General features: G+C 47.5%; 5 non-coding genes across 5 annotated transcripts; all 5 read left to right on the forward strand.

The window, feature by feature from the left end:
- Positions 1-16,001: 16,001 nt before the first annotated feature.
- On the forward strand, positions 16,002-16,074 carry TRNAY-GUA (transfer RNA tyrosine (anticodon GUA)). Its single transcript has one exon. It is a non-coding gene; the product is annotated as a tRNA-Tyr (tRNA).
- A 7,768-nt stretch (positions 16,075-23,842) lies between these two features.
- On the forward strand, positions 23,843-23,915 carry TRNAT-GGU (transfer RNA threonine (anticodon GGU)). Its single transcript has one exon. It is a non-coding gene; the product is annotated as a tRNA-Thr (tRNA).
- A 2,131-nt stretch (positions 23,916-26,046) lies between these two features.
- On the forward strand, positions 26,047-26,119 carry TRNAT-GGU (transfer RNA threonine (anticodon GGU)). Its single transcript has one exon. It is a non-coding gene; the product is annotated as a tRNA-Thr (tRNA).
- Positions 26,120-30,147: 4,028 nt separating this feature from the next.
- Positions 30,148-30,220, forward strand: TRNAY-GUA (transfer RNA tyrosine (anticodon GUA)). Its single transcript has one exon. It is a non-coding gene; the product is annotated as a tRNA-Tyr (tRNA).
- A 22,899-nt stretch (positions 30,221-53,119) lies between these two features.
- TRNAY-GUA (transfer RNA tyrosine (anticodon GUA)) lies at positions 53,120-53,192 on the forward strand. The gene has a single exon. It is a non-coding gene; the product is annotated as a tRNA-Tyr (tRNA).
- Positions 53,193-70,317: the final 17,125 nt, after the last annotated feature.

Below are 70,317 nucleotides of genomic sequence, written 5' to 3' on the forward strand. Positions count from 1 at the left end.
ACGTAAAAAATCAAACTTTTTCCACAATACCTGACGACCACTTCATTTCTGAGCTTCCTTGGCTCCATGGTTAGCGCGTTCGGATGTTAACTTAAAGGTTGGTGGTTCGAGCCCACCCGGGAGCGGTGTTGTGAAGTCTCAAATGTAGCGTAAAAAGCCAAAGTTTTTCCACAATACCTGACGACCATTTAATTTTTTGGGCTTCCATGGCGCAACGGTTAGCGCGTTAGGCTGTTAACCGAAAGGTTGTTGGTTCGAGCCCATACGGGAGCGGTGTTGTGCGGTCTCAGATGTGACGTAAAAAATCAAACTTTTTCCACAATACCTGACGACCATTTCATTTCTGAGCTTCCTTGGCTCCATGGTTAGCGCGTTCGGATGCTAACTTAAACGTTGGTGGTTCGAGCCCACCCGGGAGCGGTGTTGTGAAGTCTCAAATGTAGCGTAAAAAGCCAAAGTTTTTACACAATACCTGACGACCATTTAATTTTTTGGGCTTCCATGGCGCAATGGTTAGCGCGTTCGGCTGTTAACCTAAAGGCTACTGGTTCGAGCCCACCCGGGAAAGGTGTTGTGGGGTCTCAGATTTAGCGTAAAAAGTCAAAACTTTTCCACAATACGTGACAACCATTTATTTTCTGAGCTTGCGTGGCTCAATGTTTAGCGCGTTCGGCTGTTAACCAATAGGCATGTGGTTCGAGCTCACCCAGGAGCGGTGTTGTGGGGTCTCATATGTAGCGTAAAAAGCCAAAGTTTTTCCACAATACCTGACCATTTCATTTCTGAGCTTCCTTGGTTCCATGGTTAGCGCGTTCGGATGTTAACCAAAAGGTTGGTGGTTCGAGCCCACCCGTGAGCGGTGATGTGAAGTCTCAAATGTAGCGTAAAAAGCCAAAGTTTTTCCACAATACCTGACGACCATTTAATTTTTTGGGCTTCCGTGGCGCAATGGTTAGCGCGTTCGGCTGTTAACCGAAAGGTTGTTGGTTCGAGCAAATACGGGAGCGGTGTTGTGAGGTCTCAGATGTGACGTAAAAAGTCAAAGTTTTTCCACAATACCTGACGACCATTTCATTTCGGAGCTTCCTTGGCTCCATGGTTAGCGCGTTCGGATGTTAGCTTAAAGGTTGGTGGTTCGAGCCCACCCGGGAGCGGTGTTGTGAAGTCTCAAATGTAGCGTAAAAAGCCAAAGTTTTTCCACAATACCTGACGACCATTTAATTTCTTGGGCTTCCATGGCGCAATGGTTAGCGCGTTAGGCTGTTAACCGAAAGGTTGTTGGTTCGAGCCCATACGGGAGCGTTGTTGTGCGGTCTCGGATGTGACGTAAAAAATCAAACTTTTTCCACAATACCTGACGACCATTTCATTTCTGAGCTTCCTTGGCTCCATGGTTAGCGCGTTCGGATGTTAACTTAAAGGTTGGTGGTTCGAGCCCACCCGGGAGCGGTGTTGTGAAGTCTCAAATGTAGCGTAAAAAGCCATAGTTTTTACACAATACCTGACGACCATTTAATTTTTTGGGCTTCCGTGGCGCAATGGTTGGCGCGTTCGGCTGTTAACCTAAAGGCTACTGGTTCGAGCCCACCCGGGAAAGGTGTTGTGGGGTCTCAGATTTAGCGTAAAAAGTCAAAACTTTTCCACAATACGTGACAACCATTTATTTTCTGAGCTTGCGTGGCTCAATGTTTAGCGCGTTCGGCTGTTAACCAATAGGCATGTGGTTCGAGCTCACCCAGGAGCGGTGTTGTGGGGTCTCATATGTAGCGTAAAAAGCCAAAGTTTTTCCACAATACCTGACCATTTCATTTCTGAGCTTCCTTGGTTCCATGGTTAGCGCGTTCGGATGTTAACCAAAAGGTTGGTGGTTCGAGCCCACCCGTGAGCGGTGATGTGAAGTCTCAAATGTAGCGTAAAAAGCCAAAGTTTTTCCACAATACCTGACGACCATTAATTTTTTGGGCTTCCATGGCGCAACGGTTAGCGCGTTAGGCTGTTAACCGAAAGATTGTTGGTTCGAGCCCATACGGGAGCGGTGTTGTGCGGTCTCAGATGTGACGTAAAAAATCAAACTTTTTCCACAATACCTGACGACCACTTCATTTCTGAGCTTCCTTGGCTCCATGGTTAGCGCGTTCGGATGTTAACTTAAAGGTTGGTGGTTCGAGCCCACCCGGGAGCGGTGTTGTGAAGTCTCAAATGTAGCGTAAAAAGCCAAAGTTTTTACACAATACCTGACGACCATTTAATTTTTTGGGCTTCCGTGGCGCAATGGTTAGCGCGTTCGGCTGTTAACCTAAAGGTTGGTGGTTCGAGCCCACCCGGGAAAAGTGTTGTGAGGTCTCAGATTTAGCGTAAAAAGTCAAAACTTTTCCACAATACGTGACAACCATTTATTTTCTGAGCTTGCGTGGCTCAATGTTTAGCGCGTTCGGCTGTTAACCAATAGGCATGTGGTTCGAGCTCACCCAGGAGCGGTGTTGTGGGGTCTCATATGTAGCGTAAAAAGCCAAAGTCTTTCCACAATACCTGACTATTTCATTTCTGAGCTTCCTTGGTTCCATGGTTAGCGCGTTCGGATGTTAACCAAAAGGTTGGTGGTTCGAGCCCACCCGTGAGCGGTGATGTGAAGTCTCAAATGTAGCGTAAAAAGCCAAAGTTTTTCCACAATACCTGACGACCATTTAATTTTTTGGGCTTCCGTGGCGCAATGGTTAGCGCGTTCGGCTGTTAACCGAATGGTTGTTGGTTCGAGCCCATACGGGAGCGGTGTTGTGAGGTCTCAGATGTGACGTAAAAAGTCAAAGTTTTTCCACAATACCTGACGACCATTTCATTTCGGAGCTTCCTTGGCTCCATGGTTAGCGCGTTCGGATGTTAACTTAAAGGTTGGTGGTTCGAGCCCACCCGGGAGCGGTGTTGTGAAGTCTCAAATGTAGCGTAAAAAGCCAAAGTTTTTCCACAATACCTGACGACCATTTAATTTTTTGGGCTTCCATGGCGCAATGGTTAGCGCGTTCGGCTGTTAACCTAAAGTTTGTTGGTTCGAGCTCACCCGGGAGAGGTGTTGTGGGGTCTCAGATGTAGCGTAAAAAGTCAAATCTTTTCCACAATACGTGACAACCATTTAATTTTTGGGCTTCCGTGTCTCAATGTTTAGCGCGTTCGGCTGTTAACCAATAGGCTGGTGGTTCGAGCCCACCCGGGAGCGGTGTTGTGGGATCTCAAATGTAACGTAAAAAGCCAAAGTTGTGCCACAATACCTGACGACCATTTAATTTTTGGGCTTCCGTGGCGCAATGGTTAGCGCGTTCAGTTGTTAACCGAAAGGTTGGTGGTTCGAGCCCGCCCGGGAGAGGTGTTGTGGGGTCTCATATGTAGTGTAAAAACTCAAGGCTTTTCCACAATACGTGACAACCATTTATTTTCTGAGCTTGCGTGGCTCAATGTTTAGCGCGTTCGGCTGTTAACCAATAGGCATGTGGTTCGAGCTCACCCAGGAGCGGTGTTGTGAGGTCTCAGATGTGACGTAAAAAGTCAAAGTTTTTCCACAATACCTGACGACCATTTCATTTCGGAGCTTCCTTGGCTCCATGGTTAGCGCGTTCGGATGTTAGCTTAAAGGTTGGTGGTTCGAGCCCACCCGGGAGCGGTGTTGTGAAGTCTCAAATGTAACGTAAAAAGCCATAGTTTTTACACAATACCTGACGACCATTTAATTTTTTGGGCTTCCGTGGCGCAATGGTTGGCGCGTTCGATTGTTAACCTAAAGGCTACTGGTTCGAGCCCACCCGGGAAAGGTGTTGTGGGGTCTCAGATTTAGCGTAAATAGTCAAAACTTTTCCACAATACGTGACAACCATTTATTTTCTGAGCTTGCGTGGCTCAATGTTTAGCGCGTTCGGCTGTTAACAAATAGGCATGTGGTTCGAGCTCACCCAGGAGCGGTGTTGTGGGGTCTCATATGTAGCGTAAAAAGCCAAAGTTTTTCCACAATACCTGACCATTTCATTTCTGAGCTTCCTTGGTTCCATGGTTAGCGCGTTCGGATGTTAACAAAAAGGTTGGTGGTTCTAGCCCACCCGTGAGCGGTGTTGTGAAGTCTCAAATGTAGCGTAAAAAGCCAAAGTTTTTCCACAATACCTGACGACCATTTAATTTTTTGGGCTTCCGTGGCGCAATGGTTAGCGCGTTCGGCTGTTAACCGAAAGGTTGTTGGTTCGAGCCCATACGGGAGCGGTGTTGTGAGGTCTCAGATGTGACGTAAAAAGTCAAAGTTTTTCCACAATACCTGACGACCATTTCATTTCGGAGCTTCCTTGGCTCCATGGTTAGCGCGTTCGGATGTTAGCTTAAAGGTTGGTGGTTCGAGCCCACCCGGGAGCGGTGTTGTGAAGTCTCAAATGTAGCGTAAAAAGCCAAAGTTTTTCCACAATACCTGACGACCATTAATTTTTTGGGCTTCCATGGCGCAACGGTTAGCGCGTTAGGCTGTTAACCGAAAGGTTGTTGGTTCGAGCCCATACGGGAGCGGTGTTGTGCGGTCTCAGATGTGACGTAAAAAATCAAACTTTTTCCACAATACCTGACGACCACTTCATTTCTGAGCTTCCTTGGCTCCATGGTTAGCGCGTTCGGATGTTAACTTAAAGGTTGGTGGTTCGAGCCCACCCGGGAGCGGTGTTGTGAAGTCTCAAATGTAGCGTAAAAAGCCAAAGTTTTTACACAATACCTGACGACCATTTAATTTTTTGGGCTTCCGTGGCGCAATGGTTAGCGCGTTCGGCTGTTAACCTAAAGGTTGGTGGTTCGAGCCCACCCGGGAAAAGTGTTGTGAGGTCTCAGATTTAGCGTAAAAATTCAAAACTTTTCCACAATACGTGACAACCATTTATTTTCTGAGCTTGCGTGGCTCAATGTTTAGCGCGTTCGGCTGTTAACCAATAGGCATGTGGTTCGAGCTCACCCAGGAGCGGTGTTGTGGGGTCTCATATGTAGCGTAAAAAGCCAAAGTCTTTCCACAATACCTGACCATTTCATTTCTGAGCTTCCTTGGTTCCATGGTTAGCGCGTTCGGATGTTAACCAAAAGGTTGGTGGTTCGAGCCCACCCGTGAGCGGTGATGTGAAGTCTCAAATGTAGCGTAAAAAGCCAAAGTTTTTCCACAATACCTGACGACCATTTAATTTTTTGGGCTTCCGTGGCGCAATGGTTAGCGCGTTCGGCTGTTAACCGAATGGTTGTTGGTTCGAGCCCATACGGGAGCGGTGTTGTGAGGTCTCAGATGTGACGTAAAAAGTCAAAGTTTTTCCACAATACCTGACGACCATTTCATTTCGGAGCTTCCTTGGCTCCATGGTTAGCGCGTTCGGATGTTAACTTAAAAGTTTGTGGTTCGAGCCCACCCGGGAGCGGTGTTGTGAAGTCTCAAATGTAGCGTAAAAAGCCAAAGTTTTTCCACAATACCTGACGACCATTTAATTTTTTAGGCTTCCATGGCGCAATGGTTAGCGCGTTCGGCTGTTAACCTAAAGGTTGGTGGTTCGAGCTCATCCGGGAGAGGTGTTGTGGGGTCTCAGATGTAGCGTAAAAAGTCAAATCTTTTCCACAATACGTGACAACCATTTAATTTCTGAGCTTCCGTGGCTCAATGGTTAGCGCGTTCGGCTGTTAACTAATAGGTTGGTGGTTCGAGCCCACCATGGAGCGGTGTTGTGAAGTCTCAAATGTAGCGTAAAAAGCCAAAGTTTTTCCACAATACCTTACGACCATTTATTTTTTTGGGCTTCCATGGCGCAACGGTTAGCGCGTTAGGCTGTTAACCGAAAGGTTGTTGGTTCGAGCCCATACGGGAGCGGTGTTGTGCGGTCTCAGATGTGACGTAAAAAATCAAACTTTTTCCACAATACCTGACGACCACTTCATTTCTGAGCTTCCTTGGCTCCATGGTTAGCGCGTTCGGCTGTTAACTAATAGGTTGGTGGTTCGAGCCCACCATGGAGCGGTGTTGTGGGATCTCAAATGTAACGTAAAATTCCAAATTTTCTCCAAAATACCTGATGACCATTTAATTTTTGGGCTTCCGTGTCTCAATGTTTAGCGCGTTCGGCTGTTAACCAATAGGCTGGTGGTTCGAGCCCACCCGGGAGCGGTGTTGTGGGATCTCAAATGTAACGTAAAAAGCCAAAGTTTTTCCACAATACCTGACGACCATTTAATTTTTGGGCTTCCGTGGCGCAATGGTTAGCGCGTTCAGTTGTTAACCGAAAGGTTGGTGGTTCGAGCCCGCCCGGGAGAGGTGTTGTGGGGTCTCATATGTAGTGTAAAAACTCAAGGCTTTTCCACGATACCTGACAACCATTTAATTTCTGAGCTTCCGTGGCTCAATGGTTAGCGTGTTCGGCTGTTAACCGAAAGGTTGGCGGTTCGAGCCCATCCGGGAGCGGTGTTGTGAGATCTCAGATGTGACGTTAAAAGTCAAAGTTTTTCCACAATACCTGACGACCATTTAATTTCTGAGCTTCCGTGGCTCAATGGTTAGCGCGTTCGGCTGTTAACCAATAAGTTGGTGGTTCGAGCCCACCCGGGAGCGGTGTTGTGGGATCTCAAATGTAACGTATTAAGCCAAAGTTTTTCCACAATACAAGACGACCATTTAATTTTTGGGCTTCCGTGGCGTAATGGTTAGCGCGTTCGGCCGTTGGTTCGAGCCCATACGGGAGCGGTGTTGTGTGGTCTCAGATGTGACGTAAAAAATCAAACATATTCCACAATACCTGACGACCATTTAATTTTTTGGGCTTCCGTGGCGCAATGGTTAGCGCGTTCGGCTGTTAACCTAAAGGTTACTGGTTCGAGCCGACCCGGGAAAGGTGTTGTGGGGTCTCAGATTTAGCGTAAAAAGTCAAAACTTTTCCACAATACGTGACAACCATTTATTTTCTGAGCTTGCGTGGCTCAATGTTTAGCGCGTTCGGCTGTTAACCAATAGGCATGTGGTTCGAGCTCACCCAGGAGCGGTGTTGTGGGGTCTCATATGTAGCGTAAAAAGCCAAAGTTTTTCCACAATACCTGACCATTTCATTTCTGAGCTTCCTTGGTTCCATGGTTAGCGCGTTCGGAAGTTAACCAAAAGGTTGGTGGTTCGAGCCCACCCGTGAGCGGTGATGTGAAGTCTCAAATGTACCGTAAAAAGCCAAAGTTTTTCCACAATACCTGACGACCATTTAATTTTTTGGGCTTCCGTGGCGCAATGGTTAGCGCGTTCGGCTGTTAACCGAATGGTTGTTGGTTCGAGCCCATACGGGAGCGGTGTTGTGAGGTCTCAGATGTGACGTAAAAAGTCAAAGTTTTTCCACAATACCTGACGACCATTTCATTTCGGAGCTTCCTTGGCTCCATGGTTAGCGCGTTCGGATGTTAACTTAAAGGTTGGTGGTTCGAGCCCAACCGGGAGCGGTGTTGTGAAGTCTCAAATGTAGCGTAAAAAGCCAAAGTTTTTCCACAATACCTGACGACCATTTAATTTTTTGGGCTTCCATGGCGCAATGGTTAGCGCGTTCGGCTGTTAACCTAAAGGTTGGTGGTTCGAGCCCACCCGGGAGAGGTGTTGTGGGGTCTCAGATGTAGCGTAAAAAGTCAAATCTTTTCCACAATACGTGACAACCATTTAATTTCTGAGCTTCCGTGGCTCAATGGTTAGCGCGTTCGGCTGTTAACTAATAGGTTGGTGGTTCGAGCCCACCATGGAGCGGTGTTGTGGGATCTCAAATGTAACGTAAAATTCCAAATTTTCTCCAAAATACCTGATGACCATTTAATTTTTGGGCTTCCGTGTCTCAATGTTTAGCGCGTTCGGCTGTTAACCAATAGGCTGGTGGTTCGAGCCCACCCGGGAGCGGTGTTGTGGGATCTCAAATGTAACGTAAAAAGCCAAAGTTTTTCCACAATACCTGACGACCATTTAATTTTTTGGGCTTCCATGGCGCAACGGTTAGCGCGTTAGGCTGTTAACCGAAAGGTTGTTGGTTCGAGCCCATACGGGAGCGGTGTTGTGCGGTCTCAGATGTGACGTAAAAAATCAAACTTTTTCCACAATACCTGACGACCATTTCATTTCTGAGCTTCCTTGGCTCCATGATTAGCGCGTTCGGATGTTAACTTAAAGGTTGGTGGTTCGAGCCCACCCGGGAGCGGTGTTGTGAAGTCTCAAATGTAGCGTCAAAAGCCAAAGTTTTTACACAATACCTGACGACCATTTAATTTTTTGGGCTTTCGTGGCGCAATGGTTAGCGCGTTCGGCTGTTAACCTAAAGGCTACTGGTTCGAGCCCACCCGGGAAAGGTGTTGTGGGGTCTCAGATTTAGCGTAAAAAGTCAAAACTTTTCCACAATACGTGACAACAATTTATTTTCTGAGCTTGCGTGGCTCAATGTTTAGCGCGTTCGGCTGTTAACCAATAGGCATGTGGTTCGAGCTCACCCAGGAGCGGTGTTGTGGGGTCTCATATGTAGCGTAAAAAGCCAAAGTTTTTCCACAATACCTGACCATTTCATTTCTGAGCTTCCTTGGTTCCATGGTTAGCGCGTTCGGATGTTAACCGAAAGGTTGGTGGTTCGAGCCCACCCGTGAGCGGTGATGTGAAGTCTCAAATGTAGCGTAAAAAGCCAAAGTTTTTCCACAATACCTGACGACCATTTAATTTTTTGGGCTTCCGTGGCGCAATGGTTAGCGCGTTCGGCTGTTAACCGAAAGGTTGTTGGTTCGAGCCCATACGGGAGCGGTGTTGTGAGGTCTCAGATGTGACGTAAAAAGTCAAAGTTTTTCCACAATACCTGACGACCATTTCATTTCGGAGCTTCCTTGGCTCCATGGTTAGCGCGTTCGGATGTTAGCTTAAAGGTTGGTGGTTCGAGCCCACCCGGGAGCGGTGTTGTGAAGTCTCAAATGTAGCGTAAAAAGCCAAAGTTTTTCCACAATACCTGACGACCATTTAATTTTTTGGGCTTCCATGGCGCAACGGTTAGCACGTTAGGCTGTTAACCGAAAGGTTGTTGGTTCGAGCCCATACGGGAGCGGTGTTGTGCGGTCTCAGATGTGACGTAAAAAATCAAACTTTTTCCACAATACCTGACGACCACTTCATTTCTGAGCTTCCTTGGCTCCATTGTTAGCGCGTTCGGATGTTAACTTAAAGGTTGGTGGTTCGAGCCCACCCGGGAGCGGTGTTGTGAAGTCTCAAATGTAGCGTAAAAAGCCAAAGTTTTTACACAATACCTGACGACCATTTAATTTTTTGGGCTTCCGTGGCGCAATGGTTAGCGCGTTCGGCTGTTAACCTAAAGGTTGGTGGTTCGAGCCCACCCGGGAAAAGTGTTGTGAGGTCTCAGATTTAGCGTAAAAAGTCAAAACGTTTCCACAATACGTGACAACCATTTATTTTCTGAGCTTGCGTGGCTCAATGTTTAGCGCGTTCGGCTGTTAACCAATAGGCATGTGGTTCGAGCTCACCCAGGAGCGGTGTTGTGGGGTCTCATATGTAGCGTAAAAAGCCAAAGTCTTTCCACAATACCTGACCATTTCATTTCTGAGCTTCCTTGGTTCCATGGTTAGCGCGTTCGGATGTTAACCAAAAGGTTGGTGGTTCGAGCCCACCCGTGAGCGGTGATGTGAAGTCTCAAATGTAGCGTAAAAAGCCAAAGTTTTTCCACAATACCTGACGACCATTTAATTTTTTGGGCTTCCGTGGCGCAATGGTTAGCGCGTTCGGCTGTTAACCGAATGGTTGTTGGTTCGAGCCCATACGGGAGCGGTGTTGTGAGGTCTCAGATGTGACGTAAAAAGTCAAAGTTTTTCCACAATACCTGACGACCATTTCATTTCGGAGCTTCCTTGGCTCCATGGTTAGCGCGTTCGGATGTTAACTTAAAGGTTGGTGGTTCGAGCCCACCCGGGAGCGGTGTTGTGAAGTCTCAAATGTAGCGTAAAAAGCCAAAGTTTTTCCACAATACCTGACGACCATTTAATTTTTTGGGCTTCCATGGCGCAATGGTTAGCGCGTTCGGCTGTTAACCTAAAGGTTGGTGGTTCGAGCCCACCCGGGAGAGGTGTTGTGGGGTCTCAGATGTAGCGTAAAAAGTCAAATCTTTTCCACAATACGTGACAACCATTTAATTTCTGAGATTCCGTGGCTCAATGGTTAGCGCGTTCGGCTGTTAACTAATAGGTTGGTGGTTCGAGCCTACCATGGAGCGGTGTTGTGGGATCTCAAATGTAACGTAAAATACCAAATTTTCTCCAAAATACCTGATGACCATTTAATTTTTGGGCTTCCGTGTCTCAATGTTTAGCGCGTTCGGCTGTTAACCAATAGGCTGGTGGTTCGAGCCCACCCGGGAGCGGTGTTGTGGGATCTCAAATGTAACGTAAAAAGCCAAAGTTTTTCCACAATACCTGACGACCATTTAATTTTTGGGCTTCCGTGGCGCAATGGTTAGCGCGTTCAGTTGTTAACCGAAAGGTTGGTGGTTCGAGCCCGCCCGGGAGAGGTGTTGTGGGGTCTCATATGTAGTGTAAAAACTCAAGGCTTTTCCACAATACCTGACAACCATTTAATTTCTGAGCTTCCTCGGCTCAATGGTTAGCGTGTTCGGCTGTTAACCGAAAGGTTGGCGGTTCGAGCCCATCCGGGAGCGGTGTTGTGAGATCTCAGATGTGACGTTAAAAGTCAAAGTTTTTCCACAATACCTGACGACCATTTAATTTCTGAGCTTCCGTGGCTCAATGGTTAGCGCATTCGGCTTTTAACCAATAAGTTGGTGGTTCGAGCCCACCCGGGAGCGGTGTTGTGGGATCTCAAATGTAACGTATTAAGCCAAAGTTTTTCCACAATACAAGACGACCATTTAATTTTTGGGCTTCCGTGGCGTAATGGTTAGCGCGTTCGGCCGTTGGTTCGAGCCCATACGGGAGCGGTGTTGTGTGGTCTCAGATGTGACGTAAAAAATCAAACATATTCCACAATACCTGACGACCATTTAATTTTTTGGGCTTCCGTGGCGCAATGGTTAGCGCGTTCGGCTGTTAACCTAAAGGTTACTGGTTCGAGCCGACCCGGGAAAGGTGTTGTGGGGTCTCAGATTTAGCGTAAAAAGTCAAAACTTTTCCACAATACGTGACAACCATTTATTTTCTGAGCTTGCGTGGCTCAATGTTTAGCGCGTTCGGCTGTTAACCAATAGGCATGTGGTTCGAGCTCACCCAGGAGCGGTGTTGTGGGGTCTCATATGTAGCGTAAAAAGCCAAAGTTTTTCCACAATACCTGACCATTTCATTTCTGAGCTTCCTTGGTTCCATGGTTAGCGCGTTCGGAAGTTAACCAAAAGGTTGGTGGTTCGAGCCCACCCGTGAGCGGTGATGTGAAGTCTCAAATGTAGCGTAAAAAGCCAAAGTTTTTCCACAATACCTGACGACCATTTAATTTTTTGGGCTTCCATGGCGCAATGGTTAGCGCGTTCGGCTGTTAACCTAAAGGTTGGTGGTTCGAGCCCACCCGGGAGAGGTTTTGTGGGGTCTCAGATGTAGCGTAAAAAGTCAAATCTTTTCCACAATACGTGACAACCATTTAATTTCTGAACTTCCGTGGCTCAATGGTTAGCGCGTTCGGCTGTTAACTAATAGGTTGGTGGTTCGAGCCCACCATGGAGCGGTGTTGTGGGATCTCAAATGTAACGTAAAATTCCAAATTTTCTCCAAAATACCTGATGACCATTTAATTTTTGGGCTTCCGTGTCTCAATGTTTAGCGCGTTCGGCTGTTAACCAATAGGCTGGTGGTTCGAGCCCACCCGGGAGCGGTGTTGTGGGATCTCAAATGTAACGTAAAAAGCCAAAGTTTTTCCACAATACCTGACGACCATTTAATTTTTGGGCTTCCGTGGCGCAATGGTTAGCGCGTTCAGTTGTTAACCGAAAGGTTGGTGGTTCGAGCCCGCCCGGGAGAGGTGTTGTGGGGTCTCATATGTAGTGTAAAAACTCAAGGCTTTTCCACAATACCTGACAACCATTTAATTTCTGAGCTTCCTCGGCTCAATGGTTAGCGTGTTCGGCTGTTAACCGAAAGGTTGGCGGTTCGAGCCCATCCGGGAGCGGTGTTGTGAGATCTCAGATGTGACGTTAAAAGTCAAAGTTTTTCCACAATACCTGACGACCATTTAATTTCTGAGCTTCCGTGGCTCAATGGTTAGCGCATTCGGCTTTTAACCAATAAGTTGGTGGTTCGAGCCCACCCGGGAGCGGTGTTGTGGGATCTCAAATGTAACGTATTAAGCCAAAGTGTTTCCACAATACAAGACGACCATTTAATTTTTGGGCTTCCGTGGCGTAATGGTTAGCGCGTTCGGCCGTTGGTTCGAGCCCATACGGGAGCGGTGTTGTGTGGTCTCAGATGTGACGTAAAAAATCAAACATATTCCACAATACCTGACGACCATTTAATTTTTTGGGCTTCCGTGGCGCAATGGTTAGCGCGTTCGGCTGTTAACCTAAAGGTTACTGGTTCGAGCCGACCCGGGAAAGGTGTTGTGGGGTCTCAGATTTAGCGTAAAAAGTCAAAACTTTTCCACAATACGTGACAACCATTTATTTTCTGAGCTTGCGTGGCTCAATGTTTAGCGCGTTCGGCTGTTAACCAATAGGCATGTGGTTCGAGCTCACCCAGGAGCGGTGTTGTGGGGTCTCATATGTAGCGTAAAAAGCCAAAGTTTTTCCACAATACCTGACCATTTCATTTCTGAGCTTCCTTGGTTCCACGGTTAGCGCGTTCGGAAGTTAACCAAAAGGTTGGTGGTTCGAGCCCACCCGTGAGCGGTGATGTGAAGTCTCAAATGTAGCGTAAAAAGCCAAAGTTTTTCCACAATACCTGACGACCATTTAATTTTTTGGGCTTCCGTGGCGCAATGGTTAGCGCGTTCGGCTGTTAACCGAATGGTTGTTGGTTCGAGCCCATACGGGAGCGGTGTTGTGAGGTCTCAGATGTGACGTAAAAAGTCAAAGTTTTTCCACAATACCTGACGACCATTTCATTTCGGAGCTTCCTTGGCTCCATGGTTAGCGCGTTCGGATGTTAACTTAAAGGTTGGTGGTTCGAGCCCACCCGGGAGCGGTGTTGTGAAGTCTCAAATGTAGCGTAAAAAGCCAAAGTTTTTCCACAATACCTGACGACCATTTAATTTTTTGGGCTTCCATGGCGCAATGGTTAGCGCGTTCGGCTGTTAACCTAAAGGTTGGTGGTTCGAGCCCACCCGGGAGAGGTGTTGTGGGGTCTCAGATGTAGCGTAAAAAGTCAAATCTTTTCCACAATACGTGACAACCATTTAATTTCTGAACTTCCGTGGCTCAATGGTTAGCGCGTTCGGCTGTTAACTAATAGGTTGGTGGTTCGAGCCCACCATGGAGCGGTGTTGTGGGATCTCAAATGTAACGTAAAATTCCAAATTTTCTCCAAAATACCTGATGACCATTTAATTTTTGGGCTTCCGTGTCTCAATGTTTAGCGCGTTCGGCTGTTAACCAATAGGCTGGTGGTTCGAGCCCACCCGGGAGCGGTGTTGTGGGATCTCAAATGTAACGTAAAAAGCCAAAGTTTTTCCACAATACCTGACGACCATTTAATTTTTGGGCTTCCGTGGCGCAATGGTTAGCGCGTTCAGTTGTTAACCGAAAGGTTGGTGGTTCGAGCCCACCCGGGAGCGGTGTTGTGAAGTCTCAAATGTAGCGTAAAAAGCCAAAGTTTTTCCACAATACCTGACGACGATTTAATTTTTTGGGCTTCCATGGCGCAATGGTTAGCGCGTTCGGCTGTTAATCTAAAGGTTGGTGGTTCGAGCCCACCCGGAAGAGGTGTTGTGGGGTCTCAGATGTAGCGTAAAAGTCAAAACTTTTCCACAAAACGTGACAACCATTTAATTTCTGAGCTTCCGTGGCTCAATGGTTAGCGCGTTCGGCTGTTAACTAATAGGTTGGTGGTTCGAGCCCACCATGGAGCGGTGTTGTGGGATCTCAAATGTAACGTAAAATGCCTAAGTTTCTCCACAATACCTGATGACCATTTAATTTTTGGGCTTCCGTGGCGCAATGGTTAGCGCGTTCGGCAGTTAACCGAAAGACTGATGGTTCGAGCCCACCCGGGAGGGGTGTTGTGGGGTCTTAGATGTAGCGTAAAAAGTCAAAACTTTTCCACAATACGTGACAACCATTTAATTGCTGAGCTTCCGTGGCTCAATGGTTAGCGCGTTCGGCTGTTAACCAAGAGTTCACCCGGGAGCGGTGTTGTGGGATCTCAAATGTAACGTATAAAGGCAAATTTTTTCCACAATACCTGACGACCATTTAATTTTTGGGCTTTCGTGGCGCAATGGTTAGCGCGTTCAGTTGTTAACCGAAAGGTTGGTGGTTCGAGCCCGCCCGGGAGAGGTGTTGTGGGGTCTCATATGTAGTGTAAAAAGTCAAAGTTTTTACACAATACCTGACGACCATTTAATTTCTGGGCTTCCGTGGCGTAATGGTTAGCGCGTTCGGCCGTTAACCGAAAGGTTGTTGGTTCGAGCCCATACGGGAGCGGTGTTGTGATGTCTCAGATGTGACGTAAAAGTCAAAGTTTTTCCACAATACCTGACTACCATTTCATTTCTGAGCTTCCTTGGCTCCATGGTTTACGCGTTCGGATGTTAACCAAAAGGTTGGTGGTTCGAGCCCACCCGGGAGCGGTGTTGTGAAGTCTCAAATGTAGCGTAAAAAGCCAAAGTTTTTCCACAATACCTGACGACCATTTAAATTTTTGGGCTTCCGTGGCGCAATGGTTAGCACGTTCGGCTGTTAACCTAAAGGTTGGTGGTTCGAGCCCACCCGGGAGAGGTGTTGTGGGGTGTCAGATTTAGCGTAAAAAGTCAAAACTTTTCCGCAATACGTGACAACCATTTAATTTCTGAGCTTGCTTGGCTCAATGTTTAGCGCGTTCGGCTGTTAACCAATAGGTTGGTGGTTCGAGCCCACCCGGGAGCGGTGTTGTGGGATCTCAAATGAAACGTATAAAGCCAAAGTTTTTCCACAATACCTGACGACCATTTAATTTTTGGGCTTCCGTGGCGCAATGGTTAGCGCGTTCGTCTGTTAACCAATAGGTTGGTGGTTCGAGCCCACCCGGGAGCGGTGTTGTGGGATCTCCAATGAAACGTATAAAGCCAAAGTTTTTCCACAATACCTGACGACCATTTAATTTTTGGGCTTCCGTGGCGCTATGGTTAGCGCGTTCGGCAGTTAACCGAAAGACAGCTGGTTCGAGCCCATCCGGGAGAGGTGTTGTGGGGTCTTAGATGTAGCGTAAAAAGGCGAAACTTTTCCACAATACGTGACAACCATTTAATTTCTGAGCTTCCGTGGCTCAATGGTTAGCGCGTTCGGCTGTTAACCAAGAGCCCACCCGGGAGCGGTGTTGTGGGATCTCAAATGTAACGTATAAAGGCAAATTTGTTCCACAATACCTGACGACCATTTAATTTTTGGGCTTCCGTGGCGTAATGGTTAGCGCGTTCGGATGTTAACCAAAAGGTTGGTGGTTCGAGCCCACCCGGGAGCGGTGTTGTGAAGTCTCAAATGTAGCGTAAAAAGCCAAAGTTTTTCCACAATACCTGACGACCATTTAAATTTTTGGGCTTCCGTGGCGCAATGGTTAGCACGTTCGGCTGTTAACCTAAAGGTTGGTGGTTCGAGCCCACCCGGGAGAGGTGTTGTGGGGTCTCAGATTTAGCGTAAAAAGTCAAAACTTTTCCGCAATACGTGACAACCATTTAATTTCTGAGCTTGCTTGGCTCAATGTTTAGCGCGTTCGGCTCTTAACCAATAGGTTGGTAGTTCGAGCCCACCCGGGAGCGGTGTTGTGGGATCTCAAATGAAACGTATAAAGCCAAATTTTTCCACAATACCTGACGACCATTTAATTTTTGGGCTTCCGTGGCGCAATGGTTAGCGCGTTCGTCTGTAAACCAATAGGTTGGTGGTTCGAGCCCACCCGGGAGCGGTGTTGTGGGATCTCCAATGAAACGTATAAAGCCAAAGTTTTTCCACAATACCTGACGACCATTTAATTTTTGGGCTTCCGTGGCGCTATGGTTAGCGCGTTCGGCAGTTAACCGAAAGACAGCTGGTTCGAGCCCATCCGGGAGAGGTGTTGTGGGGTCTTAGATGTAGCGTAAAAAGGCGAAACTTTTCCACAATACGTGACAACCATTTAATTTCTGAGCTTCCGTGGCTCAATGGTTAGCGCGTTCGGCTGTTAACCAAGAGCCCACCCGGGAGCGGTGTTGTGGGATCTCAAATGTAACGTATAAAGGCAAAGTTTTTCCACAATACCTGACGACCATTTAATTTTTTGGGCTTCCGTGGCGCAATGGTTAGCGCGTTCGGCTGTTAACCGAAAGGTTGTTGGTTCGAGCCCATACGGGAGCGGTGTTGTGAGGTCTCAGATGTGACGTAAAAAGTCAAAGTTTTTCCACAATACCTGACGACCATTTCATTTCGGAGCTTCCTTGGCTCCATGGTTAGCGAGTTCGGATGTTAACTTAAAGGTTGGTGGTTCGAGCCCACCCGGGAGCGGTGTTGTGAAGTCTCAAATGTAGCGTAAAAAGCCAAAGTTTTTCCACAATACCTGACGACCATTTAATTTTTTGGGCTTCCATGGCGCAATGGTTAGCGCGTTCGGCTGTTAACCTAAAGGTTGGTGGTTCGAGCCCACCCGGGAGAGGTGTTGTGGGGTCTCAGATGTAGCGTAAAAAGTCAAATCTTTTCCACAATACGTGACAACCATTTAATTTCTGAGCTTCCGTGGCTCAATGGTTAGCGCGTTCGGCTGTTAACTAATAGGTTGGTGGTTCGAGCCCACCATGGAGCGGTGTTGTGGGATCTCAAATGTAACGTAAAATTCCAAATTTTCTCCAAAATACCTGATGACCATTTAATTTTTGGGCTTCCGTGTCTCAATGTTTAGCGCGTTCGGCTGTTAACCAATAGGCTGGTGGTTCGAGCCCACCCGGGAGCGGTGTTGTGGGATCTCAAATGTAACGTAAAAAGCCAAAGTTTTTCCACAATACCTGACGACCATTTAATTTTTGGGCTTCCGTGGCGCAATGGTTAGCGCGTTCAGTTGTTAACCGAAAGGTTGGTGGTTCGAGCCCGCCCGGGAGAGGTGTTGTGGGGTCTCATATGTAGTGTAAAAACTCAAGGCTTTTCCACAATACCTGACAACCATTTAATTTCTGAGCTTCCGTGGCTCAATGGTTAGCGTGTTCGGCTGTTAACCCAAAGGTTGGCGGTTCGAGCCCATCCGGGAGCGGTGTTGTGAGATCTCAGATGTGACGTTAAAAGTCAAAGTTTTTCCACAATACCTGACGACCATTTAATTTCTGAGCTTCCGTGGCTCAATGGTTAGCGCGTTCGGCTGTTAACCAATAAGTTGGTGGTTCGAGCCCACCCGGGAGCGGTGTTGTGGGATCTCAAATGTAACGTATTAAGCCAAAGTTTTTCCACAATACAAGACGACCATTTAATTTTTGGGCTTCCGTGGCGTTAAAGTTAGCGCGTTCGGCCGTTGGTTCGAGCCCATATGGGAGCGGTGTTGTGTGGTCTCAGATGTGACGTAAAAAATCAAACATATTCCACAATACCTGACGACCAATTCATTTCTGAGCTTCCTTGGCTCCATGGTTAGCGCGTTCGGATGTTAACCAAAAGGTTGGTGGTTCGAGCCCACCCGGGTGCGGTGTTGTGAAGTCTCAAATGTAGCGTAAAAAGCCAAAGTTTTTCCACAATACCTGACGACCATTTAATTTTTTGGGCTTCCATGGCGCAATGGTTAGCGCGTTCGGCTGTTAATCTAAAGGTTGGTGGTTCGAGCCCACCCGGAAGAGGTGTTGTGGGGTCTCAGATGTAGCGTAAAAGTCAAAACTTTTCCACAAAACGTGACAACCATTTAATTTCTGAGCTTCCGTGGCTCAATGGTTAGCGCGTTCGGCTGTTAACCAAGAGTTCACCCGGGAGCGGTGTTGTGGGATCTCAAATGTAACGTATAAAGGCAAATTTTTTCCACAATACCTTACGACCATTTAATTTTTGGGCTTTCGTGGCGCAATGGTTAGCGCGTTCAGTTGTTAACCGAAAGGTTGTTGGTTCGAGCCCATACGGGAGCGGTGTTGTGTGGTCTCAGATGTGACGTAAAAAATCAAACATATTCCACAATACCTGACGACCAATTCATTTCTGAGCTTCCTTGGCTCCATGGTTAGCGCGTTCGGATGTTAACCAAAAGGTTGGTGGTTCGAGCCCACCCGGGAGCGGTGTTGTGAAGTCTCAAATGTAGCGTAAAGAGCCAAAGTTTTTCCACAATACCTGACGACGATTTAATATTTTGGGCTTCCATGGCGCAATGGTTAGCACGTTCGGCTGTTAACCTGAAGGTTGGTGGTTCGAGCCCACTCGGGAGAGGTGTTGTGGGGTCTCAGATTTAGCGTAAAAATTCCAAACTTTTCCACAATACGTGACAACCATTTAATTTCTGAGCTTGCGTGGATCAATGTTTAGCGCGTTCGGCTGTTAACCAATGGTGGTTCGAGCCCACCCGGGAGCGGTGTTGTGGGGTCTCAGATGTAGCGTAAAAGTCAAAACTTTTCCACAAAACGTGACAACCATTTAATTTCTGAGCTTCCGTGGCTCAATGGTTAGCGCGTTCGGCTGTTAACTAATAGGTTGGTGGTTCGAGCCCACCATGGAGCGGTGTTGTGGGATCTCAAATGTAACGTAAAATGCCTAAGTTTCTCCACAATACCTGATGACCATTTAATTTTTGGGCTTCCGTGGCGCAATGGTTAGCGCGTTCGGCAGTTAACCGAAAGACTGATGGTTCGAGCCCACCCGGGAGAGGTGTTGTGGGGTCTTAGATGTAGCGTAAAAAGTCAAAACTTTTCCACAATACGTGACAACCATTTAATTGCTGAGCTTCCGTGGCTCAATGGTTAGCGCGTTCGGCTGTTAACCAAGAGTTCACCCGGGAGCGGTGTTGTGGGATCTCAAATGTAACGTATAAAGGCAAATTTTTTCCACAATACCTGACGACCATTTAATTTTTGGGCTTTCGTGGCGCAATGGTTAGCGCGTTCAGTTGTTAACCAAAAGGTTGGTGGTTCGAGCCCACCCGGGAGCGGTGTTGTGAAGTCTCAAATGTAGTGTAAAAAGTCAAAGTTTTTACACAATACCTGACGAACATTTAAATTTCTGGGCTTCCGTGGCGCAATGGTTAGCACGTTCGGCTGTTAACCTAAAGGTTGGTGGTTCGAGCCCACCCGGGAGAGGTGTTGTGGGGTGTCAGATTTAGCGTAAAAAGTCAAAACTTTTCCGCAATACGTGACAACCATTTCATTTCGGAGCTTGCTTGGCTCAATGTTTAGCGCGTTCGGCTGTTAACCAATAGGTTGGTGGTTCGAGCCCACCCGGGAGCGGTGTTGTGGGATCTCAAATGAAACGTATAAAGCCAAAGTTTTTCCACAATACCTGACGACCATTTAATTTTTGGGCTTCCGTGGCGTAATGGTTAGCGCGTTCGGCCGTTAACCGAAAGGTTGTTGGTTCGAGCCCATACGGGAGCGGTGTTGTGTGGTCTCAGATGTGACGTAAAAAATCAAACATATTCCACAATACCTGACGACCAATTCATTTCTGAGCTTCCGTGGCTCAATGGTTAGCGCGTTCGGCTGTTAACTAATAGGTTGGTGGTTCGAGCCCACCCGGGAGCGGTGTTGTGTGGTCTCAGATGTGACGTATAAAGGCAAATTTTTTCCACAATACCTGACGACCATTTAATTTTTGGGCTTTCGTGGCGCAATGGTTAGCGCGTTCAGTTGTTAACCGAAAGGTTGGTGGTTCGAGCCCTTCCGGGAGAGGTGTTGTGGGGTCTCATATGTAGTGTAAAAAGTCAAAGTTTTTACACAATACCTGACGACCATTTAATTTCTGGGCTTCCGTGGCGTAATGGTTAGCGCGTTCGGCCGTTAACCGAAAGGTTGTTGGTTCGAGCCCATACGGGAGCGGTGTTGTGATGTCTCAGATGTGACGTAAAAGTCAAAGTTTTTCCACAATACCTGACTACCATTTCATTTCTGAGCTTCCTTGGCTCCATGGTTTGCGCGTTCGGATGTTAACCAAAAGGTTGGTGGTTCGAGCCCACCCGGGAGCGGTGTTGTGAAGTCTCAAATGTAGCGTAAAAAGCCAAAGTTTTTCCACAATACCTGACGACCATTTAAATTTTTGGGCTTCCGTGGCGCAATGGTTAGCACGTTCGGCTGTTAACCTAAAGGTTGGTGGTTCGAGCCCACCCGGGAGAGGTGTTGTGGGGTGTCAGATTTAGCGTAAAAAGTCAAAACTTTTCCGCAATACGTGACAACCATTTAATTTCTGAGCTTGCTTGGCTCAATGTTTATCGCGTTCGGCTGTTAACCAATAGGTTTGTGGTTCGAGCCCACCCGGGAGCGGTGTTGTGGGATCTCAAATGAAACGTATAAAGCCAAAGTTTTTCCACAATACCTGACGACCATTTAATTTTTGGGCTTCCGTGGCGCAATGGTTAGCGCGTTCGTCTGTTAACCAATAGGTTGGTGGTTCGAGCCCACCCGGGAGCGGTGTTGTGGGATCTCCAATGAAACGTATAAAGCCAAAGTTTTTCCACAATACCTGACGACCATTTAATTTTTGGGCTTCCGTGGCGCTATGGTTAGCGCGTTCGGCAGTTAACCGAAAGACAGCTGGTTCGAGCCCATCCGGGAGAGGTGTTGTGGGGTCTTAGATGTAGCGTAAAAAGGCGAAACTTTTCCACAATACGTGACAACCATTTAATTTCTGAGCTTCCGTGGCTCAATGGTTAGCGCGTTCGGCTGTTAACCAAGAGCCCACCCGGGAGCGGTGTTGTGGGATCTCAAATGTAACGTATAAAGGCAAATTTGTTCCACAATACCTGACGACCATTTAATTTTTGGGCTTCCGTGGCGCAATGGTTAGCACGTTCGGCTGTTAACCTAAAGGTTGGTGGTTCGAGCCCACCCGGGAGAGGTGTTGTGGGGTCTCAGATTTAGCGTAAAAAGTCAAAACTTTTCCGCAATACGTGACAACCATTTAATTTCTGAGCTTGCTTGGCTCAATGTTTAGCGCGTTCGGCTGTTAACCAATAGGTTGGTGGTTCGAGCCCACCCGGGAGCGGTGTTGTGGGATCTCAAATGAAACGTATAAAGCCAAAGTTTTTCCACAATACCTGACGACCATTTAATTTTTGGGCTTCCGTGGCGCAATGGTTAGCGCGTTCGTCTGTTAACCAATAGGTTGGTGGTTCGAGCCCACCCGGGAGCGGTGTTGTGGGATCTCCAATGAAACGTATAAAGCCAAAGTACCTGACGACCATTTAATTTTTGGGCTTCCGTGGCGCTATGGTTAGCGCGTTCGGCAGTTAACCGAAAGACAGCTGGTTCGAGCCCATCCGGGAGAGGTGTTGTGGGGTCTTAGATGTAGCGTAAAAAGGCGAAACTTTTCCACAATACGTGACAACCATTTAATTTCTGAGCTTCCGTGGCTCAATGGTTAGCGCGTTCGGCTGTTAACCAAGAGCCCACCCGGGAGCGGTGTTGTGGGATCTCAAATGTAACGTATAAAGGCAAAGTTTTTCCACAATACCTGACGACCATTTAATTTTTTGGGCTTCCGTGGCGCAATGGTTAGCGCGTTCGGCTGTTAACCGAAAGGTTGTTGGTTCGAGCCCATACGGGAGCGGTGTTGTGAGGTCTCAGATGTGACGTAAAAAGTCAAAGTTTTTCCACAATACCTGACGACCATTTCATTTCGGAGCTTCCTTGGCTCCATGGTTAGCGCGTTCGGATGTTAGCTTAAAGGTTTGTGGTTCGAGCCCACCCGGGAGCGGTATTGTGAAGTCTCAAATGTAGCGTAAAAAGCCAAAGTTTTTCCACAATACCTGACGACCATTTAATTTTTGGGCTTCCGTGGCGCAATGGTTAGCGCGTTAGGCTGTTGACCGAAAGGTTGTTGGTTCGAGCCCATACGGGAGCGGTGTTGTGTGGTCTCAGATGTGACGTAAAAAATCAAACATATTCCACAATACCTGACGACCAATTCATTTCTGAGCTTCCGTGGCTCAATGGTTAGCGCGTTCGGCTGTTAACTAATAGGTTGGTGGTTCGAGCCCACCCGGGAGCGGTGTTGTGTGGTCTCAGATGTGACGTAAAAAATCAAACATATTCCACAATACCTGACGAACATTTAATTTTTGGGCTTCCGTGGCGCAATGGTTAGAGCGTTCAGCTGTTAACCGAAACGTTGGTGGTTCGAGCCCACCCGGGACAGGTGTTATGGGGTCTCAGATGTGACGTAAAAAGTCAAAGTTTTTCTACAATACCTGACGACAATTTATTTTCTAAACTTCCGTGGCACAATGGTTAGCGCGTTCAGCTGTTAACCGAAAGGTTGGTGGTTCGAGCCCACCCGGAACAGGTGTTATGGGGTCTCAGATGTGACGTAAAAAGTCAAAGTTCTTCCACAATACCTGACGACCATTTCATTTCTGAGCTTCCTTGGCTCCATGGTTATCGCGTTCGGATGTTAACCAAAAGGTTGTTGGTTCGAGCCCACCCGGGAGCGGTGTTGTGAGGTCTCAGATGTGACGTAAAAAATAAGAGTTTTTCCACAATACCTGACGAACATTTAATTTTTGGGCTTCCGTGGCGCAATGGTTAGAGCGTTCAGCTGTTAACCGAAACGTTGGTGGTTCGAGCCCACCCGGGACAGGTGTTATGGGGTCTCAGATGTGACGTAAAAAGTCAAAGTTTTTCTACAATACCTGACGACAATTTATTTACTAAACTTCCGTGGCACAATGGTTAGCGCGTTCAGCTGTTAACCGAAACGTTGGTGGTTCGAGCCCACCCGGAACAGGTGTTATGGGGTCTCAGATGTGACGTAAAAAGTCAAAGTTCTTCCACAATACCTGACGACCATTTCATTTCTGAGCTTCCTTGGCTCCATGGTTATCGAGTTCGGATGTTAACCAAAAGGTTGTTGGTTCGAGCCCACCCGGGAGCGGTGTTGTGAGGTCTCAGATGTGACGTTAAAAATAAGAGTTTTTCCACAATACCTGACGAACACTTAATTTTTGGGCTTCCGTGGCGCAATGGTTAGAGCGTTCAGCTGTTACCTGAAAGGTTGGCGGTTGGAGCCCACCCGGGAGAGGTGTTGTGAAGTCTCAAATGTAACGTAAAAAGCAAAAGTTTTTCCACAATACCTGACGACCATTTAATATTTGGGCTTCCGTGGCGCAATGGTTAGCGCGTTCAGCTGTTAACCGAAACGTTGGTGGTTCGAGCCCACCCGGAACAGGTGTTATGGGGTCTCAGATGTGACGTAAAAAGTCAAAGTTCTTCCACAATACCTGACGACCATTTCATTTCTGAGCTTCCTTGGCTCCATGGTTATCGCGTTCGGATGTTAACCAAAAGGTTGTTGGTTCGAGCCCACCCGGGAGCGGTGTTGTGAGGTCTCAGATGTGACGTTAAAAATAAGAGTTTTTCCACAATACCTGACGAACACTTAATTTTTGGGCTTCCGTGGCGCAATGGTTAGAGCGTTCAGCTGTTACCTGAAAGGTTGGCGGTTGGAGCCCACCCGGGAGAGGTGTTGTGAAGTCTCAAATGTAACGTAAAAAGCAAAAGTTTTTCCACAATACCTGACGACCATTTAATATTTGGGCTTCCGTGGCGCAATGGTTAGCGCGTTCGGCTGGTAACCTAAAGGTTGGTGGTTCGAGCCCACCCGGGAGAGGTGTTGTGGGGTCTCAGATTTAGCGTAAAAAGTCAAAACGTTTCCACAATACGTGACAACCATGTAATTTCTGAGCTTGCGTGGCTCAATGTTTAGCGCGTTCGGCTGTTAACCAATAGGCTGGTGGTTCGAGCCCATCCGGGAGCGGTGTTGGGGGATCTCAAATGAAACGTATAAAGCCAAAGTTTTTCCACAATACCTGACGACCATTTAATTTTTGGGCTTCCTTGGCTCCATGGTTAGCGCGTTCGGATGTTAACTTAAAGGTTGGTGGTTCGAGCCCACCCGGGAGCGGTGTTGTGAAGTCTCAAATGTAGCGTAAAAAGCCAAAGTTTTTACACAATACCTGACGACCATTTAATTTTTTGGGCTTCCGTGGCGCAATGGTTAGCGCGTTCGGCTGTTAACCTAAAGGTTACTGGTTCGAGTCCACCCGGGAAAGGTGTTGTGGGGTCTCAGATTTAGCGTAAAAAGTCAAAACTTTTCCACAATACGTGACAACCATTTATTTTCTGAGCTTGCGTGGCTCAATGTTTAGCGCGTTCGGCTGTTAACCAATAGGCATGTGGTTCGAGCTCACCCAGGAGCGGTGTTGTGGGGTCTCATATGTAGCGTAAAAAGCCAAAGTTTTTCCACAATACCTGACCATTTCATTTCTGAGCTTCCTTGGTTCCATGGTTAGCGCGTTCGGATGTTAACCAAAAGGTTGGTGGTTCGAGCCCACCCGTGAGCGGTGATGTGAAGTCTCAAATGTAGCGTAAAAAGCCAAAGTTTTTCCACAATACCTGACGACCATTTAATTTTTTGGGCTTCCGTGGCGCAATGGTTAGCGCGTTCGGCTGTTAACCGAAAGGTTGTTGGTTCGAGCCCATACGGGAGCGGTGTTGTGAGGTCTCAGATGTGACGTAAAAAGTCAAAGTTTTTCCACAATACCTGACGACCATTTCATTTCTGAGCTTCCTTGGCTCCATGGTTATCGCGTTCGGATGTTAACCAAAAGGTTGTTGGTTCGAGCCCACCCGGGAGCGGTGTTGTGAGGTCTCAGATGTGACGTAAAAAATAAGAGTTTTTCCACAATACCTGACGAACATTTAATTTTTGGGCTTCCGTGGCGCAATGGTTAGAGCGTTCAGCTGTTAACCGAAACGTTGGTGGTTCGAGCCCACCCGGGACAGGTGTTATGGGGTCTCAGATGTGACGTAAAAAGTCAAAGTTTTTCTACAATACCTGACGACAATTTATTTACTAAACTTCCGTGGCACAATGGTTAGCGCGTTCAGCTGTTAACCGAAACGTTGGTGGTTCGAGCCCACCCGGAACAGGTGTTATGGGGTCTCAGATGTGACGTAAAAAGTCAAAGTTCTTCCACAATACCTGACGACCATTTCATTTCTGAGCTTCCTTGGCTCCATGGTTATCGAGTTCGGATGTTAACCAAAAGGTTGTTGGTTCGAGCCCACCCGGGAGCGGTGTTGTGAGGTCTCAGATGTGACGTTAAAAATAAGAGTTTTTCCACAATACCTGACGAACACTTAATTTTTGGGCTTCCGTGGCGCAATGGTTAGAGCGTTCAGCTGTTACCTGAAAGGTTGGCGGTTGGAGCCCACCCGGGAGAGGTGTTGTGAAGTCTCAAATGTAACGTAAAAAGCAAAAGTTTTTCCACAATACCTGACGACCATTTAATATTTGGGCTTCCGTGGCGCAATGGTTAGCGCGTTCAGCTGTTAACCGAAACGTTGGTGGTTCGAGCCCACCCGGAACAGGTGTTATGGGGTCTCAGATGTGACGTAAAAAGTCAAAGTTCTTCCACAATACCTGACGACCATTTCATTTCTGAGCTTCCTTGGCTCCATGGTTATCGCGTTCGGATGTTAACCAAAAGGTTGTTGGTTCGAGCCCACCCGGGAGCGGTGTTGTGAGGTCTCAGATGTGACGTTAAAAATAAGAGTTTTTCCACAATACCTGACGAACACTTAATTTTTGGGCTTCCGTGGCGCAATGGTTAGAGCGTTCAGCTGTTACCTGAAAGGTTGGCGGTTGGAGCCCACCCGGGAGAGGTGTTGTGAAGTCTCAAATGTAACGTAAAAAGCAAAAGTTTTTCCACAATACCTGACGACCATTTAATATTTGGGCTTCCGTGGCGCAATGGTTAGCGCGTTCGGCTGGTAACCTAAAGGTTGGTGGTTCGAGCCCACCCGGGAGAGGTGTTGTGGGGTCTCAGATTTAGCGTAAAAAGTCAAAACGTTTCCACAATACGTGACAACCATGTAATTTCTGAGCTTGCGTGGCTCAATGTTTAGCGCGTTCGGCTGTTAACCAATAGGCTGGTGGTTCGAGCCCATCCGGGAGCGGTGTTGGGGGATCTCAAATGAAACGTATAAAGCCAAAGTTTTTCCACAATACCTGACGACCATTTAATTTTTGGGCTTCCTTGGCTCCATGGTTAGCGCGTTCGGATGTTAACTTAAAGGTTGGTGGTTCGAGCCCACCCGGGAGCGGTGTTGTGAAGTCTCAAATGTAGCGTAAAAAGCCAAAGTTTTTACACAATACCTGACGACCATTTAATTTTTTGGGCTTCCGTGGCGCAATGGTTAGCGCGTTCGGCTGTTAACCTAAAGGTTACTGGTTCGAGTCCACCCGGGAAAGGTGTTGTGGGGTCTCAGATTTAGCGTAAAAAGTCAAAACTTTTCCACAATACGTGACAACCATTTATTTTCTGAGCTTGCGTGGCTCAATGTTTAGCGCGTTCGGCTGTTAACCAATAGGCATGTGGTTCGAGCTCACCCAGGAGCGGTGTTGTGGGGTCTCATATGTAGCGTAAAAAGCCAAAGTTTTTCCACAATACCTGACCATTTCATTTCTGAGCTTCCTTGGTTCCATGGTTAGCGCGTTCGGATGTTAACCAAAAGGTTGGTGGTTCGAGCCCACCCGTGAGCGGTGATGTGAAGTCTCAAATGTAGCGTAAAAAGCCAAAGTTTTTCCACAATACCTGACGACCATTTAATTTTTTGGGCTTCCGTGGCGCAATGGTTAGCGCGTTCGGCTGTTAACCGAAAGGTTGTTGGTTCGAGCCCATACGGGAGCGGTGTTGTGAGGTCTCAGATGTGACGTAAAAAGTCAAAGTTTTTCCACAATACCTGACGACCATTTCATTTCGGAGCTTCCTTGGCTCCATGGTTAGCGCGTTCGGATGTTAGCTTAAAGGTTGGTGGTTCGAGCCCACCCGGGAGCGGTGTTGTGAAGTCTCAAATGTAGCGTAAAAAGCCAAAGTTTTTCCACAATACCTGACGACCATTTAATTTTTTGGGCTTCCATGGCGCAATGGTTAGCGCGTTCGGCTGTTAACCTAAAGGTTGGTGGTTCGAGCCCGCCCGGGAGAGGTGTTGTGGGGTCTCATATGTAGTGTAAAAACTCAAGGCTTTTCCACAATACCTGACAACCATTTAATTTCCGAGCTTCCGTGGCTCAATGGTTAGCGCGTTCGGCTGTTAACCTATAAGTTGGTGGTTCGAGCCCACCCGGGAGCGGTGTTGTGGGATCTCAAATGTAACGTATTAAGCCAAAGTTTTTCCACAATACAAGACGACCATTTAATTTTTGGGCTTCCGTGGCGTAATGGTTAGCGCGTTCGGCCGTTGGTTCGAGCCCATACGGGAGCGGTGTTGTGTGGTCTCAGATGTGACGTAAAAAATCAAACATATTCCACAATACCTGACGACCAATTCATTTCTGAGCTTCCGTGGCTCAATGGTTAGCGCGTTCGGCTGTTAACTAATAGGTTGGTGGTTCGAGCCCACCCGGGAGCGGTGTTGTGTGGTCTCAGATGTGACGTAAAAAATCAAACATATTCCACAATACCTGACGAACATTTAATTTTTGGGCTTCCGTGGCGCAATGGTTAGAGCGTTCAGCTGTTAACCGAAACGTTGGTGGTTCGAGCCCACCCGGGACAGGTGTTATGGGGTCTCAGATGTGACGTAAAAAGTCAAAGTTTTTCTACAATACCTGACGACAATTTATTTTCTAAACTTCCGTGGCACAATGGTTAGCGCGTTCAGCTGTTAACCGAAAGGTTGGTGGTTCGAGCCCACCCGGAACAGGTGTTATGGGGTCTCAGATGTGACGTAAAAAGTCAAAGTTCTTCCACAATACCTGACGACCATTTCATTTCTGAGCTTCCTTGGCTCCATGGTTATCGCGTTCGGATGTTAACCAAAAGGTTGTTGGTTCGAGCCCACCCGGGAGCGGTGTTGTGAGGTCTCAGATGTGACGTAAAAAATAAGAGTTTTTCCACAATACCTGACGAACATTTAATTTTTGGGCTTCCGTGGCGCAATGGTTAGAGCGTTCAGCTGTTAACCGAAACGTTGGTGGTTCGAGCCCACCCGGGACAGGTGTTATGGGGTCTCAGATGTGACGTAAAAAGTCAAAGTTTTTCTACAATACCTGACGACAATTTATTTACTAAACTTCCGTGGCACAATGGTTAGCGCGTTCAGCTGTTAACCGAAACGTTGGTGGTTCGAGCCCACCCGGAACAGGTGTTATGGGGTCTCAGATGTGACGTAAAAAGTCAAAGTTCTTCCACAATACCTGACGACCATTTCATTTCTGAGCTTCCTTGGCTCCATGGTTATCGCGTTCGGATGTTAACCAAAAGGTTGTTGGTTCGAGCCCACCCGGGAGCGGTGTTGTGAGGTCTCAGATGTGACGTTAAAAATAAGAGTTTTTCCACAATACCTGACGAACACTTAATTTTTGGGCTTCCGTGGCGCAATGGTTAGAGCGTTCAGCTGTTACCTGAAAGGTTGGCGGTTGGAGCCCACCCAGGAGAGGTGTTGTGAAGTCTCAAATGTAACGTAAAAAGCAAAAGTTTTTCCACAATACCTGACGACCATTTAATATTTGGGCTTCCGTGGCGCAATGGTTAGCGCGTTCAGCTGTTAACCTAAAGGTTGGTGGTTCGAGCCCACCCGGGAGAGGTGTTGTGGGGTCTCAGATTTAGCGTAAAAAGTCAAAACGTTTCCACAATACGTGACAACCATGTAATTTCTGAGCTTGCGTGGCTCAATGTTTAGCGCGTTCGGCTGTTAACCAATAGGCTGGTGGTTCGAGCCCATCCGGGAGCGGTGTTGGGGGATCTCAAATGAAACGTATAAAGCCAAAGTTTTTCCACAATACCTGACGACCATTTAATTTTTGGGCTTCCGTGGCGCAATGGTTAGCGCGTTAGGCTGTTAACCGAAAGGTTGTTGGTTCGAGCCCATACGGGAGCGGTGTTGTGCGGTCTCAGATGTGACGTAAAAAATCAAACTTTTTCCACAATACCTGACGACCATTTCATTTCTGAGCTTCCTTGGCTCCATGGTTAGCGCGTTCGGATGTTAACTTAAAGGTTGGTGGTTCGAGCCCACCCGGGAGCGGTGTTGTGAAGTCTCAAATGTAGCGTAAAAAGCCAAAGTTTTTACACAATACCTGACGACCATTTAATTTTTTGGGCTTCCGTGGCGCAATGGTTAGCGCGTTCGGCTGTTAACCTAAAGGCTACTGGTTCGAGTCCACCCGGGAAAGGTGTTGTGGGGTCTCAGATTTAGCGTAAAAAGTCAAAACTTTTCCACAATACGTGACAACCATTTATTTTCTGAGCTTGCGTGGCTCAATGTTTAGCGCGTTCGGCTGTTAACCAATAGGCATGTGGTTCGAGCTCACCCAGGAGCGGTGTTGTGGGGTCTCATATGTAGCGTAAAAAGCCAAAGTTTTTCCACAATACCTGACCATTTCATTTCTGAGCTTCCTTGGTTCCATGGTTAGCGCGTTCGGATGTTAACCAAAAGGTTGGTGGTTCGAGCCCACCCGTGAGCGGTGATGTGAAGTCTCAAATGTAGCGTAAAAAGCCAAAGTTTTTCCACAATACCTGACGACCATTTAATTTTTTGGGCTTCCGTGGCGCAATGGTTAGCGCGTTCGGCTGTTAACCGAAAGGTTGTTGGTTCGAGCCCATACGGGAGCGGTGTTGTGAGGTCTCAGATGTGACGTAAAAAGTCAAAGTTTTTCCACAATACCTGACGACCATTTCATTTCGGAGCTTCCTTGGCTCCATGGTTAGCGCGTTCGGATGTTAGCTTAAAGGTTGGTGGTTCGAGCCCACCCGGGAGCGGTGTTGTGAAGTCTCAAATGTAGCGTAAAAAGCCAAAGTTTTTCCACAATACCTGACGACCATTTAATTTTTTGGGCTTCCATGGCGCAATGGTTAGCGCGTTCGGCTGTAAACCTAAAGGTTGGTGGTTCGAGCCCGCCCGGGAGAGGTGTTGTGGGGTCTCATATGTAGTGTAAAAACTCAAGGCTTTTCCACAATACCTGACAACCATTTAATTTCCGAGCTTCCGTGGCTCAATGGTTAGCGCGTTCGGCTGTTAACCTATAAGTTGGTGGTTCGAGCCCACCCGGGAGCGGTGTTGTGGGATCTCAAATGTAACGTATTAAGCCAAAGTTTTTCCACAATACAAGACGACCATTTAATTTTTGGGCTTCCGTGGCGTAATGGTTAGCGCGTTCGGCCGTTGGTTCGAGCCCATACGGGAGCGGTGTTGTGTGGTCTCAGATGTGACGTAAAAAATCAAACATATTCCACAATACCTGACGACCAATTCATTTCTGAGCTTCCGTGGCTCAATGGTTAGCGCGTTCGGCTGTTAACTAATAGGTTGGTGGTTCGAGCCCACCCGGGAGCGGTGTTGTGTGGTCTCAGATGTGACGTAAAAAATCAAACATATTCCACAATACCTGACGAACATTTAATTTTTGGGCTTCCGTGGCGCAATGGTTAGAGCGTTCAGCTGTTAACCGAAACGTTGGTGGTTCGAGCCCACCCGGGACAGGTGTTATGGGGTCTCAGATGTGACGTAAAAAGTCAAAGTTTTTCTACAATACCTGACGACAATTTATTTTCTAAACTTCCGTGGCACAATGGTTAGCGCGTTCAGCTGTTAACCGAAAGGTTGGTGGTTCGAGCCCACCCGGAACAGGTGTTATGGGGTCTCAGATGTGACGTAAAAAGTCAAAGTTCTTCCACAATACCTGACGACCATTTCATTTCTGAGCTTCCTTGGCTCCATGGTTATCGCGTTCGGATGTTAACCAAAAGGTTGTTGGTTCGAGCCCACCCGGGAGCGGTGTTGTGAGGTCTCAGATGTGACGTAAAAAATAAGAGTTTTTCCACAATACCTGACGAACATTTAATTTTTGGGCTTCCGTGGCGCAATGGTTAGAGCGTTCAGCTGTTAACCGAAACGTTGGTGGTTCGAGCCCACCCGGGACAGGTGTTATGGGGTCTCAGATGTGACGTAAAAAGTCAAAGTTTTTCTACAATACCTGACGACAATTTATTTACTAAACTTCCGTGGCACAATGGTTAGCGCGTTCAGCTGTTAACCGAAACGTTGGTGGTTCGAGCCCACCCGGAACAGGTGTTATGGGGTCTCAGATGTGACGTAAAAAGTCAAAGTTCTTCCACAATACCTGACGACCATTTCATTTCTGAGCTTCCTTGGCTCCATGGTTATCGCGTTCGGATGTTAACCAAAAGGTTGTTGGTTCGAGCCCACCCGGGAGCGGTGTTGTGAGGTCTCAGATGTGACGTTAAAAATAAGAGTTTTTCCACAATACCTGACGAACACTTAATTTTTGGGCTTCCGTGGCGCAATGGTTAGAGCGTTCAGCTGTTACCTGAAAGGTTGGCGGTTGGAGCCCACCCAGGAGAGGTGTTGTGAAGTCTCAAATGTAACGTAAAAAGCAAAAGTTTTTCCACAATACCTGACGACCATTTAATATTTGGGCTTCCGTGGCGCAATGGTTAGCGCGTTCAGCTGTTAACCTAAAGGTTGGTGGTTCGAGCCCACCCGGGAGAGGTGTTGTGGGGTCTCAGATTTAGCGTAAAAAGTCAAAACGTTTCCACAATACGTGACAACCATGTAATTTCTGAGCTTGCGTGGCTCAATGTTTAGCGCGTTCGGCTGTTAACCAATAGGCTGGTGGTTCGAGCCCATCCGGGAGCGGTGTTGGGGGATCTCAAATGAAACGTATAAAGCCAAAGTTTTTCCACAATACCTGACGACCATTTAATTTTTGGGCTTCCGTGGCGCAATGGTTAGCGCGTTAGGCTGTTAACCGAAAGGTTGTTGGTTCGAGCCCATACGGGAGCGGTGTTGTGCGGTCTCAGATGTGACGTAAAAAATCAAACTTTTTCCACAATACCTGACGACCATTTCATTTCTGAGCTTCCTTGGCTCCATGGTTAGCGCGTTCGGATGTTAACTTAAAGGTTGGTGGTTCGAGCCCACCCGGGAGCGGTGTTGTGAAGTCTCAAATGTAGCGTAAAAAGCCAAAGTTTTTACACAATACCTGACGACCATTTAATTTTTTGGGCTTCCGTGGCGCAATGGTTAGCGCGTTCGGCTGTTAACCTAAAGGTTACTGGTTCGAGTCCACCCGGGAAAGGTGTTGTGGGGTCTCAGATTTAGCGTAAAAAGTCAAAACTTTTCCACAATACGTGACAACCATTTATTTTCTGAGCTTGCGTGGCTCAATGTTTAGCGCGTTCGGCTGTTAACCAATAGGCATGTGGTTCGAGCTCACCCAGGAGCGGTGTTGTGGGGTCTCATATGTAGCGTAAAAAGCCAAAGTTTTTCCACAATACCTGACCATTTCATTTCTGAGCTTCCTTGGTTCCATGGTTAGCGCGTTCGGATGTTAACCAAAAGGTTGGTGGTTCGAGCCCACCCGTGAGCGGTGATGTGAAGTCTCAAATGTAGCGTAAAAAGCCAAAGTTTTTCCACAATACCTGACGACCATTTAATTTTTTGGGCTTCCGTGGCGCAATGGTTAGCGCGTTCGGCTGTTAACCGAAAGGTTGTTGGTTCGAGCCCATACGGGAGCGGTGTTGTGAGGTCTCAGATGTGACGTAAAAAGTCAAAGTTTTTCCACAATACTTGACGACCATTTCATTTCGGAGCTTCCTTGGCTCCATGGTTAGCGCGTTCGGATGTTAGCTTAAAGGTTGGTGGTTCGAGCCCACCCGGGAGAGGTGTTGTGAAGTCTCAAATGTAGCGTAAAAAGCCAAAGTTTTTCCACAATACCTGACGACCATTTAATTTTTTGGGCTTCCATGGCGCAATGGTTAGCGCGTTCGGCTGTTAACCTAAAGGTTGGTGGTTCGAGCCCGCCCGGGAGAGGTGTTGTGGGGTCTCATATGTAGTGTAAAAACTCAAGGCTTTTCCACAATACCTGACAACCATTTAATTTCCGAGCTTCCGTGGCTCAATGGTTAGCGCGTTCGGCTGTTAACCTATAAGTTGGTGGTTCGAGCCCACCCGGGAGCGGTGTTGTGGGATCTCAAATGTAACGTATTAAGCCAAAGTTTTTCCACAATACAAGACGACCATTTAATTTTTGGGCTTCCGTGGCGTAATGGTTAGCGCGTTCGGCCGTTGGTTCGAGCCCATACGGGAGCGGTGTTGTGTGGTCTCAGATGTGACGTAAAAAGTCAAAACTTTTCCACAATACGTGACAACCATTTAATTTTTGGGCTTCCGTGGCGTAATGGTTAGCGCGTTCGGCCGTTAACCGAAAGGTTGTTGGTTCGAGCCCATACGGGAGCGGTGTTGTGTGGTCTCAGATGTGACGTAAAAAATCAAACATATTCCACAATACCTGACGACCAATTCATTTCTGAGCTTCCTTGGCTCCATGGTTAGCGCGTTCGGATGTTAACCAAAAGGTTGGTGGTTCGAGCCCACCCGGGAGCGGTGTTGTGAAGTCTCAAATGTAGCGTAAAAAGCCAAAGTTTTTCCACAATACCTGACGACCATTCAATTTTTTGGGCTTCCATGGCGCAATGGTTAGCGCGTTCGGCTGTTAATCTAAAGGTTGGTGGTTCGAGCCCACCCGGAAGAGGTGTTGTGGGGTCTCAGATGTAGCGTAAAAGTCAAAACTTTTCCACAATACGTGACAACCATTTAAATTCTGAGCTTCCGTGGCTCAATGGTTAGCGCGTTCGGCTGTTAACCAAGAGTTCACCCGGGAGCGGTGTTGTGGGATCTCAAATGTAACGTATAAAGGCAAATTTTTTCCACAATACCTGACGACCATTTAATTTTTGGGCTTCCGTGGCGTAATGGTTAGCGCGTTCGGCCGTTAACCGAAAGGTTGTTGGTTCGAGCCCATACGGGAGCGGTGTTGTGTGGTCTCAGATGTGACGTAAAAAATCAAACATATTCCACAATACCTGACGACCAATTCATTTCTGAGCTTCCTTGGCTCCATGGTTAGCGCGTTCGGATGTTAACCAAAAGTTGGTGGTTCGAGCCCACCCGGGAGCGGTGTTGTGAAGTCTCAAATGTAGCGTAAAAAGCCAAAGTTTTTCCACAATACCTGACGACCATTTAATTTTTTGGGCTTCCATGGCGCAATGGTTAGCGCGTTCGGCTGTTAATCTAAAGGTTGGTGGTTCGAGCCCACCCGGAAGAGGTGTTGTGGGGTCTCAGATGTAGCGTAAAAGTCAAAACTTTTCCACAATACGTGACAACCATTTAATTTCTGAGCTTCCGTGGCTCAATGGTTAGCGCGTTCGGCTGTTAACCAAGAGTTCACCCGGGAGCGGTGTTGTGGGATCTCAAATGTAACGTATAAAGGCAAATTTTTTCCACAATACCTGACGACCATTTAATTTTTGGGCTTTCGTGGCGCAATGGTTAGCGCGTTCAGTTGTTAACCGAAAGGTTGGTGGTTCGAGCCCGCCCGGGAGAGGTGTTGTGGGGTCTCAGATTTAGCGTAAAAAGTCAAAGTTTTTCCACAATACCTGACTACCATTTCATTTCTGAGCTTCCTTGGCTCCATGGTTTGCGCGTTCGGATGTTAACCAAAAGGTTGGTGGTTCGAGCCCACCCGGGAGCGGTGTTGTGGGATCTCAAATGAAACGTATAAAGCCAAAGTTTTTCCACAATACCTGACGACCATTTAATTTTTGGGCTTCCGTGGCGCAATGGTTAGCGCGTTCGTCTGTTAACCAATAGGTTGGTGGTTCGAGCCCACCCGGGAGCGGTGTTGTGGGATCTCAAATGAAACGTATAAAGCCAAAGTTTTTCCACAATACCTGACGACCATTTAATTTTTGGGCTTCCGTGGCGCAATGGTTAGCGCGTTCGTCTGTTAACCAATAGGTTGGTGGTTCGAGCCCACCCGGGAGCGGTGTTGTGGGATCTCAAATGAAACGTATAAAGCCAAAGTTTTTCCACAATCCCTGACGACCATTTAATTTTTGGGCTTCCGTGGCGCTATGGTTAGCGCGTTCGGCAGTTAACCGAAAGACAGCTGGTTCGAGCCCATCCGGGAGAGGTGTTGTGGGGTCTTAGATGTAGCGTAAAAAGTCGAAACTTTTCCACAATACGTGACAACCATTTAATTTCTGAGCTTCCGTGGCTCAATGGTTAGCGCGTTCGGCTGTTAACCAAGAGCCCACCCGGGAGCGGTGTTGTGGGATCTCAAATGTAACGTATAAAGGCAAATTTGTTCCACAATACCTGACGACCATTTAATTTTTGGGCTTCCGTGGCGTAATGGTTAGCGCGTTCGGCCGTTAACCGAAAGGTTGTTGGTTCGAGCCCATACGGGAGCGGTGTTGTGTGGTCTCAGATGTGACGTAAAAAATCAAACATATTCCACAATACCTGACGACCAATTCATTTCTGAGCTTCCTTGGCTCCATGGTTAGCGCGTTCGGATGTTAACCAAAAGGGTGGTGGTTCGAGCCAACCCGGGAGCGGTGTTGTGAAGTCTCAAATGTAGCGTAAAAAGCCAAAGTTTTTCCACAATACCTGACGACCATTTAATTATTTGGGCTTCCATGGCGCAATGGTTAGCGCGTTCGGCTGTTAATCTAAAGGTTGGTGGTTCGAGCCCACCCGGAGGAGGTGTTGTGGGGTCTCAGATGTAGCGTAAAAGTCAAAACTTTTCCACAAAACGTGACAACCATTTAATTTCTGAGCTTCCGTGGCTCAATGGTTAGCGCGTTTGGCTGTTAACTAATAGGTTGGTGGTTCGAGCCCACCATGGAGCGGTGTTGTGGGATCTCAAATGTAACGTAAAATGCCTAAGTTTCTCCACAATACCTGATGACCATTTAATTTTTGGGCTTCCGTGGCGCAATGGTTAGCGCGTTCGGCAGTTAACCGAAAGACTGCTGGTTCGAGCCCACCCGGGAGAGGTGTTGTGGGGTCTTAGATGTAGCGTAAAAAGTCAAAACTTTTCCACAATACGTGACAAACATTTAATTTCTGAGCTTCCGTGGCTCAATGGTTAGCGCGTTCGGCTGTTAACCAAGAGTTCACCCGGGAGCGGTGTTGTGGGATCTCAAATGTAACGTATAAAGGCAAATTTTTTCCACAATACCTGACGACCATTTAATTTTTGGGCTTTCGTGGCGCAATGGTTAGCGCGTTCAGTTGTTAAGGTTGGTGGTTCGAGCCCGCCCGGGAGAGGTGTTGTGGGGTCTCATATGTAGTGTAAAAAGTCAAAGTTTTTCCACAATACCTGACGACCATTTAATTTTTGGGCTTCCGTGGCGTAATGGTTAGCGCGTTCGGCCGTTAACCGAAAGGTTGTTGGTTCGAGCCCATACGGGAGCGGTGTTGTGATGTCTCAGATGTGACGTAAAAGTCAAAGTTTTTCCACAATACCTGACTACCATTTCATTTCTGAGCTTCCTTGGCTCCATGGTTTGCGCGTTCGGATGTTAACCAAAAGGTTGGTGGTTCGAGCCCACCCGGGAGCGGTGTTGTGAAGTCTCAAATGTAGCGTAAAAAGCCAAAGTTTTTCCACAATACCTGACGACCATTTAAATTTTTGGGCTTCCGTGGCGCAATGGTTAGCACGTTCGGCTGTTAACCTAAAGGTTGGTGGTTCGAGCCCACCCGGGAGAGGTGTTGTGGGGTCTCAGATTTAGCGTAAAAAGTCAAAACTTTTCCGCAATACGTGACAACCATTTAATTTCTGAGCTTGCGTGGCTCAATGTTTAGCGCGTTCGGCTGTTAACCAATAGGTTGGTGGTTCGAGCGCACCCGGGAGCGGTGTTGTGGGATATCAAATGAAACGTATAAAGCCAAAGTTTTTCCACAATACCTGACGACCATTTAATTTTTGGGCTTCCGTGGCGCAATGGTTAGCGCGTTCGTCTGTTAACCAATAGGTTGGTGGTTCGAGCCCACCCGGGAGCGGTGTTGTGGGATCTCAAATGAAACGTATTAAGCCAAAGTTTTTCCACAATACCTGACGACCATTTAATTTTTGGGCTTCCGTGGCGCTATGGTTAGCGCGTTCGGCAGTTAACCGAAAGACTGCTGGTTCGAGCCCATCCGGGAGAGGTGTTGTGGGGTCTTAGATGTAGCGTAAAAAGTCGAAACTTTTCCACAATACGTGACAACCATTTAATTTCTGAGCTTCCGTGGCTCAATGGTTAGCGCGTTCGGCTGTTAACCAAGAGCCCACCCGGGAGCGGTGTTGTGGGATCTCAAATGTAACGTATAAAGGCAAATTTGTTCCACAATACCTGACGACCATTTAATTTTTGGGCTTTCGTGGCGCAATGGTTAGCGCGTTCAGTTGTTAACCGAAAGGTTGGTGGTTCGAGCCCGCCCGGGAGAGGTGTTGTGGGGTCTCATATGTAGTGTAAAAAGTCAAAGTTTTTCCACAATACCTGACGACCATTTAATTTTTGGGCTTCCGTGGCGTAATGGTTAGCGCGTTCGGCCGTTAACCGAAAGGTTGTTGGTTCGAGCCCATACGGGAGCGGTGTTGTGATGTCTCAGATGTGACGTAAAAAGTCAAAGTTTTTCCACAATACCTGACTACCATTTCATTTCTGAGCTTCCTTGGCTCCATGGTTTGCGCGTTCGGATGTTAACCAAAAGGTTGGTGGTTCGAGCCCACCCGGGAGCGGTGTTGTGAAGTCTCAAATGTAGCGTAAAAAGCCAAGGTTTTTCCACAATACCTGACGACCATTTAAATTTTCGGGCTTCCGTGGCGCAATGGTTAGCACGTTCGGCTGTTAACCTAAAGGTTGGTGGTTCGAGCCCACCCGGGAGGAAGTTGTGGGGTCTCAGATTTAGCGTAAAAAGTCAAAACATTTCCGCAATACGTGACAACCGTTTAATTTCTGAGCTTGAGTGGCTCAATGTTTAGCGCGTTCGGCTGTTAACCAATAGGTTGGTGGTTCGAGCCCACCCGGGAGCGGTGTTGTGGGATCTCAAATGAAACGTATAAAGCCAAAGTTTTTCCACAATACCTGACGACCATTTAATTTTTGGGCTTCCGTGGCGCAATGGTTAGCGCGTTCGTCTGTTAACCAATAGGTTGGTGGTTCGAGCCCACCCGGGAGCGGTGTTGTGGGATCTCAAATGAAACGTATAAAGCCAAAGTTTTTCCACAATACCTGACGACCATTTAATTTTTGGGCTTCCGTGGCGCTATGGTTAGCGCGTTCGGCAGTTAAACGAAAGACTGCTGGTTCGAGCCCATCCGGGAGAGGTGTTGTGGGGTCTTAGATGTAGCGTAAAAAGTCGAAACTTTTCCACAATACGTGACAACCATTTAATTTCTGAGCTTCCGTGGCTCAATGGTTAGCGCGTTCGGCTGTTAACCAAGAGCCCACCCGGGAGCGGTGTTGTGGGATCTCAAATGTAACGTATAAAGGCAAATTTTTTCCACAATACCTGACGACCATTTAATTTTTGGGCTTTCGTGGCGCAATGGTTAGCGCGTTCAGTTGTTAACCGAAAGGTTGGTGGTTCGAGCCCGCCCGGGAGAGGTGTTGTGGGGTCTCATATGTAGTGTAAAAAGTCAAAGTTTTTCCACAATGCCTGACGACCATTTAATTTTTGGGCTTCCGTGGCGTAATGGTTAGCGCGTTCGGCCGTTAACCGAAAGGTTGTTGGTTCGAGCCAATACGGGAGCGGTGTTGTGTGGTCTCAGATGTGACGTAAAAAATCAAACATATTCCACAATACCTGACGACCAATTCATTTCTGAGCTTCCTTGGCTCCATGGTTAGCGCGTTCGGATGTTAACCAAAAGGGTGGTGGTTCGAGCCAACCCGGGAGCGGTGTTGTGAAGTCTCAAATGTAGCGTAAAAAGCCAAAGTTTTTCCACAATACCTGACGACCATTTAATTTTTTGGGCTTCCATGGCGCAATGGTTAGCGCGTTCGGCAGTTAACCGAAAGACTGCTGGTTCGAGCCCACCCGGGAGAGGTGTTGTGGGGTCTTAGATGTAGCGTAAAAAGTCAAAACTTTTCCACAATACGTGACAAACATTTAATTTCTGAGCTTCCGTGGCTCAATGGTTAGCGCGTTCGGCTGTTAACCAAGAGTTCACCCGGGAGCGGTGTTGTGGGATCTCAAATGTAACGTATAAAGGCAAATTTTTTCCACAATACCTGACGACCATTTAATTTTTGGGCTTTCGTGGCGCAATGGTTAGCGCGTTCAGTTGTTAACCGAAAGGTTGGTGGTTCGAGCCCGCCCGGGAGAGGTGTTGTGGGGTCTCATATGTAGTGTAAAAAGTCAAAGTTTTTCCACAATACCTGACGACCAATTCATTTCTGAGCTTCCTTGGCTCCATGGTTAGCGCGTTCGGATGTTAACCAAAAGGTTGGTGGTTTGAGCCCACCCGGGAGCGGTGTTGTGAAGTCTCAAATGTAGCGTAAAAAGCCAAAGTTTTTCAACAATACCTGACGACCATTTAATTTTTTGGGCTTCCATGGCGCAATGGTTAGCGCGTTCGGCTGTTAATCTAAAGGTTGGTGGTTCGAGCCCACCCGGAAGAGGTGTTGTGGGGTCTCAGATGTAGCGTAAAAGTCAAAACTTTTCAACAAAACGTGACAACCATTTAATTTCTGAGCTTCCGTGGCTCAATGGTTAGCGCGTTCGGCTGTTAACTAATAGGTTGGTGGTTCGAGCCCACCATGGAGCGGTGTTGTGGGATCTCAAATGTAACGTAAAATGCCTAAGTTTCTCCACAGTACCTGATGACCATTTAATTTTTGGGCTTCCGTGGCGCAATGGTTAGCGCGTTCGGCAGTTAACCGAAAGAATGCTGGTTCGAGCCCACCCGGGAGAGGTGTTGTGGGGTCTTAGATGTAGCGTAAAAAGTCAAAACTTTTCCACAATACGTGACAACCATTTAATTTCTGAGCTTCCGTGGCTCAATGGTTAGCGCGTTCGGCTGTTAACTAATAGGTTGGTGGTTCGAGCCCACCATGGAGCGGTGTTGTGGGATCCCAAATGTAACGTAAAATGCCTAAGTTTCTCCACAATACCTGATGACCATTTAATTTTTGGGCTTCCGTGGCGCAATGGTTAGCGCGGTCGGCAGTTAACCGAAAGACTGCTGGTTCGAGCCCACCCGGGAGAGGAGTTGTGGGGTCTTAGATGTAGCGTAAAAAGTCAAAACTTTTCCACAATACGTGACAAACATTTAATTTCTGAGCTTCCGTGGCTCAATGGTTAGCGCGTTCGGCTGTTAACCAAGAGTTCACCCGGGAGCGGTGTTGTGGGATCTCAAATGTAACGTATAAAGGCAAATTTTTTGCACAATACCTGACGACCATTTAATTTTTGGGCTTTCGTGGCGCAATGGTTAGCGCGTTCAGTTGTTAACCGAAAGGTTGGTGGTTCGAGCCCGCCCGGGAGAGGTGTTGTGGGGTCTCATATGTAGTGTAAAAAGTCAAAGTTTTTCCACAATACCTGACGACCATTTAATTTTTGGGCTTCCGTGGCGTAATGGTTAGCGCGTTCGGCCGTTAACCGAAAGGTTGTTGGTTCGAGCCCATACGGGAGCGGTGTTGTGATGTCTCAGATGTGACGTAAAAGTCAAAGTTTTTCCACAATACCTGACTACCATTTCATTTCTGAGCTTCCTTGGCTCCATGGTTTGCGCGTTCGGATGTTAACCAAAAGGTTGGTGGTTCAAGCCCACCCGGGAGCGGTGTTGTGAAGTCTCAAATGTAGCGTAAAAAGCCAAAGTTTTTCCACAATACCTGACGACCATTTAAATTTTTGGGCTTCCGTGGCGCAATGGTTAGCACGTTCGGCTGTTAACCTAAAGGTTGGTGGTTCGAGCCCACCCGGGAGAGGTGTTGTGGGGTCTCAGATTTAGCGTAAAAAGTCAAAACTTTTCCGCAATACGTGACAACCATTTAATTTCTGAGCTTGCGTGGCTCAATGTTTAGCGCGTTCGGCTGTTAACCAATAGGTTGGTGGTTCGAGCGCACCCGGGAGCGGTGTTGTGGGATCTCAAATGAAACGTATAAAGCCTAAGTTTTTCCACAATACCTGACGACCATTTAATTTTTGGGCTTCCGTGGCGCAATGGTTAGCGCGTTCGTCTGTTAACCAATAGGTTGGTGGTTCGAGCCCACCCGGGAGCGGTGTTGTGGGATCTCAAATGAAACGTATTAAGCCAAAGTTTTTCCACAATACCTGACGACCATTTAATTTTTGGGCTTCCGTGGCGCTATGGTTAGCGCGTTCGGCAGTTAACCGAAAGACTGCTGGTTCGAGCCCATCCGGGAGAGGTGTTGTGGGGTCTTAGATGTAGCGTAAAAAGTCGAAACTTTTCCACAATACGTGACAACCATTTAATTTCTGAGCTTCCGTGGCTCAATGGTTAGCGCGTTCGGCTGTTAACCAAGAGCCCACCCGGGAGCGGTGTTGTGGGATCTCAAATATAACGTATAAAGGCAAATTTGTTCCACAATACCTGACGACCATTTAATTTTTGGGCTTTCGTGGCGCAATGGTTAGCGCGTTCAGTTGTTAACCGAAAGGTTGGTGGTTCGAGCCCGCGCGGGAGAGGTGTTGTGGGGTCTCATATGTAGTGTAAAAAGTCAAAGTTTTTCCACAATACCTGACGACCATTTAATTTTTGGGCTTCCGTGGCGTAATGGTTAGCGCGTTCGGCCGTTAACCGAAAGGTTGTTGGTTCGAGCCCATACGGGAGCTTGGTGTTGTGATGTCTCAGATGTGACGTAAAAAGTCAAAGTTTTTCCACAATACCTGACTACCATTTCATTTCTGAGCTTCCTTGGCTCCATGGTTTGCGCGTTCGGATGTTAACCAAAAGGTTGGTGGTTCGAGCCCACCCGGGAGCGGTGTTGTGAAGTCTCAAATGTAGCGTAAAAAGCCAAAGTTTTTCCACAATACCTGACGACCATTTAAATTTTTGGGCTTCCGTGGCGCAATGGTTAGCACGTTCGGCTGTTAACCTAAAGGTTGGTGGTTCGAGCCCACCCGGGAGAGGTGTTGTGGGGTCTCAGATTTAGCGTAAAAAGTCAAAACTTTTCCGCAATACGTGACAACCATTTAATTTCTGAGCTTGCGTGGCTCAATGTTTAGCGCGTTCGGCTGTTAACCAATAGGTTGGTGGTTCGAGCGCACCCGGGAGCGGTGTTGTGGGATCTCAAATGAAACGTATAAAGCCAAAGTTTTTCCACAATACCTGACGACCATTTAATTTTTGGGCTTCCGTGGCGCAATGGTTAGCGCGTTCGTCTGTTAACCAATAGGTTGGTGGTTCGAGCCCACCCGGGAGCGGTGTTGTGGGATCTCAAATGAAACGTATTAAGCCAAAGTTTTTCCACAATACCTGACGACCATTTAATTTTTGGGCTTGCGTGGCGCTATGGTTAGCGCGTTCGGCAGTTAACCGAAAGACTGCTGGTTCGAGCCCATCCGGGAGAGGTGTTGTGGGGTCTTAGATGTAGCGTAAAAAGTCGAAACTTTTCCACAATACGTGACAACCATTTAATTTCTGAGCTTCCGTGGCTCAATGGTTAGCGCGTTCGGCTGTTAACCAAGAGCCCACCCGGGAGCGGTGTTGTGGGATCTCAAATGTAACGTATAAAGGCAAATTTGTTCCACAATACCTGACGACCATTTAATTTTTGGGCTTTCGTGGCGCAATGGTTAGTGCGTTCAGTTGTTAACCGAAAGGTTGGTGGTTCGAGCCCGCCCGGGAGAGGTGTTGTGGGGTCTCATATGTAGTGTAAAAAGTCAAAGTTTTTCCACAATACCTGACGACCATTTAATTTTTGGGCTTCCGTGGCGTAATGGTTAGCGCGTTCGGCCGTTAACCGAAAGGTTGTTGGTTCGAGCCCATACGGGAGCGGTGTTGTGATGTCTCAGATGTGACGTAAAAAGTCAAAGTTTTTCCACAATACCTGACTACCATTTCATTTCTGAGCTTCCTTGGCTCCATGGTTTGCGCGTTCGGATGTTAACCAAAAGGTTGGTGGTTCGAGCCCACCCGGGAGCGGTGTTGTGAAGTCTCAAATGTAGCGTAAAAAGCCAAGGTTTTTCCACAATACCTGACGACCATTTAAATTTTCGGGCTTCCGTGGCGCAATGGTTAGCACGTTCGGCTGTTAACCTAAAGGTTGGTGGTTCGAGCCCACCCGGGAGGAAGTTGTGGGGTCTCAGATTTAGCGTAAAAAGTCAAAACATTTCCGCAATACGTGACAACCATTTAATTTCTGAGCTTGCGTGGCTCAATGTTTAGCGCGTTCGGCTGTTAACCAATAGGTTGGTGGTTCGAGCCCACCCGGGAGCGGTGTTGTGGGATCTCAAATGAAACGTATAAAGCCAAAGTTTTTCCACAATACCTGACGACCATTTAATTTTTGGGCTTCCGTGGCGCAATGGTTAGCGCGTTCGTCTGTTAACCAATAGGTTGGTGGTTCGAGCCCACCCGGGAGCGGTGTTGTGGGATCTCAAATGAAACGTATAAAGCCAAAGTTTTTCCACAATACCTGACGACCATTTAATTTTTGGGCTTCCGTGGCGCTATGGTTAGCGCGTTCGGCAGTTAAACGAAAGACTGCTGGTTCGAGCCCATCCGGGAGAGGTGTTGTGGGGTCTTAGATGTAGCGTAAAAAGTCGAAACCTTTCCACAATACGTGACAACCATTTAATTTCTGAGCTTCCGTGGCTCAATGGTTAGCGCGTTCGGCTGTTAACCAAGAGCCCACCCGGGAGCGGTGTTGTGGGATCTCAAATGTAACGTATAAAGGCAAATTTGTTCCACAATACCTGACGACCATTTAATTTTTGGGCTTTCGTGGCGCAATGGTTAGCGCGTTCAGTTGTTAACCGAAAGGTTGGTGGTTCGAGCCCGCCCGGGAGAGGTGTTGTGGGGTCTCATATGTAGTGTAAAAAGTCAAAGTTTTTCCACAATACCTGACGACCATTTAATTTTTGGGCTTCCGTGGCGTAATGGTTAGCGCGTTCGGCCGTTAACCGAAAGGTTGTTGGTTCGAGCCCATACGGGAGCGGTGTTGTGATGTCTCAGATGTGACGTAAAAAGTCAAAGTTTTTCCACAATACCTGACTACCATTTCATTTCTGAGCTTCCTTGGCTCCATGGTTTGCGCGTTCGGATGTTAACCAAAAGGTTGGTGGTTCGAGCCCACCCGGGAGCGGTGTTGTGAAGTCTCAAATGTAGCGTAAAAAGCCAAAGTTTTTCCACAATACCTGACGACCATTTAAATTTTTGGGCTTCCGTGGCGCAATGGTTAGCACGTTCGGCTGTTAACCTAAAGGTTGGTGGTTCGAGCCCACCCGGGAGAGGTGTTGTGGGGTCTCAGATTTAGCGTAAAAAGTCAAAACTTTTCCGCAATACGTGACAACCATTTAATTTCTGAGCTTGCGTGGCTCAATGTTTAGCGCGTTCGGCTGTTAACCAATAGGTTGGTGGTTCGAGCGCACCCGGGAGCGGTGTTGTGGGATCTCAAATGAAACGTATAAAGCCTAAGTTTTTCCACAATACCTGACGACCATTTAATTTTTGGGCTTCCGTGGCGCAATGGTTAGCGCGTTCGTCTGTTAACCAATAGGTTGGTGGTTCGAGCCCACCCGGGAGCGGTGTTGTGGGATCTCAAATGAAACGTATTAAGCCAAAGTTTTTCCACAATACCTGACGACCATTTAATTTTTGGGCTTCCGTGGCGCTATGGTTAGCGCGTTCGGCAGTTAACCGAAAGACTGCTGGTTCGAGCCCATCCGGGAGAGGTGTTGTGGGGTCTTAGATGTAGCGTAAAAAGTCGAAACTTTTCCACAATACGTGACAACCATTTAATTTCTGAGCTTCCGTGGCTCAATGGTTAGCGCGTTCGGCTGTTAACCAAGAGCCCACCCGGGAGCGGTGTTGTGGGATCTCAAATGTAACGTATAAAGGCAAATTTGTTCCACAATACCTGACGACCATTTAATTTTTGGGCTTTCGTGGCGCAATGGTTAGCGCGTTCAGTTGTTAACCGAAAGGTTGGTGGTTCGAGCCCGCCCGGGAGAGGTGTTGTGGGGTCTCATATGTAGTGTAAAAAGTCAAAGTTTTTCCACAATACCTGACGACCATTTAATTTTTGGGCTTCCGTGGCGTAATGGTTAGCGCGTTCGGCCGTTAACCGAAAGGTTGTTGGTTCGAGCCCATACGGGAGCGGTGTTGTGATGTCTCAGATGTGACGTAAAAAGTCAAAGTTTTTCCACAATACCTGACTACCATTTCATTTCTGAGCTTCCTTGGCTCCATGGTTTGCGCGTTCGGATGTTAACCAAAAGGTTGGTGGTTCGAGCCCACCCGGTAGCGGTGTTGTGAAGTCTCAAATGTAGCGTAAAAAGCCAAAGTTTTTCCACAATACCTGACGACCATTTAAATTTTTGGGCTTCCGTGGCGCAATGGTTAGCACGTTCGGCTGTTAACCTAAAGGTTGGTGGTTCGAGCCCACCCGGGAGAGGTGTTGTGGGGTCTCAGATTTAGCGTAAAAAGTCAAAACTTTTCCGCAATACGTGACAACCATTTAATTTCTGAGCTTGCGTGGCTCAATGTTTAGCGCGTTCGGCTGTTAACCAATAGGTTGGTGGTTCGAGCGCACCCGGGAGCGGTGTTGTGGGATCTCAAATGAAACGTATAAAGCCAAAGTTTTTCCACAATACCTGACGACCATTTAATTTTTGGGCTTCCGTGGCGCAATGGTTAGCGCGTTCGTCTGTTAACCAATAGGTTGGTGGTTCGAGCCCACCCGGGAGCGGTGTTGTGGGATCTCAAATGAAACGTATTAAGCCAAAGTTTTTCCACAATACCTGACGACCATTTAATTTTTGGGCTTCCGTGGCGCTATGGTTAGCGCGTTCGGCAGTTAACCGAAAGACTGCTGGTTCGAGCCCATCCGGGAGAGGTGTTGTGGGGTCTTAGATGTAGCGTAAAAAGTCGAAACTTTTCCACAATACGTGACAACCATTTAATTTCTGAGCTTCCGTGGCTCAATGGTTAGCGCGTTCGGCTGTTAACCAAGAGCCCACCCGGGAGCGGTGTTGTGGGATCTCAAATGTAACGTATAAAGGCAAATTTGTTCCACAATACCTGACGACCATTTAATTTTTGGGCTTTCGTGGCGCAATGGTTAGTGCGTTCAGTTGTTAACCGAAAGGTTGGTGGTTCGAGCCCGCCCGGGAGAGGTGTTGTGGGGTCTCATATGTAGTGTAAAAAGTCAAAGTTTTTCCACAATACCTGACGACCATTTAATTTTTGGGCTTCCGTGGCGTAATGGTTAGCGCGTTCGGCCGTTAACCGAAAGGTTGTTGGTTCGAGCCCATACGGGAGCGGTGTTGTGATGTCTCAGATGTGACGTAAAAAGTCAAAGTTTTTCCACAATACCTGACTACCATTTCATTTCTGAGCTTCCTTGGCTCCATGGTTTGCGCGTTCGGATGTTAACCAAAAGGTTGGTGGTTCGAGCCCACCCGGGAGCGGTGTTGTGAAGTCTCAAATGTAGCGTAAAAAGCCAAGGTTTTTGCACAATACCTGACGACCATTTAAATTTTCGGGCTTCCGTGGCGCAATGGTTAGCACGTTCGGCTGTTAACCTAAAGGTTGGTGGTTCGAGCCCACCCGGGAGGAAGTTGTGGGGTCTCAGATTTAGCGTAAAAAGTCAAAACATTTCCGCAATACGTGACAACCATTTAATTTCTGAGCTTGCGTGGCTCAATGTTTAGCGCGTTCGGCTGTTAACCAATAGGTTGGTGGTTCGAGCCCACCCGGGAGCGGTGTTGTGGGATCTCAAATGAAACGTATAAAGCCAAAGTTTTTCCACAATACCTGACGACCATTTAATTTTTGGGCTTCCGTGGCGCAATGGTTAGCGCGTTCGTCTGTTAACCAATAGGTTGGTGGTTCGAGCCAACCCGGGAGCGGTGTTGTGGGATCTCAAATGAAACGTATAAAGCCAAAGTTTTTCCACAATACCTGACGACCATTTAATTTTTGGGCTTCCGTGGCGCTATGGTTAGCGCGTTCGGCAGTTAAACGAAAGACTGCTGGTTCGAGCCCATCCGGGAGAGGTGTTGTGGGGTCTTAGATGTAGCGTAAAAAGTCGAAACCTTTCCACAATACGTGACAACCATTTAATTTCTGAGCTTCCGTGGCTCAATGGTTAGCGCGTTCGGCTGTTAACCAAGAGCCCACCCGGGAGCGGTGTTGTGGGATCTCAAATGTAACGTATAAAGGCAAATTTGTTCCACAATACCTGACGACCATTTAATTTTTGGGCTTTCGTGGCGCAATGGTTAGCGCGTTCAGTTGTTAACCGAAAGGTTGGTGGTTCGAGCCCACCCGGGAGGAAGTTGTGGGGTCTCAGATTTAGCGTAAAAAGTCAAAACATTTCCGCAATACGTGACAACCATTTAATTTCTGAGCTTGCGTGGCTCAATGTTTAGCGCGTTCGGCTGTTAACCAATAGGTTGGTGGTTCGAGCCCACCCGGGAGCGGTGTTGTGGGATCTCAAATGAAACGTATAAAGCCAAAGTTTTTCCACAATACCTGACGACCATTTAATTTTTGGGCTTCCGTGGCGCAATGGTTAGCGCGTTCGTCTGTTAACCAATAGGTTGGTGGTTCGAGCCCACCCGGGAGCGGTGTTGTGGGATCTCAAATGAAACGTATAAAGCCAAAGTTTTTCCACAATACCTGACGACCATTTAATTTTTGGGCTTCCGTGGCGCTATGGTTAGCGCGTTCGGCAGTTAAACGAAAGACTGCTGGTTCGAGCCCATCCGGGAGAGGTGTTGTGGGGTCTTAGATGTAGCGTAAAAAGTCGAAACCTTTCCACAATACGTGACAACCATTTAATTTCTGAGCTTCCGTGGCTCAATGGTTAGCGCGTTCGGCTGTTAACCAAGAGCCCACCCGGGAGCGGTGTTGTGGGATCTCAAATGTAACGTATAAAGGCAAATTTTTTCCACAATACCTGACGACCATTTAATTTTTGGGCTTTCGTGGCGCAATGGTTAGCGCGTTCAGTTGTTAACCGAAAGGTTGGTGGTTCGAGCCCGCCCGGGAGAGGTGTTGTGGGGTCTCATATGTAGTGTAAAAAGTCAAAGTTTTTCCACAATACCTGACGACCATTTAATTTTTGGGCTTCCGTGGCGTAATGGTTAGCGCGTTCGGCCGTTAACCGAAAGGTTGTTGGTTCGAGCCCATACGGGAGCTGTGTTGTGATGTCTCAGATGTGACGTAAAAAGTCAAAGTTTTTCCACAATACCTGACTACCATTTCATTTCTGAGCTTCCTTGGCTCCATGGTTTGCGCGTTCGGATGTTAACCAAAAGGTTGGTGGTTCGAGCCCACCCGGGAGCGGTGTTGTGAAGTCTCAAATGTAGCATAAAAAGCCAAAGTTTTTCCACAATACCTGACGACCATTTAAATTTTTGGGCTTCCGTGGCGCAATGGTTAGCACGTTCGGCTGTTAACCTAAAGGTTGGTGGTTCGAGCTCACCCGGGAGGAAGTTGTGGGGTCTCAGATTTAGCGTAAAAAGTCAAAACATTTCCGCAATACGTGACAACCATTTAATTTCTGAGCTTGCGTGGCGCAATGTTTAGCGCGTTCGGCTGTTAACCAATAGGTTGGTGGTTCGAGCCCACCCAGGAGCGGTGTTGTGGGATCTCAAATGAAACGTATAAAGCCAAAGTTTTTCCACAATACCTGACGACCATTTAATTTTTGGGCTTCCGTGGCGCAATGGTTAGCGCGTTCGGCTGTTAACCGAAAGGTTGTTGGTTCGAGCCCATACGGGAGCGGTGTTGTGAGGTCTCAGATGTGACGTAAATAATCAAACTTTTTCCACAATACTTGACGACCATTTCATTTCTGAGCTTCCTTGGCTCCATGGTTAGCGCGTTCGGATGTTAACTTAAAGGTTGGTGGTCGAGCCCACCCGGGAGCGGTGTTGTGAAGTCTCAAATGTAGCGTAAAAAGCCAAAGTTTTTCCACAATACCTGACGACCATTTAAATTTTTGGGCTTCCGTGGCGCAATGGTTAGCACGTTCGGCTGTTAACCTAAAGGTTGGTGGTTCGAGCTTACCCGGGAGAGGTGTTGTGGGGTCTCAGATTTAGCGTAAAAATTCCAAACTTTTCCACAATACGTGACAACCATTTAATTTCTGAGCTTGCGTGGCTCAATGTTTAGCGCGTTCGGCTGTTAACCAATGGTGGTTCGAGCCCACCCGGGAGCGGTGTTGTGGGGTCTCATATGTAGCGTAAAAAGCCAAAGTTTTTCCACAATACCTGACGACCATTTCATTTCTGAGCTTCCTTGGCTCCATGGTTAGCGCGTTTGGATGTTAACCAAAAGGATGGTGGTTCGAGCCCACCCGGGAGCGGTGTTGTGAAGTCTCAAATGTAGCGTAAAAAGCGAAAAGTTTTCCACAATACGTGACAACCATTTAATTTTTTGGGCTTCCGTGGCGCAATGGTTAGCGCGTTCGGCTGTTAACCTAAAGGTTGGTGGTTCGAGCCCACCCGGGAGAGGTGTTGTGGAGTCTCAGATTTAGCGTAAAAAGTCAAAACTTTTCCACAATACGTGACAACCATTTAATTTCTGAGCTTGCGTGGCTCAATGTTTAGCGCGTTCGGCTGTTAACCAATAGGTTGGTGGTTCGAGCCCACCCGTGAGCGGTGTTGTGGGATCTTAAATGAAACGTATAAAGCCAAAGTTTTTCCACAATACCTGACGACCATTTAATTTTTGGGCTTCCGTGGCGCAATGGTTAGCGCGTTCGGCTGTTAACCGAAAGGTTGTTGGTTCGAGCCCATACGGGAGCGGTGTTGTGATTTCTCAGATGTGACGTAAATAATCAAACTTTTTCCACAATACTTGACGACCATTTCATTTCTGAGCTTCCTTGGCTCCATGGTTAGCGCGTTCGGATGTTAACTTAAAGGTTGGTGGTCGAGCCCACCCGGGAGCGGTGTTGTGAAGTCTCAAATGTAGCGTAAAAAGCCAAAGTTTTTCCACAATACCTGACCACAATTTAAATTTTTGGGCTTCCGTGGCGCAATGGTTAGCACGTTCGGCCGTTAACCTAAAGGTTGGTGGATCGAGCCCACCCTGGAGAGGTGTTGTGGGGTCTCAGATTTAGCGTAAAAAGTCAAAACTTTTCCACAATACGTGACAACCATTTACTTTCTGAGCTTGCGTGGCTCAATGTTTAGCGCGTTCGGCTGTTAACCAATAGGTTGGTGGTTCAAGCCCACCCGGGAGCGGTGTTGTGAAATCTCAAATGTAGCGTAAAAAGCCAAAGTTTTTCCACAATACCTGACGACCATTTAAATTTTTGGGCTTCCGTGGCGCAATGGTTAGCACGTTCGGCTGTTAACCTAAAGGTTGGTGGTTCGAGCTTACCCGGGAGAGGTGTTGTGGGGTCTCAGATTTAGCGTAAAAATTCCAAACTTTTCCACAATACGTGACAACCATTTAATTTCTGAGCTTGCGTGGCTCAATGTTTAGCGCGTTCGGCTGTTAACCAATGGTGGTTCGAGCCCACCCGGGAGCGGTGTTGTGGGGTCTCATATGTAGCGTAAAAAGCCAAAGTTTTTCCACAATACCTGACGACCATTTCATTTCTGAGCTTCCTTGGCTCCATGGTTAGCGCGTTTGGATGTTAACCAAAAGGATGGCGGTTCGAGCCCACCCGGGAGCGGTGTTGTGAAGTCTCAAATGTAGCGTAAAAAGCCAAAGTTTTTCCACAATACCTGACTACCATTTCATTTCTGAGCTTCCTTGGCTCCATGGTTTGCGCGTTCGGATGTTAACCAAAAGGTTGGTGGTTCGAGCCCACCCGGGAGCGGTGTTGTGAAGTCTCAAATGTAGCGTAAAAAGCCAAAGTTTTTCCACAATACCTGACGACCATTTAAATTTTTGGGCTTCCGTGGCGCAATGGTTAGCACGTTCGGCTGTTAACCTAAAGGTTGGTGGTTCGAGCCCACCCGGGAGGAAGTTGTGGGGTCTCAGATTTAGCGTAAAAAGTCAAAACATTTCCGCAATACGTGACAACCATTTAATTTCTGAGCTTGCGTGGCGCAATGTTTAGCGCGTTCGGCTGTTAACCAATAGGTTGGTGGTTCGAGCCCACCCAGGAGCGGTGTTGTGGGATCTCGAATGAAACGTATAAAGCCAAAGTTTTTCCACAATACCTGACGACCATTTAATTTTTGGGCTTCCGTGGCGCAATGGTTAGCGCGTTCGGCTGTTAACCGAAAGGTTGTTGGTTCGAGCCCATACGGGAGCGGTGTTGTGAGGTCTCAGATGTGACGTAAATAATCAAACTTTTTCCACAATACTTGACGACCATTTCATTTCTGAGCTTCCTTGGCTCCATGGTTAGCGCGTTCGGATGTTAACTTAAAGGTTGGTGGTCGAGCCCACCCGGGAGCGGTGTTGTGAAGTCTCAAATGTAGCGTAAAAAGCCAAAGTTTTTCCACAATACCTGACCACAATTTAAATTTTTGGGCTTCCGTGGCGCAATGGTTAGCACGTTCGGCCGTTAACCTAAAGGTTGGTGGTTCGAGCCCACCCTGGAGAGGTGTTGTGGGGTCTCAGATTTAGCGTAAAAAGTCAAAACTTTTCCACAATACGTGACAACCATTTAATTTCTGAGCTTGCGTGGCTCAATGTTTAGCGCGTTCGGCTGTTAACCAATAGGTTGGTGGTTCAAGCCCACCCGGGAGCGGTGTTGTGGGATCTCATATGAAACGTATAAAGCCAAAGTTTTTCTACAATACCTGACGACCATTTAATTTTTGGGCTTCCGTGGCGCAATGGTTAGCGCGTTCGGCTGTTAACCGAAAGGTTGTTGGTTCGAGCCCATACGGGAGCGGTGGTGTGAGGTCTCAGATGTGACGTAAAAAATCAAACTTTTTCCACAATACTTGACGACCATTTCATTTCTGAGCTTCCTTGGCTCCATGGTTAGCGCGTTCGGATGTTAACTTAAAGGTTGGTGGTCGAGCCCACCCGGGAGCGGTGCTGTGAAGTCTCAAATGTAGCGTAAAAAGCCAAAGTTTTTCCACAATACCTGACGACCATTTAAATTTTTGGGCTTCCGTGGCGCAATGGTTAGCACGTTCGGCTGTTAACCTAAAGGTTGGTGGTTCGAGCTTACCCGGGAGATGTGTTGTGGGGTCTCAGATTTAGCGTAAAAATTCCAAACTTTTCCACAATACGTGACAACCATTTAATTTCTGAGCTTGCGTGGCTCAATGTTTAGCGCGTTCGGCTGTTAACCAATGGTGGTTCGAGCCCACCCGGGAGCGGAGTTGTGGGGTCTCATATGTAGCGTAACAAGCCAAAGTTTTTCCACAATACCTGACGACCATTTCATTTCTGAGCTTCCTTGGCTCCATGGTTAGCGCGTTTGGATGTTAACCAAAAGGATGGTGGTTCGAGCCCACCCGGGAGCGGTGTTGTGAAGTCTCAAATGTAGCGTAAAAAGCCAAAGTTTTTACACAATACCTGACGACCATTTAAATTTTTGGGCTTCCGTGGCACAATGGTTATCACGTTCGGCTGTTAACCTAAAGGTTGGTGGTTCGAGCCCACCCTGGAGAGGTGTTGTGGGGTCTCAGATTTAGCGTAAAAAGTCAAAACTTTTCCACAATACGTGACAACCATTTAATTTCTGAGCTTGCGTGGCTCAATGTTTAGCGCGTTCGGCTGTTAACCAATAGGTTGGTGGTTCAAGCCCACCCGGGAGCGGTGTTGTGGGATCTCAAATGAAACGTATAAAGCCAAAGTTTTTCTACAATACCTGACGACCATTTACTTTTTGGGCTTCTGTGGCGCAGTGGTTAGCGCGTTCGGCTGTAAACCGAAAGGTTGTTGTTTCGAGCCCATACGGGAGCGGTGTTGTGAGGTCTCAGATGTGACGTAAAAAATCAAACTTTTTCCACAATACTTGACGACCATTTCATTTATGAGCTTCCTTGGCTCCATGGTTAGCGCGTTCGGATGTTAACATAAAGGTTGGTGGTCGAGCCCACCCGGGAGCGGTGTTGTGAAGTCTCAAATGTAGCGTAAATAGCCAAAGTTTTTCCACAATACCTGAAGACTATTTAAATTTTTGGGCTTCCGTGGCGCAATTGTTAGCACGTTCGGCTGTGAACCTAAAGGTTGGTGGTTCGAGCCCACCCGGGAGAGGTGTTGTGGGGTCTCAGATTTAGCGTAAAAATTTCAAACTTTTCCACAATACGTGACAACCATTTAATTTCTGAGCTTGCGTGGATAAATGTTTAGCGCGTTCGGCTGTTAACCAATGGTGGTTCGAGCCCACCCGGGAGCGGTGTTGTGGGGTCTCATATGTAGCGTAAAAAGCCAAAGTTTTTCCACAATACCTGACGACCATTTCATTTCTGAGCTTCCTTGGCTCCATGGTTAGCGCGTTTGGATGTTAACCAAAAGGATGGTGGTTCGAGCCCACCCGGGAGCGGTGTTGTGAAGTCTCAAATGTAGCGTAAAAAGCCAAAGTTTTTACACAATACCTGACGACCATTTAATTTTTTGGGCTTCCGTGGCGCAATGGTTAGCGCGTTCGGCTGTTAACCTAAAGGTTGGTGGTTCGAGCCCACCCGGGAGAGGTGTTGTGGGGTCTCAGATTTAGCGTAAAAAGTCAAAACTTTTCCACAATACGTGACAACCATTTAATTTCTGAGCTTGCGTGGCTCAATGTTTAGCGCGTTCGGCTGTTAACCAATAGGTTGGTGGTTCGAGCCCACCCGGGAGCGTTGTTGTGAAGTCTCAAATGTAGCGTAAAAAGCCAAAGTTTTTCCACAATACCTGACGACCATTTAAATTTTTGGGCTTCCGTGGCGCAATGGTTAGCACGTTCGGCTGTTAACCTAAAGGTTGGTGGTTCGAGCCCACCCGGGAGAGGTGTTGTGGGGTCTCAGATTTAGCGTAAAAAGTCAAAACTTTTCCACAATACGTGACAACCATTTAATTTCTGAGCTTGCGTGGCTCAATGTTTAGCGCGTTCGGCTGTTAACCAATAGGTTGGTGGTTCGAGCCCACCCGGGAGCGGTGTTGTGGGGTCTCATATGTTGCGTAAAAAGCCAAAGTTTTTCCACAATACCTGACGACCATTTAAATTTTTGGGCTTCCGTGGCGCAATGGTTAGCGCGTTCGGCTGTTAACCTAAAGGTTGGTGGTTCGAGCCCACCCGGGAGAGGTGTTGTGGGGTCTCAGATTTAGCGTAAATAGTCAAAACGTTTCCACAATACGTGACAGCCATTTAATTTCTGAGCTTGCGTGGCTCAATGTTTAGCGCGTTCGGCTGTTAACCAATAGGTTGGTGGTTCGACCCCACCCGGGAGCGGTGTTGTGAAGTCTCAAATGTAGCGTAAAAAGCCAAAGTTTTTACACAATACCTGACGACTATTTAATTTTTTGGGCTTCCGTGGCACAATGGTTATCACGTTCGGCTGTTAACCTAAAGGTTGGTGGTTCGAGCCCATACGGGAGCGGTGTTGTGAGGTCTCAGATGTGACGTAAAAAATCAAACTTTTCCACAATACTTGACGACCATTTCATTTCTGAGCTTCCTTGGCTCCATGATTAGCGCGTTCGGATGTTAACTTAAAGGTTGGTGGTCGAGCCCACCCGGGAGCGGTGTTGTGAAGTCTCAAATGTAGCGTAAAAAGCCAAAGTTTTTCCACAATACCTGAAGACTATTTAAATTTTTGGGCTTCCGTGGCGCAATTGTTAGCACGTTCGGCTGTGAACCTAAAGGTTGGTGGTTCGAGCCCACCCGGGAGAGGTGTTGTGGGGTCTCAGATTTAGCGTAAAAATTCCAAACTTTTCCACAATACGTGACAACCATTTAATTTCTGAGCTTGCGTGGATAAATGTTTAGCGCGTTCGGCTGTTAACCAATGGTGGTTCGAGCCCACCCGGGAGCGGTGTTGTGGGGTCTCATATGTAGCGTAAAAAGCCAAAGTTTTTCCACAATACCTGACGACCATTTCATTTCTGAGCTTCCTTGGCTCCATGGTTAGCGCGTTTGGATGTTAACCAAAAGGATGGTGGTTCGAGCCCACCCGGGAGCGGTGTTGTGAAGTCTCAAATGTAGCGTAAAAAGCCAAAGTTTTTACACAATACCTGACGACCATTTAATTTTTTGGGCTTCCGTGGCGCAATGGTTAGCGCGTTCGGCTGTTAACCTAAAGGTTGGTGGTTCGAGCCCACCCGGGAGAGGTGTTGTGGGGTCTCAGATTTAGCGTAAAAAGTCAAAACTTTTCCACAATACGTGACAACCATTTAATTTCTGAGCTTGCGTGGCTCAATGTTTAGCGCGTTCGGCTGTTAACCAATAGGTTGGTGGTTCGAGCCCACCCGGGAGCGTTGTTGTGAAGTCTCAAATGTAGCGTAAAAAGCCAAAGTTTTTCCACAATACCTGACGACCATTTAAATTTTTGGGCTTCCGTGGCGCAATGGTTAGCACGTTCGGCTGTTAACCTAAAGGTTGGTGGTTCGAGCTTACCCGGGAGAGGTGTTGTGGGGTCTCAGATTTAGCGTAAAAAGTCAAAACTTTTCCACAATACGTGACAGCCATTTAATTTCTGAGCTTGCGTGGCTCAATGTTTAGCGCGTTCGGCTGTTAACCAATAGGTTGGTGGTTCGAGCCCACCCGGGAGCGGTGTTGTGAAGTCTCAAATGTAGCGTAAAAAGCCAAAGTTTTTACACAATACCTGACGACCATTTAATTTCTTGGGCTTCCGTGGCGCAATGGTTAGCGCGTTCGGCTTTTAACCTAAAGGTTGGTGGTTCGAGCCCACCCGGGAGAGGTGTTGTGGGGTCTCAGATTTAGCGTAAAAAGTCAAAACTTTTCCACAATACGTGACAACCATTTAATTTCTGAGCTTGCGTGGCTCAATGTTTAGCGCGTTCGGCTGTTAACCAATAGGTTGGTGGTTCGAGCCCACCCGGGAGCGTTGTTGTGAAGTCTCAAATGTAGCGTAAAAAGCCAAAGTTTTTCCACAATACCTGACGACCATTTAAATTTTTGGGCTTCCGTGGCGCAATGGTTAGCACGTTCGGCTGTTAACCTAAAGGTTGGTGGTTCGAGCCCACCCGGGAGAGTTGTTGTGGGGTCTCAGATTTAGCGTAAAAATTCCAAACTTTTCCACAATACGTGACAACCATTTAATTTCTGAGCTTGCGTGGATAAATGTTTAGCGCGTTCGGCTGTTAACCAATGGTGGTTCGAGCCCACCCGGGAGCGGTGTTGTGGGGTCTCATATGTAGCGTAAAAAGCCAAAGTTTTTCCACAATACCTGACGACCATTTCATTTCTGAGCTTCCTTGGCTCCATGGTTAGCGCGTTTGGATGTTAACCAAAAGGATGGTGGTTCGAGCCCACCCGGGAGCGGTGTTGTGAAGTCTCAAATGTAGCGTAAAAAGCCAAAGTTTTTCCACAATACCTGAAGACTATTTAAATTTTTGGGCTTCCATGGCGCAATTGTTAGCACGTTCGGCTGTGAACCTAAAGGTTGGTGGTTCGAGCCCACCCGGGAGAGGTGTTGTGGGGTCTCAGATTTAGCGTAAAAATTCCAAACTTTTCCACAATACGTGACAACCATTTAATTTCTGAGCTTGCGTGGATAAATGTTTAGCGCGTTCGGCTGTTAACCAATGGTGGTTCGAGCCCACCCGGGAGCGGTGTTGTGGGGTCTCATATGTAGCGTAAAAAGCCAAAGTTTTTCCACAATACCTGACGACCATTCCATTTCTGAGCTTCCTTGGCTCCATGGTTAGCGCGTTTGGATGTTAACCAAAAGGATGGTGGTTCGAGCCCACCCGGGAGCGGTGTTGTGAAGTCTCAAATGTAGCGTAAAAAGCCAAAGTTTTTACACAATACCTGACGACCATTTAATTTTTTGGGCTTCCGTGGCGCAATGGTTAGCGCGTTCGGCTGTTAACCTAAAGGTTGGTGGTTCGAGCCCACCCGGGAGAGGTGTTGTGGGGTCTCAGATTTAGCGTAAAAAGTCAAAACTTTTCCACAATACGTGACAACCATTTAATTTCTGAGCTTGCGTGGCTCAATGTTTAGCGCGTTCGGCTGTTAACCAATAGGTTGGTGGTTCGAGCCCACCCGGGAGCGGTGTTGTGGGGTCTCATATGTAGCGTAAAAAGCCAAAGTTTTTCCACAATACCTGACGACCATTTCATTTCTGAGCTTCCTTGGCTCCATGGTTAGCGCGTTCGGATTTTAACCAAAAGGTTGGTGGTTCGAGCCCACCCGGGAGCGTTGTTGTGAAGTCTCAAATGTAGCGTAAAAAGCCAAAGTTTTTCCACAATACCTGACGACCATTTAAATTTTTGGCCTTCCGTGGCGCAATGGTTAGCACGTTCGGCTGTTAACCTGAAGGTTGGTGGTTCGAGCCCACTCGGGAGAGGTGTTGTGGGGTCTCAGATTTAGCGTAAAAATTCCAAACTTTTCCACAATACGTGACAACCATTTAATTTCTGAGCTTGCGTGGATCAATGTTTAGCGCGTTCGGCTGTTAACCAATGGTGGTTCGAGCCCACCCGGGAGCGGTGTTGTGGGGTCTCATATGTAGCGTAAAAAGCCAAAGTTTTTCCACAATACCTGACGACCATTTCATTTCTGAGCTTCCTTGGCTCCATGGTTAGCGCGTTTGGATGTTAACCAAAAGGATGGTGGTTCGAGCCCACCCGGGAGCGGTGTTGTGAAGTCTCAAATGTAGCGTAAAAAGCCAAAGTTTTTACACAATACCTGACGACCATTTAATTTTTTGGGCTTCCGTGGCGCAATGGTTAGCGCGTTCGGCTGTTAACCTAAAGGTTGGTGGTTCGAGCCCACCCGGGAGAGGTGTTGTGGGGTCTCAGATTTAGCGTAAAAAGTCAAAACTTTTCCACAATACGTGACAAACATTTAATTTCTGAGCTTGCGTGGCTCAATGTTTAGCGCGTTCGGCTGTTAACCAATAGGTTGGTGGTTCGAGCCCACCCGGGAGCGGTGTTGTGGGGTCTCATATGTAGCGTAAAAAGCCAAAGTTTTTCCACAATACCTGACGACCATTTCATTTCTCAGCTTCCTTGGCTCCATGGTTAGCGCGTTAGGATGTTAACCAAAAGGATGGTGGTTCGAGCCCACCCGGGAGCGGTGTTGTGAAGTCTCAAATGTAGCGTAAAAAGCCAAAGTTTTTACACAATACCTGACGACCATTTAATTTTTTGGGCTTCCGTGGCGCAATGGTTAGCGCGTTCGGCTGTTAACCTAAAGGTTGGTGGTTCGAACCCACCCGGGAGAGGTGTTGTGGGGTCTCAGATTTAGCGTAAAAAGTCAAAACTTTTCCACAATACGTGACAACCATTTAATTTCTGAGCTTGCGTGGCTCAATGTTTAGCGCGTTCGGCTGTTAACCAATAGGTTGGTGGTTCGAGCCCACCCGGGAGCGGTGTTGTGGGGTCTCATATGTAGCGTAAAAAGCCAAAGTTTTTCCACAATACCTGACGACCATTTCATTTCTGAGCTTCCTTGGCTCCATGGTTAGCGCGTTCGGATTTTAACCGAAAGGTTGGTGGTTCGAGCCCACCCGGGAGCGTTGTTGTGAAGTCTCAAATGTAGCGTAAAAAGCCAAAGTTTTTCCACAATACCTGACGACCATTTAAATTTTTGGCCTTCCGTGGCGCAATGGTTAGCACGTTCGGCTGTTAACCTGAAGGTTGGTGGTTCGAGCCCACTCGGGAGAGGTGTTGTGGGGTCTCAGATTTAGCGTAAAAATTCCAAACTTTTCCACAATACGTGACAACCATTTAATTTCTGAGCTTGCGTGGATCAATGTTTAGCGCGTTCGGCTGTTAACCAATGGTGGTTCGAGCCCACCCGGGAGCGGTGTTGTGGGGTCTCATATGTAGCGTAAAAAGCCAAAGTTTTTCCACAATACCTGACGACCATTTCATTTCTGAGCTTCCTTGGCTCCATGGTTAGCGCGTTTGGATGTTAACCAAAAGGATGGTGGTTCGAGCCCACCCGGGAGCGGTGTTGTGAAGTCTCAAATGTAGCGTAAAAAGCCAAAGTTTTTACACAATACCTGACGACCATTTAATTTTTTGGGCTTCCGTGGCGCAATGGTTAGCGCGTTCGGCTGTTAACCTAAAGGTTGGTGGTTCGAGCCCACCCGGGAGAGGTGTTGTGGGGTCTCAGATTTAGCGTAAAAAGTCAAAACTTTTCCACAATACGTGACAACCATTTAATTTCTGAGCTTGCGTGGCTCAATGTTTAGCGCGTTCGGCTGTTAACCAATAGGTTGGTGGTTCGAGCCCACCCGGGAGCGGTGTTGTGGGGTCTCATATGTAGCGTAAAAAGCCAAAGTTTTTCCACAATACCTGACGACCATTTCATTTCTCAGCTTCCTTGGCTCCATGGTTAGCGCGTTAGGATGTTAACCAAAAGGATGGTGGTTCGAGCCCACCCGGGAGCGGTGTTGTGAAGTCTCAAATGTAGCGTAAAAAGCCAAAGTTTTTACACAATACCTGACGACCATTTAATTTTTTGGGCTTCCGTGGCGCAATGGTTAGCGCGTTCGGCTGTTAACCTAAAGGTTGGTGGTTCGAACCCACCCGGGAGAGGTGTTGTGGGGTCTCAGATTTAGCGTAAAAAGTCAAAACTTTTCCACAATACGTGACAACCATTTAATTTCTGAGCTTGCGTGGCTCAATGTTTAGCGCGTTCGGCTGTTAACCAATAGGTTGGTGGTTCGAGCCCACCCGGGAGCGGTGTTGTGGGGTCTCATATGTAGCGTAAAAAGCCAAAGTTTTTCCACAATACCTGACGACCATTTCATTTCTGAGCTTCCTTGGCTCCATGGTTAGCGCGTTCGGATTTTAACCAAAAGGTTGGTGGTTCGAGCCCACCCGGGAGCGTTGTTGTGAAGTCTCAAATGTAGCGTAAAAAGCCAAAGTTTTTCCACAATACCTGACGACCATTTAAATTTTTGGCCTTCCGTGGCGCAATGGTTAGCACGTTCGGCTGTTAACCTGAAGGTTGGTGGTTCGAGCCCACTCGGGAGAGGTGTTGTGGGGTCTCAGATTTAGCGTAAAAATTCCAAACTTTTCCACAATACGTGACAACCATTTAATTTCTGAGCTTGCGTGGATCAATGTTTAGCGCGTTCGGCTGTTAACCAATGGTGGTTCGAGCCCACCCGGGAGCGGTGTTGTGGGGTCTCATATGTAGCGTAAAAAGCCAAAGTTTTTCCACAATACCTGACGACCATTTCATTTCTGAGCTTCCTTGGCTCCATGGTTAGCGCGTTTGGATGTTAACCAAAAGGATGGTGGTTCGAGCTTACCCGGGAGCGGTGTTGTGAAGTCTCAAATGTAGCGTAAAAAGCCAAAGTTTTTACACAATACCTGACGACCATTTAATTTTTTGGGCTTCCGTGGGGCAATGGTTAGCGCGTTCGGCTGTTAACCTAAAGGTTGGTGGTTCGAGCCCACCCGGGAGAGGTGTTGTGGGGTCTCAGATTTAGCGTAAAAAGTCAAAACTTTTCCACAATACGTGACAACCATTTAATTTCTGAGCTTGCGTGGCTCAATGTTTAGCGCGTTCGGCTGTTAACCAATAGGTTGGTGGTTCGAGCCCACCCGGGAGCGGTGTTGTGGGTCTCATATGTAGCGTAAAAAGCCAAAGTTTTTCCACAATACCTGACGACCATTTCATTTCTGAGCTTCCTTGGCTCCATGGTTAGCGCGTTCGGATGTTAACCAAAAGGTTGGTGGTTCGAGCCCACCCGGGAGCGTTGTTGTGAAGTCTCAAATGTAGCGTAAAAAGCCAAAGTTTTTCCACAATACCTGACGACCATTTAAATTTTTGGGCTTCCGTGGCGCAATGGTTAGCACGTTCGGTTGTTAACCTAAAGGTTGGTGGTTCGAGCCCACCCGGGAGAGTTGTTGTGGGGTCTCAGATTTAGCGTAAAAATTCCAAACTTTTCCACAATACGTGACAACCATTTAATTTCTGAGCTTGCGTGGCTCAATGTTTAGCGCGTTCGGCTGTTAACCAATGGTGGTTCGAGCCCACCCGGGAGCGGTGTTGTGTGGTCTCATATGTGGCGTAAAATGCCAAAGTTTTTCCACAATAACTGACGACCATTTCATTTCTGAGCTTCCTTGGCTCCATGGTTAGCGCGTTAGGATGTTAACCAAAAGGATGGTGGTTCGAGCCCACCCGGGAGCGGTGTTGTGAAGTCTCAAATGTAGCGTAAAAAGCCAAAGTTTTTACACAATACCTGACGACCATTTAATTTTTTGGGCTTCCGTGGCGCAATGGTTAGCGCGTTCGGCTGTTAACCTAAAGGTTGGTGGTTCGAACCCACCCGGGAGAGGTGTTGTGGGGTCTCAGATTTAGCGTAAAAAGTCAAAACTTTTCCACAATACGTGACAACCATTTAATTTCTGAGCTTGCGTGGCTCAATGTTTAGCGCGTTCGGCTGTTAACCAATAGGTTGGTGGTTCGAGCCCACCCGGGAGCGGTGTTGTGGGGTCTCATATGTAGCGTAAAAAGCCAAAGTTTTTCCACAATACCTGACGACCATTTCATTTCTGAGCTTCCTTGGCTCCATGGTTAGCGCGTTCGGATTTTAACCAAAAGGTTGGTGGTTCGAGCCCACCCGGGAGCGTTGTTGTGAAGTCTCAAATGTAGCGTAAAAAGCCAAAGTTTTTCCACAATACCTGACGACCATTTAAATTTTTGGCCTTCCGTGGCGCAATGGTTAGCACGTTCGGCTGTTAACCTGAAGGTTGGTGGTTCGAGCCCACTCGGGAGAGGTGTTGTGGGGTCTCAGATTTAGCGTAAAAATTCCAAACTTTTCCACAATACGTGACAACCATTTAATTTCTGAGCTTGCGTGGATCGATGTTTAGCGCGTTCGGCTGTTAACCAATGGTGGTTCGAGCCCACCCGGGAGCGGTGTTGTGGGGTCTCATATGTAGCGTAAAAAGCCAAAGTTTTTCCACAATACCTGACGACCATTTCATTTCTGAGCTTCCTTGGCTCCATGGTTAGCGCGTTTGGATGTTAACCAAAAGGATGGTGGTTCGAGCCCACCCGGGAGCGGTGTTGTGAAGTCTCAAATGTAGCGTAAAAAGCCAAAGTTTTTACACAATACCTGACGACCATTTAATTTTTTGGGCTTCCGTGGCGCAATGGTTAGCGCGTTCGGCTGTTAACCTAAAGGTTGGTGGTTCGAGCCCACCCGGGAGAGGTGTTGTGGGGTCTCAGATTTAGCGTAAAAAGTCAAAACTTTTCCACAATACGTGACAACCATTTAATTTCTGAGCTTGCGTGGCTCAATGTTTAGCGCGTTCGGCTGTTAACCAATAGGTTGGTGGTTCGAGCCCACCCGGGAGCGGTGTTGTGGGGTCTCATATGTAGCGTAAAAAGCCAAAGTTTTTCCACAATACCTGACGACCATTTCATTTCTCAGCTTCCTTGGCTCCATGGTTAGCGCGTTCGGATGTTAACCAAAAGGTTGGTGGTTCGAGCCCACCCGGGAGCGTTGTTGTGAAGTCTCAAATGTAGCGTAAAAAGCCAAAGTTTTTCCACAATACCTGACGACCATTTAAATTTTTGGGCTTCCGTGGCGCAATGGTTAGCAAGTTCGGCTGTTAACCTAAAGGTTGGTGGTTCGAGCCCACCCGGGAGAGTTGTTGTGGGGTCTCAGATTTAGCCTAAAAATTCCAAACTTTTCCACTATACGTGACAACCATTTAATTTCTGAGCTTGCGTGGCTCAATGTTTAGCGCGTTCGGCTGTTAACCAATGGTGGTTCGAGCCCACCCGGGAGCGGTGTTGTGAGGTCTCAGATGTGACGTAAAAAATCAAACTTTTTCCACAATACTTGACGACCATTTCATTTCTGAGCTTCCTTGGCTCCATGGTTAGCGCGTTCGGATGTTAACTTAAAGGTTGGTGGTCGAGCCCACCCGGGAGCGGTGTTGTGAAGTCTCAAATGTAGCGTAAAAAGCTAAAGTTTTTCCACAATACCTGAAGACCATTTAAATTTTTGGGCTTCCGTGGCGCAATTGTTAGCACGTCCGGCTGTTAACCTAAAGGTTGGTGGTTCGAGCCCACCCGGGAGAGGTGTTGTGGGGTCTCAGATTTAGCGCAAAAATTCCAAACTTTTCCACAATACGTGACAACCATTTAATTTCTGCGCTTGCGTGGATCAATGTTTAGCGCGTTCGGCTGTTAACCAATGGTGGTTCGAGCCCTACCGGGAGCGGTGTTGTGGGGTCTCATATGTAGCGTAAAAAGCCAAAGTTTTTCCACAATACCTGACGACCATTTCATTTCTGAGCTTCCTTGGCTCCATGGTTAGCGCGTTTGGATGTTAACCAAAAGGATGGTGGTTCGAGCCCACCCGGGAGCGGTGTTGTGAAGTCTCAAATGTAGCGTAAAAAGCCAAAGTTTTTACACAATACCTGACGACCATTTAATTTTTTGGGCTTCCGTGGCGCAATGGTTAGCGCGTTCAGCTGTTAACCTAAAGGTTGGTGGTTCGAGCCCACCCGGGAGAAGTGTTGTGGGGTCTCAGATTTAGCGTAAAAAGTCAAAACTTTTCCACAATACGTGACAACCATTTAATTTCTGAGCTTGCGTGGCTCAATGTTTAGCGCGTTCGGCTGTTAACCAATGGTGGTTCGAGCCCACCCGGGAGCGGTGTTGTGGGGTCTCATATGTAGCGTAAAATGCCAAAGTTTTTCCACAATACCTGACGACCATTTCATTTCTGAGCTTCCTTGGCTCCATGGTTAGCGCGTTAGGATGTTAACCAAAAGGATGGTGGTTCGAGCCCACCCGGGCGCGGTGTTGTGAAGTCTCAAATGTAGCGTAAAAAGCCAAAGTTTTTACACAATACCTGACGACCGTTTAATTTTTTGGGCTTCCGTGGCGCAATGGTTAGCGCGTTCGGCTGTTAACCTAAAGGTTGGTGGTTCGAACCCACCCGGGAGAGGTGTTGTGGGGTCTCAGATTTAGCGTAAAAAGTCAAAACTTTTCCACAATACGTGACAACCATTTAATTTCTGAGCTTGCGTGGCTCAATGTTTAGCGCGTTCGGCTGTTAACCAATAGGTTGGTGGTTCAAGCCCACCCGGGAGCGGTGTTGTGGGATCTCAAATGAAACGTATAAAGCCAAAGTTTTTCCACAATACCTGACGACCATTTCATTTCTGAGCTTCCTTGGCTCCATGGTTAGCGCGTTAGGATGTTAACCAAAAGGATGGTGGTTCGAGCCCACCCGGGAGCGGTGTTGTGAAGTCTCAAATGTAGCGTAAAAAGCCAAAGTTTTTACACAATACCTGACGACCATTTAATTTTTTGGGCTTCCGTGGCGCAATGGTTAGCGCGTTCGGCTGTTAACCTAAAGGTTGGTGGTTCGAACCCACCCGGGAGAGGTGTTGTGGGGTCTCAGATTTAGCGTAAAAAGTCAAAACTTTTACACAATACGTGACAACCATTTAATTTCTGAGCTTGCGTGGCTCAATGTTTAGCGCGTTCGGCTGTTAACCAATAGGTTGGTGGTTCGAGCCCACCCGGGAGCGGTGTTGTGGGGTCTCATATGTAGCGTAAAAAGCCAAAGTTTTTCCACAATACCTGACGACCATTTCATTTCTGAGCTTCCTTGGCTCCATGGTTAGCGCGTTCGGATGTTAACCAAAAGGTTGGTGGTTCGAGCCCACCCGGGAGTGTTGTTGTGAGGTCTCAAATGTAGCGTAAAAAGCCAAAGTTTTTCCACAATACCTGACGACCATTTAAATTTTTGGCCTTCCGTGGCGCAATGGTTAGCACGTTCGGCTGTTAACCTGAAGGTTGGTGGTTCGAGCCCACTCGGGAGAGGTGTTGTGGGGTCTCAGATTTAGCGTAAAAATTCCAAACTTTTCCACAATACGTGACAACCATTTAATTTCTGAGCTTGCGTGGATCAATGTTTAGCGCGTTCGGCTGTTAACCAATGGTGGTTCGAGCCCACCCGGGAGCGGTGTTGTGGGGTCTCATATGTAGCGTAAAAAGCCAAAGTTTTTCCACAATACCTGACGACCATTTCATTTCTGAGCTTCCTTGGCTCCATGGTTAGCGCGTTTGGATGTTAACCAAAAGGATGGTGGTTCGAGCTTACCCGGGAGCGGTGTTGTGAAGTCTCAAATGTAGCGTAAAAAGCCAAAGTTTTTACACAATACCTGACGACCATTTAATTTTTTGGGCTTCCGTGGGGCAATGGTTAGCGCGTTCGGCTGTTAACCTAAAGGTTGGTGGTTCGAGCCCACCCGGGAGAGGTGTTGTGGGGTCTCAGATTTAGCGTTAAAAGTCAAAACGTTTCCACAATACGTGACAACCATTTAATTTCTGAGCTTGCGTGGCTCAATGTTTAGCGCGTTCGGCTGTTAACCAATAGGTTGGTGGTTCGAGCCCACCCGGGAGCGGTGTTGTGGGTCTCATATGTAGCGTAAAAAGCCAAAGTTTTTCCACAATACCTGACGACCATTTCATTTCTGAGCTTCCTTGGCTCCATGGTTAGCGTGTTCGGATGTTAACCAAAAGGTTGGTGGTTCGAGCCCACCCGGGAGCGTTGTTGTGAAGTCTCAAATGTTGCGTAAAAAGCCAAAGTTTTTCCACAATACCTGACGACCATTTAAATTTTTGGGCTTCCGTGGCGCAATGGTTAGCACGTTCGGTTGTTAACCTAAAGGTTGGTGGTTCGAGCCCACCCGGGAGAGTTGTTGTGGGGTCTCAGATTTAGCGTAAAAATTCCAAACTTTTCCACAATACGTGACAACCATTTAATTTCTGAGCTTGCGTGGCTCAATGTTTAGCGCGTTCGGCTGTTAACCAATGGTGGTTCGAGCCCACCCGGGAGCGGTGTTGTGTGGTCTCATATGTAGCGTAAAATGCCAAAGTTTTTCCACAATAACTGACGACCATTTCATTTCTGAGCTTCCTTGGCTCCATGGTTAGCGCGTTAGGATGTTAACCAAAAGGATGGTGGTTCGAGCCCACCCGGGAGCGGTGTTGTGAAGTCTCAAATGTAGCGTAAAAAGCCAAAGTTTTTACACAATACCTGACGACCATTTAATTTTTTGGGCTTCCGTGGCGCAATGGTTAGCGCGTTCGGCTGTTAACCTAAAGGTTGGTGGTTCGAACCCACCCGGGAGAGGTGTTGTGGGGTCTCAGATTTAGCGTAAAAAGTCAAAACTTTTCCACAATACGTGACAACCATTTAATTTCTGAGCTTGCGTGGCTCAATGTTTAGCGCGTTCGGCTGTTAACCAATAGGTTGGTGGTTCGAGCCCACCCGGGAGCGGTGTTGTGGGGTCTCATATGTAGCGTAAAAAGCCAAAGTTTTTCCACAATACCTGACGACCATTTCATTTCTGAGCTTCCTTGGCTCCATGGTTAGCGCGTTCGGATTTTAACCAAAAGGTTGGTGGTTCGAGCCCACCCGGGAGCGTTGTTGTGAAGTCTCAAATGTAGCGTAAAAAGCCAAAGTTTTTCCACAATACCTGACGACCATTTAAATTTTTGGCCTTCCGTGGCGCAATGGTTAGCACGTTCGGCTGTTAACCTGAAGGTTGGTGGTTCGAGCCCACTCGGGAGAGGTGTTGTGGGGTCTCAGATTTAGCGTAAAAATTCCAAACTTTTCCACAATACGTGACAACCATTTAATTTCTGAGCTTGCGTGGATCAATGTTTAGCGCGTTCGGCTGTTAACCAATGGTGGTTCGAGCCCACCCGGGAGCGGTGTTGTGGGGTCTCATATGTAGCGTAAAAAGCCAAAGTTTTTCCACAATACCTGACGACCATTTCATTTCTGAGCTTCCTTGGCTCCATGGTTAGCGCGTTTGGATGTTAACCAAAAGGATGGTGGTTCGAGCTTACCCGGGAGCGGTGTTGTGAAGTCTCAAATGTAGCGTAAAAAGCCAAAGTTTTTACACAATACCTGACGACCATTTAATTTTTTGGGCTTCCGTGGGGCAATGGTTAGCGCGTTCGGCTGTTAACCTAAAGGTTGGTGGTTCGAGCCCACCCGGGAGAGGTGTTGTGGGGTCTCAGATTTAGCGTTAAAAGTCAAAACGTTTCCACAATACGTGACAACCATTTAATTTCTGAGCTTGCGTGGCTCAATGTTTAGCGCGTTCGGCTGTTAACCAATAGGTTGGTGGTTCGAGCCCACCCGGGAGCGGTGTTGTGGGTCTCATATGTAGCGTAAAAAGCCAAAGTTTTTCCACAATACCTGACGACCATTTCATTTCTGAGCTTCCTTGGCTCCATGGTTAGCGTGTTCGGATGTTAACCAAAAGGTTGGTGGTTCGAGCCCACCCGGGAGCGTTGTTGTGAAGTCTCAAATGTTGCGTAAAAAGCCAAAGTTTTTCCACAATACCTGACGACCATTTAAATTTTTGGGCTTCCGTGGCGCAATGGTTAGCACGTTCGGTTGTTAACCTAAAGGTTGGTGGTTCGAGCCCACCCGGGAGAGTTGTTGTGGGGTCTCAGATTTAGCGTAAAAATTCCAAACTTTTCCACAATACGTGACAACCATTTAATTTCTGAGCTTGCGTGGCTCAATGTTTAGCGCGTTCGGCTGTTAACCAATGGTGGTTCGAGCCCACCCGGGAGCGGTGTTGTGTGGTCTCATATGTAGCGTAAAATGCCAAAGTTTTTCCACAATAACTGACGACCATTTCATTTCTGAGCTTCCTTGGCTCCATGGTTAGCGCGTTAGGATGTTAACCAAAAGGATGGTGGTTCGAGCCCACCCGGGAGCGGTGTTGTGAAGTCTCAAATGTAGCGTAAAAAGCCAAAGTTTTTACACAATACCTGACGACCATTTAATTTTTTGGGCTTCCGTGGCGCAATGGTTAGCGCGTTCGGCTGTTAACCTAAAGGTTGGTGGTTCGAACCCACCCGGGAGAGGTGTTGTGGGGTCTCAGATTTAGCGTAAAAAGTCAAAACTTTTCCACAATACGTGACAACCATTTAATTTCTGAGCTTGCGTGGCTCAATGTTTAGCGCGTTCGGCTGTTAACCAATAGGTTGGTGGTTCGAGCCCACCCGGGAGCGGTGTTGTGGGGTCTCATATGTAGCGTAAAAAGCCAAAGTTTTTCCACAATACCTGACGACCATTTCATTTCTGAGCTTCCTTGGCTCCATGGTTAGCGCGTTCGGATTTTAACCAAAAGGTTGGTGGTTCGAGCCCACCCGGGAGCGTTGTTGTGAAGTCTCAAATGTAGCGTAAAAAGCCAAAGTTTTTCCACAATACCTGACGACCATTTAAATTTTTGGCCTTCCGTGGCGCAATGGTTAGCACGTTCGGCTGTTAACCTGAAGGTTGGTGGTTCGAGCCCACTCGGGAGAGGTGTTGTGGGGTCTCAGATTTAGCGTAAAAATTCCAAACTTTTCCACAATACGTGACAACCATTTAATTTCTGAGCTTGCGTGGATCGATGTTTAGCGCGTTCGGCTGTTAACCAATGGTGGTTCGAGCCCACCCGGGAGCGGTGTTGTGGGGTCTCATATGTAGCGTAAAAAGCCAAAGTTTTTCCACAATACCTGACGACCATTTCATTTCTGAGCTTCCTTGGCTCCATGGTTAGCGCGTTTGGATGTTAACCAAAAGGATGGTGGTTCGAGCTTACCCGGGAGCGGTGTTGTGAAGTCTCAAATGTAGCGTAAAAAGCCAAAGTTTTTACACAATACCTGACGACCATTTAATTTTTTGGGCTTCCGTGGGGCAATGGTTAGCGCGTTCGGCTGTTAACCTAAAGGTTGGTGGTTCGAGCCCACCCGGGAGAGGTGTTGTGGGGTCTCAGATTTAGCGTTAAAAGTCAAAACGTTTCCACAATACGTGACAACCATTTAATTTCTGAGCTTGCGTGGCTCAATGTTTAGCGCGTTCGGCTGTTAACCAATAGGTTGGTGGTTCGAGCCCACCCGGGAGCGGTGTTGTGGGTCTCATATGTAGCGTAAAAAGCCAAAGTTTTTCCACAATACCTGACGACCATTTCATTTCTGAGCTTCCTTGGCTCCATGGTTAGCGTGTTCGGATGTTAACCAAAAGGTTGGTGGTTCGAGCCCACCCGGGAGCGTTGTTGTGAAGTCTCAAATGTTGCGTAAAAAGCCAAAGTTTTTCCACAATACCTGACGACCATTTAAATTTTTGGGCTTCCGTGGCGCAATGGTTAGCACGTTCGGTTGTTAACCTAAAGGTTGGTGGTTCGAGCCCACCCGGGAGAGTTGTTGTGGGGTCTCAGATTTAGCGTAAAAATTCCAAACTTTTCCACAATACGTGACAACCATTTAATTTCTGAGCTTGCGTGGCTCAATGTTTAGCGCGTTCGGCTGTTAACCAATGGTGGTTCGAGCCCACCCGGGAGCGGTGTTGTGTGGTCTCATATGTAGCGTAAAATGCCAAAGTTTTTCCACAATAACTGACGACCATTTCATTTCTGAGCTTCCTTGGCTCCATGGTTAGCGCGTTCGGATTTTAACCAAAAGGTTGGTGGTTCGAGCCCACCCGGGAGCGTTGTTGTGAAGTCTCAAATGTAGCGTAAAAAGCCAAAGTTTTTCCACAATACCTGACGACCATTTAAATTTTTGGCCTTCCGTGGCGCAATGGTTAGCACGTTCGGCTGTTAACCTGAAGGTTGGTGGTTCGAGCCCACTCGGGAGAGGTGTTGTGGGGTCTCAGATTTAGCGTAAAATTTCCAAACTTTTCCACAATACGTGACAACCATTTAATTTCTGAGCTTGCGTGGCTCAATGTTTAGCGCGTTCGGCTGTTAACCAATGGTGGTTCGAGCCCACCCGGGAGCGGTGTTGTGGGGTCTCATATGTAGCGTAAAAAGCCAAAGTTTTTCCACAATACCTGACGACCATTTTATTTCTGAGCTTCCTTGGCTCCATGGTTAGCGCGTTTGGATGTTAACCAAAAGGATGGTGGTTCGAGCC

Source organism: Phalangium opilio, unplaced genomic scaffold (assembly GCF_054372755.1).
Source record: "Phalangium opilio isolate 3A_F unplaced genomic scaffold, DU_Popi_V2 ptg000329l_1, whole genome shotgun sequence".
Classification (NCBI taxonomy): domain Eukaryota; kingdom Metazoa; phylum Arthropoda; class Arachnida; order Opiliones; family Phalangiidae; genus Phalangium; species Phalangium opilio.